Consider the following 72,089-nt stretch of genomic DNA (forward strand, 5'->3'; position numbering starts at 1 on the left):
AGATATGATTAACAGAGTGACTGGAGGTATTAGTTGTAAATTACATTTTGTAAAAATAAATCCAAAAAGTAACCTAAAAAGTCCTATATAAACCCAAGTTACCATTTTGGAATTCATTTGTGACATTTCAATTGAAGGTGAACAAGGAGGAGAAATATTCATAAGATGGAGGTGCTTTGAAAAGTCATAGCAGATGGTACTAAGCTTGAGGAGGTAGGTCTTGACTCTTGTGTCTTTGATTCATTTCCTTTTCACATTTTTTTCTTCTTGTAGTTATAGGATATGATTTTGGATTTCATAGACCTAGAATTTAAAGATGTCTAGGTAGGAGGTCAAACTAATCCTAGGGTAGTTTGACCTATTTCTACATTTGTTAGTGATGATCTAGGAGCATTTCAACTCAATCTTAGTATAATTTGACCTTTTCCTTGGAAGTCAACATGTTCCTAGAGATTTTGACCTACTCCTAAGGTAGAACAAAGTGTCAAAAAGATGTTTCAAATTGATCTTTTAATTTTATATACTGATGAGATCCCATTTGATTCTATTATTGGAGCTTCCAGTAATGTGAGAGCACTACATGTTAAATGTCATGTTGTAGATTTGGGAGCATATAGGGGAGCTAGGATCCATAGTGACACATGCACTGAGAGATACAAGTCTTTATTGGATATCCCACCTTCCGCATGTGAAATTTCACTAGCGTATGATGTTAGCATTGATGGAGAGATGGCTTGAGGATAGATGCACATTCCATCTATCAATTGGAGAGATAACAATCACATTAGAGGATGTTTACAAGATTTTACACTTGTAGTTCAAAGACCGATGGTTAGACCATGGTTCTACCTTTCTCTAGAGGAACCCAGGAGAGATTTTGACCATTGCATGGGGATGTCATATGCTAAGTGAGAGAGGCTTGGTCAAGTTAGCCTAAAGGGTATTATACTAGGAAAAAATTAATTTCTCAAGAGGCTCATTATTTGTGTTATAGCCACATAAGTGGTGCTTGATTCAAAGGGTATTGTGTTCCCTACCCTACTAGCACATATTGTCTAACATGTAGAGAGAAATTCAGGCGTCTACATGTGGGGACATAGCCTACTTGCACACATGTACTATGAGCTTGGGAATTTCATGAGATATCAAAGATAGAGTCTAACCATGTGCATACTCTTGTAGGTGTGGGCCTTCAAGTAATGCATGTGTACAAGATCTATGGGACGCCCTATAGATATACTAGTTGAGTCACCTAGAGTATTTGCATACACACTAGGTTGCATATGGTAGTTTAGAGATATATTATACTGGAGAGTCATATTCAACTAACTACTAGTTATAGATGTGGTAATGAGATCTTATTATCTTATGATATGACTCAACAATACAACTAAGATGAATGCAAAGATGGAGGTTTCTAGAGGGAAGACATGACTATATAGTAGTGTCCTACTATTATGATAGGGTGATGTAACAATTTGGTATTCAATAGTCTCCCATCACATGTAACCTGATATGTACATGAGAGGAGGTATAAAGAGAGCCCTAATACCATACCATGGCTTACTGGTTGATGATATCAAGTTGACACATATAGAGAGTCTAGATAACATAGAGGTGCCCCATATAGTGGAAGATGCAGGATTATCGAGGGACTATCTATGTTATATTAGTGTATAGGGTGTGAGACCAATATTTTTGGATGACTATCCTAATGGAAATTTAGGTCCATGCTTTAGAGAACATTAGGTAGATAAGGAGATAGATGAGGAGGATGCATCAATAGTGGGTGGGGTAGAAGATGAAGCACCACCATCCCCCATAGAAGCTAGGCCACTATACTGATATTAAACATGAGCTTAGACTGAGATGCCCTCACCTTGGACTAGACATGCAAAGCATCGAGAGTCTAGTCATCCACTACCCAAAACTCATCTCTCAGATATCGATCTTGGGTTTTGATTTGGAGATCTAGGTATGAAGATGATTTGATATATAAATTAATTAATGCATAATTAATGTATGATATATACTTATAATAATGTTACATGTGTAACTAGTACAAAGGAGTGGAGATCCTTTGTGAGAGATGTCTTGACATACATGGCCATAAAGGTGAGGATTCCTTCCACTTCCTAGGTCTTTTATGTGAGGAGGTGAGATCCTAGAAGATACTTAGAAATCTCCATGCCTATTGCAATGGATCTATAGTTGACATAAGAGATGTTAGAGAAGAAGGATCACGAGCTACAAAAGTATCGACATAGATCTCATAGCCGATCAAAGAGGAGTACTTCTGGGAGTTATACATATACATTGACCACCTAGAGAGAAGCTACATCATCTCACCCTATATTAGACAAATTCAAATCCTATTGTCCTATGGGAAATGCTTGATGTGCTTATTTTTCTATATGGCACATTTTGTACCTGGTGCCTACTTTGTATACCAAAATAGTTTTATTATATATATATATATATAGATAGATAGATAGCTAGATAGATAGATAGATAGATAGATAGATAGATAGATAAATATGATGGACAGTACATATTTTACTCTTTTTTTATAATTAATTTATTTTTGTGATTAATTATATAAAAAGGAAGAAACTGATTGCAATATGGCTAGGTAGATATATGAGTGTTGTCATTTATGACAACATATACTTTTGATATTTCATGATGTTATTAGAGTTAGAAAATTGTCTAAGTGTTAGATAATTTACAATAGTACAGAGATAGAAACAGATGATAAACTTTGAGTTAGTTCATGTACAATTGAGGATTGATAGTTGACAGGGTCACAATGATGTATGGTAGTGTGCAAACCTGTATAGACAGTACAATGCAAGATATAGTTAAATTACTAGTTCAGGTAACCAATAGAGCATAACAAAGCACAACAATTAATTGAAGTGTATGCCTTAAGGAATTATTTTGGAAACAAAATAATTACTTGATTGTGTTGGGATGACATCTTAGATGTTTATCCAAAGTTTTTAAATATTTGTCAAGCATGTGAAAGCATCAAAGATGACTAAGAAGAGTTTCGTTAATTTGTGAGATATAAGTAAAGATCATATCTTGCATAGATAATGGGAAGTACAAATGTGATGCAAACTATATGTGAAGAAAGCTTAAATGATATGCGAGCCTTATGTGATACAAAATCTGATGTATGATTAGAGAAAGTATGAGATACAATAGTAAGACAATATTATATGTATATCTACTCTCGTGAAGAAACTTAATTGTATATTGCATGTTAGGGAAGTGGGCTCTTCTTGCATACATTGTATTTGATCTATCAACTCCTAATAGAGTTGAAGCACCCCCTAATAGGGTTGAGGCTTTTAATAGTGCTTAGTCTTCTAACAAGGACTCCAAGAAACTATATGTTTTTCTTAGATTCCTAACAGGATCAATATCCTTAACAAGATTTTTTTGTTTAGTGGATCATCTTGTGGGTATCATCCCCACTGGGGTTTTCCCTTGGCCAAGTTTTCTCTAGTTAAAAAATAATGGTGTTATGAGTTCTCTTTGTGTATGGTAATATTTATTGTTCAACATTATTGGTTTAATTTCATATGCAAGTTATAAAGTAATTAACAATATTCAGTTGTGGGAAAAAGTTTGTAGAATACTAATCCCCCCCCGCCCCCTTCCCCCCCCTCTCAATATTATCTATTTCTAACAATTGGTATCAAAGAAAAATTACTCAAAAGAGGCTTAACAACTTGAGTAAGATCCCTATGGATATGGAATAGTTGAAGAGAAATCTTGAAGAGTCACTTGAGAAAATTGATCTTCTTACTGAAGAAAGAGATAACTTAAAAGATAGTTATGAAGATGTAAATGTTTACATTGGAAAACTAAAAGACAAGATTGATGATTTGAAATAAAAAAGGAATCAAATGAGAAGATTAGTGACAATGATGAAGTAGGAATTCTCAAGAAATAAAATGAGATCTTGAAAGATGAGTTCAAAATTGTTGAACTTAAGTTAAGTCTTAAGAAACATGATAGAAAAACCAAACCCGATCTAAAAGCTAAGAATCCAGACCTTAGATCCCAATTATGTCAAGTAATATCTAAATTAGACTCTATTAAGATAAAACATTCTAAATTTAAAAAGTACAACACTATTGTGAAAGGAGAATTCATACAAGCTAAAAAGTAGCTCGAGAAGCTTTATTCCAATAGTGAGAAAATTGATGAGTACATATTTTACTAGAGACCCTCTTATGATAAGACAAGCCTTGGATATTTTATAAGAGAGAAATCAACCAAGAAAGTTGAAATTAGAAAAGAACCAAATCCAGTTGTTGAGACACCTAAAGAATTTGATCTCAGTAAGTTTGAATCAAATATAAGTGCAAAATTATCTAAATAAATTGAACTAGTTGATTTTTCTATTGAACATGATGAACCAAAGAAAATAGAGCAAGTTGATGAACCTAAGCAAGTTGAATCATATAAGGAAGTTAGACATGAATTTAGAGGTAGATGTTTCATATGCAATGAAGTTGGTCATCTGAAAAGAGATTGCATAGGGAAGTCTTTTAAACATATTACTAATTTCTACTATTCTAGTTATCATGGTTATGGACATAAAGAAGTAGATTATAAGAAACCTAAGTTTGATAGTAATAATGAGAATAGTAGAATGTTTGGGAATACTAACCCTGCAGGTGATGAGAGAGGAAGATCACAAAGTAGATCTAATGATGGAAAGAAATCTAATGGTGAAAGAAAATTGTTTGTATGGTATAAGTGTAACAATCATGGACATTTAGTAAGGAATTACAGAGCCCCTGAAAGTTAGATTGGAACCAATCAAATAAGGAATGCACTTGTATGTTAGTTATGTAATAAATTTGGATACACAACAAGATTTTGTAGAATGGATAGAAGGAACTTCAATAGGAATCCTAATTATAGAAGGAACAATAATAGAAATTGTTGGGTGATGTGACGCACTCCCCTGCCCATAGGTGGTTAATTATGTGGTGTTCCATGTTCACTAACAGTCATGGCTTTTGGTGCAATGACAAATGGGCCCTACAATTGGTATCAGAGCCTAGTTTTGGCCTGGTCATGGGTTCAAATCTCCCTGGTGCCTTCTCGACCCACGTAAGCACCTGGTATGCGTGTCGAGGGGGAGATTGTTGGGTGATGCGACGTGCTCCCCTGCCCATAGGTGGTTAATTATGTGGTGTTCCATGTTCACTAACAGTCATGGCTTTTGGTGCAATGGCAAATGGGCCCTACAGAAATAACATAAGAAATGATAATGACAACAACAATAGTCAGAAGGAAGCAATTAAAGAACATGTTGATAAATTCAAAGAAGCATTTGTTAAAGTTGTTAATCCATAAAGTTCTCATATAGTTTTTGAAGAGTAGTATTTTGATGCACCTAATGGGAAATTGAAGTTAGAAATTGTTTGTGACTCATCCTATTTAAACTAAGAATTTCTAGTAAAGCTAGAGCATCAGTTAATCCAAACTTGTGATAGAAAGTGAATTAGAAGTTGCATAGTCAATAGAAGGTAGATGGCATATAGAGGAAGCTATGGTCGAGTGCACAAGAGTTTTGATCATCATAGTAATTCCTACGTAAGAAAATGAGTTTACTAGTAATTAATGAAAATTTTTGAAGATGAAGTAGATGCACATTTAATGTGGAGTTAAATTTGAAATGATTTAAGGATTATGAGTAAGATGTTCAATACCATTTGGTTGTGTGAAGAGTCTAGAGAAAATAGTAATTGATTTGACATCAAATTCAAGTACAAAGTGAAGCATTCAAGTGTGAAGTTGTAGAAGCCCTAATTCATAATATTAAAGGTCTTTTACAAAGCTTTAAGTTGGAAATTTTTAGTATCAATAGTTAGTAGTATGGAAAGCTAGTTAGTTTGTGATATAAGTGAGAGACCTACATACAAATTCAAGAAGCACCCATTTTTTTCTCTTATTGATGATCCGTTAGGAATATTTTCTTAAATCCCACAAAATGTACTTCATGTAGAAAACATTAGAAGCTACATTCATTGTAATTTTGAGAGTGTTGGAGATGAATATATTCACAAGGATTTAGGAGTTATGTGTAATGGAGACCTAACCCTAAAATCTAAGTATGTATACCTGAATGAACTAAACCTAATTAAGTATATGTTCTTCATGAAATTTTTATAATCATGAGTGGAGCAGGATTATCCTAAGTCAAGTTCATGAAGATATTTTTTGGGTAGGTGATGTGCCTATTGTAATTGACAATGACCTAATCCATAAGGTTACAAGTTTAAGTAATGAAGGGTGTAATCTAGTGAATAACAAGAATGTCAAAAAGATAATTGAAATAAACTTGGAAACTAAGTTTGATGGAAGGAACATGAGAGTTGACTTGATCCAAGAAAAAGGAGTCAAAGTGTTGAGAAAAATTATAGGATATAAAATGAATCACAGTTCTAGAGTGAACTTAATGCCAACAGGATTTTTACATGCAGCCTATGTAATGGGAGTTGAGAAAAAGATAGTAAATATGTGTGAGATTGTTAGAGTTTAGTTGTTGGATAACATTGTGAAGTTGAATAAATCTAAGAATGTAGTCTTTAGATTCAAATATCTACTAAAAAACTTAATTTTCTATGCAACCAAGCAGTTTCCTTTTATGACAAGTTGGGACAGTAATGAGGTTTCAATGAAGATGGTTACATAGTGTTACAAGGCCAGACTAGAGAATGTCAAAGATAAAGACATTGATAGAATGATGAAAGCTTCCAATCTGAGATGAAGCAAAGATATAAAATCCCTACTTCTATGTTGGAGAAGTATAAACATGAAATATGTTTCATGGTAAAGACTAACACTACTTGTATAGAAGCATTTGAACCTAGAATGAAGTTTATTGAACCCATGGGATATGAAATGAGTGAAGAACTCATTGAAGGATATGTGCATATTATTCTATAGTTAGAAAGGGACACTGAATGTACAAGATGAGGTACCTTTGAAGAGAAGATAAGGGAAGTTCATTTTGAACTTCATACTAAAGAGATAAAAAAGAATGTGGAAAATAAGATTGAATCCATTCTTAAGGAGTCAGGCATGACAAGAGAAGAATCCATGGAAATCAAAGGTATAACAATGGAGATGAAAGCCAGTGGGAAATTTGAGATGTTGGCAACCATACCTATTGCCATTGTAGCACCATCTATAGAAGTGATAGTAGCTAGGTTTACTTCAAAAATACATACTGTACCTTATGTAATAGTTGTGTAAGTACAACCAATTTGAGTACAATTTGGTCAGCAAAAGAGGAAATCTGATGATGTTGAGGTGACAACAACATTTGCATAGAGGAAATTTGAGAGATTCATGAAAGTTAAGCAAGAACCAACACCATCTCCCAAGAAAAGGATCAAGCAAACCACTAGTGGTCCTAGAAAGAGGAGAAAGACATTGCAAATCAGTGAGTCTAAGGAGTCTAAGGAAGAGACTGAAGAGAAGCCAGTTGAACAGGTAGTTGGAGAAGGAAGAACACTAATTGGTAAGAAAGACTAGAACAATTTGAATATACAAATTATAAATAATGACAATTTTGTTTAGTTGAATAAGTATTATAGTTTGTATAGTAACATGGATAGGAGACAACTAGAAAATGCTATAGTGAGAAATAAGATAATTGATAGAATCCAAAATAAGATTCCAGAAGATTTGTACAATAGAATGTTAAACAAGAAGAGAAGAGTAGTAGAAGAAGAAACTAAATTGAGAGAGAATATGATTAATAAATTATGTGAAGTAAGCACAAAGGAAGACATAGAAAATATTATAAAAGGTGTTGAGCCTTTGCTAAGGAATAAAAGAAGAGAAATTATTCTAATGGGAGGTAACTATGAAGAGGTTATCAAGGAAACTAAAGAATCCATAGTAAAATATATGAATTCCATGCCTAAGGTCACCAAGGAGAGTGCACAACTAGAAACAACAAGTCCAAATTATGTGAAGGCCATTACTCCTACTGACAATGAAGAAGAAGTTGAAGAGACACAACAAAATTATTCACCTCCTCATATATTTACTTGTATTGAATCCATGCAAGTGGATAGTCCACATAACTATAGAAAAGGAGAATCCTTTTGTAGGACATGGATCCAACATTGTTGGCAATATTACTGCCTATTCTAGCTCGAATGAAGAGGATGATGAAGAAGCAAAGAAAAGTGCATAGAAGAAGAAGATAGAGGAAGAGGAAAAAAATAGAGAAGCAGAGAGAAAAGAAGAAGAAACAAAGAGCAAGAAACAAAAATAATAGAAAAGGAGAAAACTAGATTAGAAGAAGAATGAAATCACAACCATGTTTGAATTGCTTTAGTTCAAGCACAAACAAAGCATGATGCATTACTATTTGACACAATATGCAACAATGTCAAGAATGATTTGTAGGCATTGAATGTGTGCATTAAAGTGCTAAGGAAAAGTATAGATAAAGGAAAGAAATTGTATGGACAATCTGCAATGTTATACAATTATCTATCAAATCTTGATAATCTAATTAGAGGCCAAATGAGTGAGCTTCAAACACTCAATATCAGATTGCATCAACCAAAGGCAAACATTGAAGACTTTGGAACAGAATTGAAGAAAATTCACAATGCTATCAGAGGCATTGAATCCAATAAGGAGAAGGTAATAAAGAGATTCTTTGTCCTTAGAGAATAATTATCTCCTAAAGTTATCATTTTGTAGAGGCAATTGGAGGAGTTTCTTGCAACGAAGGCATCCTATGATAAATTTTCCTATACTGACTTAAGCACAATAGAAGTGGCATCTTATGCACTTTTCACACTCATCAATATATCTAATACAGTCAAGGAAAACTAGAAGAAGGGCTTTGACAAGCTGAAACATGAATTTACAAATTGCATATCTAGAATGTCTAGCTGATCCATAGAAGGCAACACGATTTCATGGGCAGAGATTTTGACACCTTTGCCATTGATGTCAAAGGGGGAGAAGTATATAAGGAAAATTGTATATGTACATGATTGTATATGTAAAGGGAGAAGTATGTGAAATTATATATGCATATGTAAGGGGGAGCTTAGCTATGACATTTCTTTTTGTATCTATTTTGTTTTTTATGACATCATTTTGGGACTTAGCCAATTTTCCCAAATGTTGCTATCAATGCCAAAGGGGTAGATTGTTGGAAGTATGGCTAGGTAGATAAATGAGTGTTATCATTTATGAAAACATATGCTTTTGATATTTCATGATGTTATCAAAGTTAGAAAATTGTCTAAGTTTTAGATAGGTTGCAATAGTAGAAAGATAGATATGGTATGTATAGATGACATACTTTGAGTTAGTTCATGCACAATTGAGGATCAATAGTTGACAAGGTCATTATGATGTATGGAAGTGCCTAGACCTTTATAGATAATACAACACAAGTTACAGTTAAATTACTAGTTCAGGTAATCAATAGAGCATAATAAAGCATGAAAACTAATTGAAGTGTACGACTTAGGGAATTATTTTGGAAACAAAATAATTATTTGATCATGTTAGGTCAACATCCTAGATGTTTACCCAAAGTTATTTTTATATTTGGTCAAGCATGTGAAAGCATCAAAGCTGACTAAGAAGAGTTTTGTTAATTTGCAAGATATAAGTAAAGATCATATCTTGCACAGATAATGGGAAGTATGAATGTGATGCAAACTATATGTGAAGAAAGCTTAAATCATATGTGATGCGAAATATGATGTATGATCAAATCAAGTGTGAGATACAACAGTAAGACAATATTGTATGTATATCTACTCTTGTGAAAAGACTTAATTATATATTGCATGTTAGGCCAGTGGGCTCTTCTTGCAAACATTGTATTTGATCTACCAAATCCTAATAGAGTTGAAGCAACTCCTATAAGGGTTGAGGCTTTTAATATGGCCTAGTCCTCTAACAAGGACTCAAGACACTATATATATTTCATAGAATCCTAATAGGGTCAATATCCTTAACAAGATTCTTTTGTTTAGTGGATCATCTTGTGGGTATCATCCTGTTGGATATAATTTTTCAAATTGTGTGTTGTCTTTGATGTCACACAAATGTCATATCAGTCATTAGACAGTGTTTACCAAGCTCAAAAGGTCAGCTAGACAAAGGACAATGTCTACCAAACTAGACAAAGGATAGTGTCTACCAAGCTCAGAAGGTCAACAAAGAAAAGAAGCAGTTCTCACCGAGCTCACTTAGTCATCAAAGGAAATGTGGAAAAAGCAGTTCTTATCGAGTTCACTCAATCATCAAAGGTAATGTGGAAGAAGTAGTTCTTACCGAGCTAACTTGTTCATCAAAGGTAATTTGGAAGAAGCAATTCTTACTGAGCTCTCATGAAGGGATTCAGTTCTTACCGAGTAAACTTGGTAGCCAAAGGATTTTAAGGATATTGCAATGTTAACCGAGTCAAGAAGGTTAACTCAGGAAATTTTTGGAAGCAGTATATACCGAGCAGGGTTGGCTAGTAAAGGATTTCATTGCTTTATGAAATAAAATTTATTTCTTTAGAGTAATATCTTGTTCAAGTCAATTCATTGTTGCTTTCTAACCATTGTAGTAGTGATTTAAAATCTCTTAACAGAGTTGGTTTAACAACCATTTTGTAAATCCTCTAAAAAGGTGATAGTTTAGTTGAATTGTTCTAAAGACCTCTAGCAAGGCCACTTCTAACAGGGTGATTAAATCCTCTAATAGAGTCACACATAACAGTGTGTATTGTAACCTTTAATAGGGTTGGCTCCTAGCACAACTCACTTCAGAAGAGTGAAAAATTGGTGACTAGTTACTTGGTGGTTCTTCCCATATTGGGTTTCCACATTAAATCTAGTGTCTCTTGTGTTCACTTTATTTTTAGTTACATGCATGAATGCTTGAAGATAAGTAATAATTTAATTTACCAGTTACATCATTTATTTACCGAGTATCAACAGTAACTAGATCTTTAAGACATCTAATGGATCTATGGATTAATTTTTGTTAGTAACTGATTCACCCCCCTCTCAATTACTCTATCTTTAATTCCAACAATTGGTATCAGAGCTATTGGTGCTTATAGGAAAAGATTTCAAGGATCTAAGCTAAAGATTAGGATTTTCTACAAAAGTGAAATTTCAAGACTTAACAAGGACAATTTCTCAGCATGGCAAGGATTAATGAGGCTTCATCTGGCTTCTATTGGTGATACAGGGCTAAAGTACCTTGATGAAAAATATGAACCTTTTGGTACATTATCTATCAATGATATTGTTGAAAAGAAGACTCACAATAACATGATGATAGATATAGCATCTTCTCTAAGTTATGAATAATTTGATGACATCAAGGATCACAAAACTGCCTTTGAAATGTGGAACAAGCTGAAAGAGATCTATGGAGGAGATGATAATGCGAGAAGAGCCAAAGCAAAAAGTTTGAGAGGGCAATTTGATCAAATGAGGATGAGAGAGGATGAAAACATTCCAAAGTATGTTGAAAGAGTTAAAGCATGTGTTAGTGCAATCAAAGCATCTAGAGGAGATATCAATGAGGAGATAGTTATAAGTAAAGTTCTTAGAACTCTAGTTCCCATTTATGCAATAGGAGTCTCTGCAATTCAAGAAAGGAGATGTGAGGCAAATCATAAAATAAATTTAGAGGTCATAGTTGGAAGATTGATCACATTTGAGCTAGACAACTATGACAATTATGTTCCAGTTGCCAAGAACGTTGAATCAGCATTTGAAGCTAAGCTTTCACTCAAAGAAAAAGGAAAAAAGATGAAGGAACCACAATCAGAGAGTGCTGAAGAATCATAACAAAGTTCATACAATGATCTTGAAGTGATTGAAGCTCTACTAGCAAGAAAATATTCAAGAGGCAAAGGGAAATACAAAGGTAAGGTTCCTCTAATCTATTTCTCTTGTGAAGAAATTGGACACATTGCTTCTAGGTGCCCAAATAAGCATAACAAAGATGAGAAGAAAGGTCACAAGTACAATGGAAAGAAAGAATTCAAATCATTCAAGGATAAAGGTAAGAAAACATGTTTTATGGCTAAAGATTCTAATGATTCTGATAATGAAGAAGAAGAAGAAATTGTCTACATTGCTATGAAAGATGAGTCTGATAATGATGAGGAAATGGCACTCATTTCACATATGAGCAGAAATGATACATGGATCATAGATAGTGGTTGTTCTCATCACATGACTGGTGATAAAACTAAGTTTGAATAATTTGAAGACTATGATGGTGGCAGTGTAAGATTTGGTAACAATGAACCTTGTTGTATAAGAGGAAAAGGAAGAATCTCACTAACCAAGGAACTTGTATGCATGGAAAAGAAAGATTGCTGGATGGCAAAGGAGAGCTGATTGGATCAGGCACTCAAACAAAAGGTAACTTATTTTATCTTGAGCTTGGTGAATGTTCATGTGTCATTGCTCAAATTGAAGAAAGTTGGCTATGGCATAGGAGGTTGTGTCATGTAAACTTTGACAACTTAATTAAAATTAGTAAATTTGGGAAAGTAAGAGGTATTCCTTACATAAAGAAACCTGAGGTTAGTATATGCAAGAATTGTCAAATTGGTAAAATGGGAGAGACTAGTTTTAAGAGAGAGAACTATTAGACTGAAGAAGTTCTAGAAATTGTGCATACTGATTTGTGTGGACCTATTGGCATTGAAAGTTATACGGGGGGAAAAAATTTCATTCTATTTTTTGATGATTATTCAAGAATGATGACTGTCATGTACCTAAGAGAGAAATCAGAAGCATTTGAAAAGTTCAAATGGTATTTGGCCAGAGTAGAAAAGGAAACAGGAAAAAGATTGAAATGCTTAAGCTCTGACAGAGGTGGCGAATTCATTTCACATGAGTTCAATAACTTTTTCATTGAAAGGGGAATCAAAAGATAGGTTTCAGCACCTGGAACTCCTAAACAAAATGGAATAGTAGAAAGAAGGAATAGATCTATAATGGATTGTGCAAGAACCTTAATGATTGAGAAAGACATTGCTATCAGATGCTGGAAGGAAGCTATCAACATTGTAGTTCATACCTTGAATCGAGTACAACTAAAAAATGACTCATTCAAAACACCCTATGAGTTGTGGTATGGCTACAAACCTAATGTAAGTTATCTAAAAGTATTTGGAAGAAAATGTTACATTTTGAAAGAATCTAGATAAGGTAAATTTGATGTAAAAAGTGATGAAGGAATATTTTTGGGATATTCTTGCAAAAAAAAAGCATATAGATGTTTGAACTTATCTACTCACAAAGTCATAGAAAGTGCACATGTGAAAGTTGATGAGTTTGCAAAAAGAATAGAAGAAGAAAGCAAAAAGGAACCTGAAGACTATAGAAAATTTGTTTACATTGAACATGATACAATGCCAAGTATACTTATTAATCAGGAATCCTCAACTCCAAAGTCTTCATTAACTGAGTCACAAGAAGTTCAAACTGAGTCAGCATCTACTGAGTTGCAAACATAAGCTACCAAGTTAGCATCTATCGAGCCTGAGCAACCAGAATTAGAACCAGAAGTCAAGACACAGAAGGATAACAATGCAAGTCATTCAAAAGGCAAGGAGCCCGTGTTAACCAAGTATGTTAGAAGGCATCATGCATTAGATTAGATCATTGGTGATAAATTAGAAGGAATAATGACAAGAAGTAAGTTCAAAGGCACTTGTTTACTTGTTGATTTTGAACTTAGAAATGTCAAAGATGCACTAGAAAATGAATGTTGGATTGAAGCTGTGAATGAAGAGATAGAATAGATAGAGAAAAACAAAACATGGAATCTTGTACCTAGACCCAAAGACAAGAATGTGATTGGAACAAAGTGGGTATTTAGAAACAAACTAAATGAAGATGGTAAGGTATCAAGGAACAAAGCTAGACTAGTATGCAAAGGATATTTACAAGAAGAAGATGTAAACTATGGAGAAAATTTTTCTCCTATTGCAAGATTGGAAGGTGTCAGAACCTTACTTGCATATGTTGCATTCAAAGGATACAAAGCTTATCAGATGGATGTCAAGTCAACATTTCTCAATGGCATATTGGAGGAAGAGGTTTACATTGAGTAGCCTGAAGGTTTTGTTGATCCAGACAAGAAGGACATGGTTTGCAAATTGCATAAAGCATTATATGGTCTGAAACAAGCCCCTAGAGCATGGTATGAAAGATTGCATAACTATCTTATTCTAATTGGTTTTCAAAGAACTAATGACAAAAACAGTTTGTACATAAAGGAAGGACCAGATAATAAGATTGTTTTGGTAGAAATATTTGTAGATGATACTTTGTTCACAGGAAATGATGATCTTTGCAAAGAATTTTTAGAACAAATGAACAAGAAATTTGAAATGTCAATATTTGGTGAAATAAAATTCTTTGTTGGTCTTCAAATTCAACAGAATAAGAATGACATCTACATCACTCAATCTAAATACATCAAGGAGATACTGAAAAAGTTTGGTATGGAAGATTGCAAACCAGTTGGGACTCCTATGTGTACTGGATTAAAACTTATCAAGGATGATGAATCAAAGGGAGTGGTCAGACATTGTATAGATCTATGATTGGAAAGTTGCAATATGTAGTGCACACAAAACCAGACATTTCCCTTTCAATAGGGATTTTAGCAAGATTCTCAGAAAAACCAAAATAAAATCACATGATCTTAATCAAAAGGATCATGAGATACTTAAAAAGAACTAAAAATTATGGATTATAGTATAAACTTGGAGGAAAATTAGATTTAAAGGTGTTAACTGATATAGATTGGGTAGGAAATATTGATGACAGAAAGAGCACAAGTGGAGGAGCTTTTTTTCTTGGAAAAAGGTTGGTTTCTTGGACAAGCAAAAAGCAGAATTGTGCATCTCAATCCATAGCAGAGGCTGAATATGTTGCAGCGGCAGTAAATTGCTCAAACATTGTGTGGTTTAAACAATTATTGGAAAGTATGAAGTAAGAAATCAAAGAACCAGTTGTTATGTTTTGTGATAACACAAGTGCAATTAACATCTCCAAGAATCTAGTGATGCATTCAAAAACCATGCATATTGCCATAAAATATCACTTTGTTAGAGAATTGGTGCAAGAAAAGGAAATAAGATTGGAATATGTGCATACAAAGGAATAAATTGCTGACATATTCACAAAGTCTTTACCTAAGGATGCATTCTTGTATCTAAGAGGTAAGTTAGGGGTCATTCCCCTATCTGAAGCTCACTAAAATACAATTTTAGTGATGCATCAATAGGAACAGAATTGGAAATCTATCAGTTGATGCAACAAACTAATGAAGATATTGCATATGAATCAGTACATCAAGTACAATTTCATTCAATTGTTTTGAGTTGTCTTTGGCATGTGTTATCAAAGAGGGAGAATATACTATCATATCTTTTTGAAATTTGGAAAATAATAAGAATTTTTGTAAAAGGGAGAGATTATTATGAAACAGGGAGTTTTGTATTCTGTCATTAAAAGACTTGTTTTCAAATTTCATCTTGCTATGACATGTTGTGTTTCCATCAATGCCAAAGAGGGATATTTTTGGATACAATTGTTCAAATTGTGTGTTGTCTTTGATGTCACACAAATGTCATAATAGTCATCAAACAGTGTCTACCGAGCTTAGAAGGTCAGCTAGACAAAGGACAGTGTCTACCGAACTCAGAAGGTCAGCTAGACAAAGGATAGTGTCTACCGAGCTCAGAAGGTCAACAACGCAAAGAAGCAGTTCTTACCATGATCACTCGGAGGAAATGTGAAAAAAATAGTTCTTATTGAGTTCACTCGGTCATCAAAGGTAATGTGGAAGAAGCAGTTCTTACCGAGCTAACTCGGTCATCAAAGGTAATTTGGAAGAAGCAGTTCTTATCGAGCTCTCATGAAGGGATTCAATTCTTACCAAGTAAACTCGACAACCAAAGGATTTTAAGGATATTGCAATGTTAATCGAGTCAAGAAGGTTAACTCAAAAAAAATTTGGAAGCAGTATTTACCGAGCAGGGTTGGCCAGTAAAGGATTTCATTGTCTTATGAAATAACATTTATTTGTTTACAGTAATATCTGTAGCCAACTGATGTATGGTTTATTGGTAAATGTAACATGTAAATGGGCCAACTTGACAATCTGAATGGTATAAGTAAGAGGTCAAGTTGCGAATTCTAAGAAGTATGGTGATGCTGACCAGAGACCTGTAACCAGAAAATTCAGTTGTATCTTGTTCAGGTCAATTCATTGTTTCTTTCTAACAATTGTAGTAGTGATTTCAAATCTCTTAATAGAGTTGGTTTTATAGCCATTTTAAAAATCCTCTAACAAGGTGACAGTTCAATTGAATTGTTCTAAAGACCTCTAGGAAGGCCACTCCTAACAGGGTAATTAAATCCTCTAACAGGGTCACACCTAAAAATGTGTATTGTAACCTTTAACAGGGTTGGCTCCTAATAGGGCTCATTTCAGAAGAGTGAAAAATTGGTGACTAGTTACTTGGTGGTTTTTCCCATATTGGATTTCCATGTTAAATCTAGTGTCTCTTGTGTTCACTTTATTTTTAGTTACATGCATGAATGCTTGAAGATAAGTAATAATTTAATTTACCAAGTTACAACATTTTTTACAGAGTATCAATAGTAACTAGATCTTTAAGACATCTAAGGGATCTGTGGATTAATTTTTTTTAGTAACTGATTCACCCCCCTCTCAGTCATTCTATCTTTAATCCCAACACATCCCTACTAGGGTTTTTTCTTGGCTATGGTTTCCCTAGTTAACAAATAATGGTGTTTTGAGTTCTCTTTGTGTATGGTTATGTTTACTATTCAGCATTGTCATTTTACTTTCATATGCAAGATATAAAGTAATTAACAATATTTAGTTGTGGGAGAAAGTTTGTAGAATACTAATTCCTCCTCTCTCAATATTATCTATTTCTAACAAAAACATGAAAATGATATGATATGGAAAGGAAATGTAATTATCATTTTTCATATCACATTTGGGACAATATATAGATAATATTCAAAAGGAACTACACAAGCACATATGATGAAATAAATTATCAAACATAGTAATGACATAATGGTATAATATTAATAGGTTCCTTGAAAGGTACAACTTTCATATCAAAAATCTTATATGCACCAAATCTATATACTTCTATAACAATATAAGGAGCTAACTAGTTAGGATTAAACTTCCCTTTTTCATTAGATAAGACATTTGCATTCCTCTGGTTTTCATAAAAGAATAAATCCCCTACCAAAAAAGAGTGTTCAATCACTTTAACACTATACCTTTTATTGACATTTTTTTGATAAGCCATGATATGTTCCAAAGTATTGATTGGTTGTTCATCCAACATTTCAAGCTTTTGAAAATGTTTCTCTCAAAAATTATCTTTGTCAATTGTACTCTTGAAAGAAGATCTTAAAGAAGTAATCTCTAATTCTAAAGGAATAATTGTATAAACTAAATTATAGGGGGATGCTCAAGTTGCATTTCAAGCATAAGTTTTATAAATCCATAAATTGTAGACTAATTGAGTGTGTTAATCCTTAGCATGTTTATCAACTATCTTTCAAAGGATCTATTTGATAAAATTATTAGAATCCTCAACTTGACCATTATATTGAGGAAAGTTAGGGGTAGAGAAACAATGATGAATATGGTATTTTTCCAAAAAATAGATTACTTCTTTTTTTTAAACTAAATTTTGTTATCAAAAATAATTGTCATGGGATACCAAATTGAGCAATGATATTTTGAAGAATGAAATCACAAATAACTTCAATCAACTTAGTAAAGTAATAAATAGTAGTAAGGATGTATGTGTGTCCTTGAGAAGAGTGAGGAGAATATTACCAACAAGATAAAAAACCCACATGCTAAAAGTCCATGATGGAACTTGAGAATGCAAGGCATACACAGTAGCATGAATGAGATGATTGTGATTTTCACACTACAAGCACTTCTTCACAAAAGAGAATGAGTCTTGTTCCATCATTTTTCAATAGTATCACATGCAAAAAATCTTGTTAACTAATGAATTCCCACCAAAATGTCCCTTGCACGATACATCATGAGCTTCTTGCAAAGCCATAAGGATTTCATTTTTTGTTAAGGCATGTAAGTAAAAGGCCAACATAAGGATGCTTGTAAAGAATATTCAAAAGGAAATGAGTTGCAAGCTTTTGGATTATAATTTTATAATTTCTAGTCCCTAACCCATGAAGAACCATCCTTTAGATAGTGATATATATTTGAATAACAATCATCAAGATGCATGTTAAATCAATCTACTTCTAATGAAGTAACTTGCAAGATTACAGGATTTGACAAAGTATGAATCAACATGATTATTATCTTTTTTAGATAAGGTTTGAATGGATAAAAAAGAAAATTTTCCAAGTAGGCCTATAGCAAGATCTTGATACTTGGTCAATTTATCATTGTTGGTATACATGTCATTAATTTATTGTAAAATGAGTTATGAATCACTAAAGATTATAATGTGTTTGATTTGTAGAGATAAAAGCACCTTCAATTATATGATGAGAGCTTAATATTAAGCTATGTTATTAGTAAAAGAAAAATTAAGCTTATAGGATAGAGAGATAGGCTTCTTAGATGGAGGTATCAATATGACACCAACACCAGATCTAGTTTGACATCTAGATCCATTGAAGTATAATTCTCACATATCATATTTCTCAATAGGAAAAACAAACTCATCAAGGAATTCAATTTTTCCTAATGTAGAGAGAGAGGAAGGTGCCCCATCCAATTGGTTGATCAAGGCTTCTCCTTTCAAATATTTGAGGACTAAACTTTAACTCAAACTTTATCAGGAGCAAGACTCATGTAGTAAGATGTCTTGATAAGTCCTTTTTTAGAAGAGATGTTTCAAAGGGTCAAAATTCACATAAACATTAACTTTTTCATTGAGGAGAAAATGTACATGAGTTTCTAACAAGAAAAAACTAAAGAAAGACATTTTTTTTCAATCATGGTGTAACATGTCTCATAATCAATCAATGTGCGACTTTTATTATAAACAAACCTCTCTTTACCATCTTGATAATGTTGATCCAAAACAATGCTTAACACCTTAGAAGAAGAAGAGGTATAAAGGAAGAATAACATATTTGGTTGAGTTAGTTTCCAAATAGTAGGATTAGTGAGATATGCCTTGAATTCTTCAAATGAGAGCTTATAATTTGTTGATCCCTATAGTATTTTATCTATAAGTGTCAAAAACTTAGTCATTTCTATAACAGAGTTTGTTGGTCATCACTATGACCAAGTCATCCTACTAAGGCCAAGAAATGTATTTAGACTTACTCATATCTTAGTTAAGGCTAAGTAATTGTTAATTGTTGAGCAAGTATATGGTTGCAAAGTACTCCTATAAATGCTGAGTGAAATAGAATCCTATACATACTAGAAAGAAGTTTGCACTTAGCTATATAGAGTTAGTTCGTGTTGAGTTATATAGTGAATGTCAAGAATTCAAAAGCAAAGGGAAAGCATAAAGATTAGTCATGACCAAGCATCAGAGTGGTCATTTACCAAGAAAACCAAGATTGGCATATTTTTTTGGAATTGCACAAATATTTAGGTAAACCATTTTTGGTCAACTTCATGCATGTTTTAATGACCAAGGATTAATTTAAGGATTTGATTATGCATTTTTTGGGGATCATTAATCCTTATGCAAGGTGTTTAACTAATCATAAAAATGGAAGTTTTAAGTGGTAATAGGGAGAAATATGGATCATTTATCTTGATCTAGAACCTTCTCCAGTTGGTTATAAAAGGAAGACCTAAAGCCTATTTTTAGTATGGTGACTGTGTGCATGAGAAGTGAAGTTTGGATTTAAGGTGAAGTTCTAAAATAGAATTAGATAGAGATACCAAGTAGAGAAGTGAAGTGCATAACACATTTTTATCAAATTAGAGAAATGATCAGAGTTTGAAAAGAGGAGATCCATAATCAAGCATTAGAGTACTAACCAAAGGATTAGGAACTAATACATTCTAGCAAAGTAAATCAAATTAAATCTCTTAATAGCGTGTTCTTAATAGGCCTATGTAAATATCCTAATAGAGTGCTTAGTTTTTTGTAATTTTTAAGCCTTTAATCAAGGTAGACTGAATAATTATGTAAGCTCTTAATAGGATAGACCCCTCACAAGGTAGATCATCATAAGTGATCAATATTGTATCCCTAAGAGGAAAACTTTATTGCTACAGTAGTAAAGATTTGTGAGTGTCATCCCCACTCTAGTTTTACCTTCATCTTGGAGGGTTTTTTGGGTTACCAAATATTTATGTTATATGTTGATCATTTACGTTCATGTTTATGGTTGTGATTAGTAGATTAGATATGATAGATCATTGTAGAATATGTTTATACAATTTATGATATTGTTGAGATAAGGGTTAGTAATGATAGATATAATTTTAATAATTGTTTCAAGGAAAAAAGTTTTATAGATCCTAATTCACCCCCCCTCCCCTCTCAGCATCATGTTTTCCCAATATTCTTCCAACATAATATTTATTCCAAGAGAAAGTGGAATCTTTCTTAATAAAGAATATGAAAGGAATAGTATGATCCACTAGATGATAAATAAATATACAAATAGCTTTTATCTTGCCCTGTAAGATATGAAGTTGCAAGATATTCTAAGGAGGAGGCATGTTGACAATAACATCAATATTCTATGTATCTACCTTGATACTTTTATTAGATATGAGAAACCCTAAGAGATTTCCACTATCCTTGTCTTATTCTCTCCCTTAGAGATAATGACAATATTAGAGATCAAAGGGGAATAATTTGTACGACATAAAAATTGGCATCCAAGAGTTTCTCTATTTCTTCCTTCACAAGAAGAGAAATGCTAGGATTCATTTTACGAATCTTTTTCTCAAATAGTTTAACATTAGGTGTGAGAACTATATTGTGAGTAACAATCTTGGGACTAATTTTAGGCATGTCTAAACATATCCAAGAAAAGATATAAGAGAATTTAAGAAGAAGTATGGAAAATTTCTTCCTCTCATCCTCATCCAAAGATTCTCTAATGTTCATAACCCTTTTAGGATTGTTACCTAATCAACTTGCACATCCACTATATCAATGATGAAGAGATTACATTTATGTGCCTTCTCTATAGGGGGGAGAGGATCAAGGTAAGGTTAAAATTTAGTTTGCTCTCTATAATATCCATCAGTATCCAAACAATAAGGTTTTCTTTTATTATGAAGAAAAGAAGAAAAATCCTCATACACCCCCAAGAAACTGGCTAAAGCATCATTAGAGGAGAATATATCAAAAGCTAGTTTTTGATCAAATGTAATAAGATGCATGTTATATAACTCAAAAAATCACTGCAAATATGATTCACATGTGGAAAGAAGGAAGGTTATTTATCAAGCTTAAATCCCAAGCTATAAGTATATTCATCATTCATTATGGGAACTTGCATTCCTTGTTCAAATTTTCCACATCTATGTCCATTGAATCAATGTTTTAATGATATCTAGGACCATAATGATCAGCCAAATCAGAGAAAGTTCAAGGAGCTTTGTAGCTCACTATGTCATAGCAACCAAGCTTGATAGTTTCAATGGTCTCATTAGATGAAGTGGCAACAAAGTTATTATTCAACTCTCCTAAAAGAGGGGTTTAAGTAAATTTTTCAATTTTAGTTTATTCATGTGCTTCCATAAAAGAAAGGTCAAAAATCCCATATTCACCAATAAATGTAGGATTAAGGTCCAAGGTACCCCAATCATCCTTGAATAAAATAGAAGAATATGATTTCCATTCACTTGGTTGATTTTCAATTTCAATTTCTTTTTTTTCCTTCTTAGGTTTTGATGCCCTAGAGGATTCAACATTTAAGAAATTGTTAGGCTTATAATCCACATGAAGAGTATACATCACATTGTTAAAAATGAATCTAACTTTGTGAATAAGAGTAGAGGGAATAATATGTATGTTATGTATCCATGGTCTTCCCAAAAAAAAGATTTTAATTGAGAGGTCTAGGCATCACATGAATATGTGTATCTAATATGACCAGACCAAAATTTATAGGTAAAATTAGGATTCCGATAGTCTTCTTAGCAATATTATTGAAGCGATAAATAGGAATTTGATCAAGATTAATAGTGGATATATTAGCTTTGATAGCTTTTCAATATATCTAGGCTACATACAATCAATCCAAATCCATTTTCAATCAAAGTTCTATAAATGAGGTTTGAATTTATGAGAACCGCAACCATAAGAGCATCATATTGGTTTTTAATCTCCTTAGGAGGTAGATCATGTTCAATGAAAACAATTTGAAGAGTAGATATAAAATGCATATACTCCAAGAAATAATTTTTTTTTCTTGATTAGGTGGTGGCACACAAACAGTAGAAAAAGCCTTTTTTAAAGCTTTCTGATAAGTAGGAGATGTTTCAAGAAGTTCCCACGAGGAGATCTTAGCAAGAGTAGCATGAAACTACTCAACTAGATCGTACTCCTTTCCTAAGTAACTAGGTAAATGAGGTTCTTTTGGAAGCACAAGTTGAGAAGGGGCTAGAGGTATAGGAACAATAAAGATAGTAGGTTGAGTGTTATTTTGTGTTTGATAAGTATGAAAAAGAAAAGTGTAATTAGGTTTTCCTTTGAGAACTATAAGAGGCTTATCATCTTGAGGAGAACCCTTAAAAGTAATAATATGTTGTTGAGGAGGATATCCTTTGAGAGTGATAAGAGGTTTAGAATATTGCATAGGCTCAATATTGCAAATAGTACCACAGAAAGAAAGGTATGAAAAAACCTATCATAAATATTTATTTTGAAATATGTAGATGAAGACATTGGAGGAATGGATTCAATTAAGATATCATTATTTTCATCCAGCCCTTCACTACTAAAAACCTTTAGGGGTTTACAAAAATCATTAAAATACTCATGAAAGAAATCATACATCTTGGAAGTAAAAAAAATTACTCAAAATGAAATGAAATGCAAATATTTTTGTGTTTTCCTTTAAGAATAAATGAAATGCAATCCTAAAAATGCAAGGCATTTTTTGTATTTTTATGTTTATAAATGCAATGGATGTAAGAGAAATAGCGAAGTACAAATATCAAACAAGGAGGGTTCACATTGAGTTAACCAAAATAGTTCAGGGGGAAAATTGTTGGAATTCTTTTCGAATAACTGAGGGCGAAGAGGGGGGATGAATCAGTTATTCAAGGTCTAGATGTATAAATAATTTTCAGAATTTAGTGAACCCATAAAACATTCTTATCCATGCATTAATTCATTGTGTATCAACTAAAACTTATATGTTACTGTCAAATCAACTTGTAGAAATTTAAAGTATGAAACGCAACATATTCATCAAAAAATTTGACACAATGATTTAACATGGAAACCTAATTTGGGAAAAACCACTAGTAACATGCTACTTTTTTTTCACTCTTCTAAAGAGATGCCTTGTTAAAGGCCAACCCTATTAAAGGTTACAATACACATTGTTAAATGTGACCCAATTAAGGAATTTCAGTGACCTTGCTAAAAGTGAGCCTTGTTAGAGGACTTTAGACCATTCACTTAGAATGAAACCATGTTAACGGATTTTCCAATGAATTTTAAGTCAAAATTTCTCCAAAGGATTTACCCTAGGCTGATACAATTGTTAGAAAGTAACAGTAGAGCTTTGATCTAATACAACTTACAACCTTACTTATAGATTATAGATCTCTGTTCAGTCCTCAACTCTACTTAGCTTCCAATCTTTTCAGCTTTGATAGCTTGTTCACCCTTCAAGAATTCATCATCTTAAGCCTTCTTGCTCAGTACGCCATTAAAAACTTCTTCTTGATGAAGCAAAATCTCTTTCCTTTTCCTTATCAAATTTTTGCATCAAACTCTCTAACTCCTCTTTGCTTCATAATTAGACATTCTTATATACAGGAAATTAGAACATTTTCCCACTCATTATCCATCATCATAATTAGGGCTTTCAATGGATTAGGTAGGATACAATGTATCTACCCCATATCTTGTCTTCTCTAGAAAATTCTCTTAGAATTTGTTTGAATTTGCCTCCAAAATAGTTTACATAAGATTCTGTGCCACCAACTCATCAATCTTATCTTCCTCCTGATTCACAAGTTCCAAGAAAATAAACTTGTTGGCTTTTATTTGGAAAATCTTTGATCTTTGTCAAAATGCAATAGCTCAACATTATGAATCTTCTAATGTTCAACACATACTGCATTACATGGCATCAATAGTAAAATCACTTGGCATCAATCAAATTTTACTGGAGCTTGACATCAACTAAAAATTACTCGGTATCTACTAACTTGCTTGACATCCACTAAATTTTTTTTTCACTTGGCTCCAACTGACTTTTTTCTTGGCCTAAACAAACTTTTCTCGGCACCTACTATCCACTTGGTCAAGCTTGGAAAATGAACTTTGTTTAACTTTATCCTTTTGAACTTTCTAAGTGTAGCTAGCCATTTTGTAACCTGAAGTAGATCATCAATATATTATGCTATCACTGTCTTAACTGATTCTTGTACTTCATTACATAATCATAACTCAACCTTTCCTCTAAGTACTTTTGTTACATCTTGTTGATCAAATCTTCCTCGTCAATCAACTAAGTGATAGTCTTAGTAATTAAACACTTGTAAGCTTTATTTCTTGTGGAGTAACCAAGGAATATACCTTCTTCACTTTTTGCATCAAACTTTCCTCTCCTAACATCTTTAAGAATATAGCATTTTCTTCCAAATATCATAAAGTATTTCACATTAGGTGGATATCCATACCATAGTTCAAAGGGTGTTGAATGAGTACCTTTCTCTACTTGCACATGGTTAAAGGTATATATAACAGTACTTACAACTTCTCTCCAATATTTCAGAGAAACATTCTTCTCCATTATGAGTGTTTTGGCATAGTCCACTATAGACCTATTTCTTCTTTCAACAATTCCATTTTGTGGAGGGGTCCTAGGTGCAGATGTCTGTCTTTTGATTCCTCTATCATTACAAAACATTTCAAACACATTTGAAGTGAATTCTCCTCCTCTATCTAATCTCAAGCATTTTAGACTTTTACTTGTTTCTTTTTCAACTATTTTCGAGTACCACTTAAACATTTGAAAAGCATCAAATTTTTGTTTTAGAAACATGACTGTCATCATCCTAGAGTAATCATCAACAAATACCATTATGTACTTATCTCCTTTGTAGTTTTGCACTTCAATAGGTCCACACAAGTCATTATGAACAACTTCAAGTATTTCCTTAGAGGTATAAGCTTTACTTTTAAATCTTGACTTTGTCATCTTGCCTAGTTAACATTGTTTGCATATTATATTATCCAATTTCTTCAACTTAGGCAAACCTCTAACTCTTTTCATGTGACTGATGCTAATCGGTTTATCAAAATTAAAATGACATAATCTCTTGTGCTGAAGCCATAAATCATCACATTTCGCAATAAGACAATTAGCATCTTCTATATCCGGATAGAACAAATTACTTCTAGTTTGATCACCTTTCCTAATCAAGTTTCCATTTGTGTCATATATCTTGGTAGATTTATTTTCAAACTCAACTTTGCATCCCAAATTGTTCAATTGTGACACACTTAACAAGTTATAATTGAATCCTTCAACATAATAAGCATTGTCACATGAAATCTTGTCTATAATTTTGATAGACCCTTTTCCTTTTATCAAATATGGTGCATTATTACCAAACCTTACACTATTTCCATCATAACAAGTTAAGGTAATGAACTTACTTTTGTCTCTAGTCATGTGATGTGAGCATCCACTATCAATGATCATTTTTCATTCTTATTCACACAAGTCATAAGTGTTGTGCATCATTACCAAACCTTACACTATTTCCATCATAACAAGTTAAGGTAATGAACTTACTTTTATCTCTAGTCATGTGATGTGAGCATCCACTATCAATGATCCATTTTTCATTCTTATTCACACAAGTCATATGTGTAGTTGCCTCATCCTCATCTGATTCATCCTTCATTGTAACATATACCACTTCATCATCTTTTTTATTAGAGTCATGTTCATCAGCAATGTAGCATGACTTCTTGCCTTTGTCTCTGTAGTCTCTTCTATCATCTTCTCTTCTATTTTTGTGATTGTTTCCTTCTTTGTAGTTCTTCTTCTATGTACATCTTGTAGCAATATGACCAACTTCATTGCAATTGAAACAAATGATGGGTAACTTACCTTTGAACTTTCATTTTCCTTTGTGAAATCTTTTAGCTAGCAATGCTTCCAATTTTTCAATGTCTTCCTCATATGTGTTACTATCATCGGATGCATACTTTATCTTTCTTTTCTTTTTCTTCTTCTACTTTACCTCCTCAAAATCCTTGAATAACAATTTTTCTTTGAAAGCTGATTCAATATTGTCTTGTTTATAGTTGTCAAAATTAGATACCTCAAAAGCAGTGAGTCTACCTACTAGACCTTCAAGCATTAGATCATTTCCCAGTATACATATAAACTCTTGGATTGTAGAAAATCTAATGGCATAAATAGGCAATAATGTCCTCAAGACTTTACTTAGCATAGTATCATCATCTATTTTATTAATAGCACCTTTTATTGCACTAACAACTTCTTTTATTCTAACAACATATTCAACAATATTCTCACCTTCTTCTATTCTCATGTCATCAAACTTACCTCTGAGACTCTCTAACTTGGCTCTTTGAAAATTTTTGTTTCCTCCATAGATGGTGTCTAGGGCATCCCACATCTTCTTTACACTTTCAAAGCATTTGATATAATCAAATTTTGTATAGCCTAAGGTAGAGGCAATCTCCAACATTGCCTGATTGTGTTCTTTCTTTTTCTTCATATCTTCAGCAATTAGGGCTCCTACTGGAACACCATGCTCTACTGAAATGCAAGATTGTGCATAATCTCCAAGTCCTCCAAGGTGCAACTTCATTAAACTTTTCCATGCATGAAACTTATCTCTATTGAGTTTGGGTACCTCTCTTTTTAACATCTTTATCTTTGTGCTTCTAGTACCTTAAAACTAATCCTCTTAAGCAGATGGCTATGATACTAATTATTGGAATTCTTTTAGAATAATTGAGGGGGGGCGGGGGGGGGGGGGGGGGGGGGGGGGGGGTGAATTAGTTATTCAAGGTCCAGATGTACAAATAAAACTTTTCACAATTTAGTGAACCCATAAAATATTCTTATGCATAGATGCATTCATTGTGTATCAACTAAAACTTATATGTTACTATCAAATCAACTTGGAGAAATGTAAAGCATGAAACACAACACATTCATTAGCACATTTGACACGATGATTTAACGTGAAAACCCAGTTTGGGAAAACCACCAATAACATGCTACTCCTTTTCACTCTTTCGAAGTGATGCCCTGTTAAAGGTTACAATACACACTATTAAATGTGACCCAATTAAGGGATTTCAATCACTTTGCTAAAAGTGAGCCTTGTTAGAGGACTTTAGGCCATTCACTTAGAATGCCACCCTATTAAAGGATTTTCCAATGACTGTTAAGTCAACCTTTCTCCAAAGGATTTATCGTAGGATGATACAATTGTTAGAAAGTAATAGTAGAGCTTTGATCTAATACAACTTATAACCTTACTTGTAGATTATAGATCTCTATTCAGTCCTCAACTCTGCTTAGCTTCCAATCTTTGTAGCTCTGATAGCTTGTTCACCCTTCAAGCATTCATCCTCTTAAGCCTTCTTGCTCAATATGCCATTGCAAACTTCTTCGTTTGGGTCACTTGATGAAGCAAAACCCCTTTCCTTCTCCTTATCAGATTTTTGCATCAAACTTTCCAATTCCTCTTTGCTTCATGACTAGACATTCCTATATATAGGAAATTATAACATTTTTCTAGTCATTATCCATCATCAAAATTAGGGTTTTCAATGGATTAGGTAGGATACAATGTATCTACCCCATATCTTGTCTTCTCTAGAAACTTCTCTTAGAATTCATTTGAATTTGCCCCCAAAATGGTTTACATAAAATTTTGTGCCACTAGCTCATCAATCTTATCTTCCTTCTCATTCACAAGTTTCAAGAAAACAAACTTGTCAACTTTTATTTGGCAAATCTTCGATCTTTGTCATAATGTAGCAACTTGGCATTATCAACCTTCTGATGCTTGGCATCAACTGAAAATTACTCAACAATCCACTAGAATTTTCTTTCACTTAGCTCCAACTAACTTTTTACTTGGCTTGAACTAACTTTTCTTAGCACCTACTATCCACTTGGTCAAGCTTAGCAAAGGAACTTTGTTTAACTTTATTCTTTTGAACTTTCTAAGTGTAGCTAGCCATTTTGTAACCTCAAGTAGATCACCAATACATTATGTTATCACTGTCTTAACTAATTCTTGTACTTTATTGCACAATCATAACTTAACCTTTCCTTTAGGTACCTTTGTTACATCTTGTTGATCAAATCCTCCATTTCAATCAACTAAGTGATAGTACTTGAAACATATAAGCAATTGTATTACTAGCAAATAGCAGGTTTGACATCAATGAAAAAACAATGATTGAAACACATAGTCTTCTTCAATAATATTTCTAATCAAATGATCTTTTCAATTAGATATCAATAATAAATGACACCAATAATGTAAACTAGATGTAACAAGTTCAACACTTTCTCCCTAAGCCATTCAATACAAGAGAAAGAGGGGCTTCCACAAGTAACTCTCAATAAGACATAGGTTTGATTAGAAAAACCCAAGTGTGATAAAAATATGTCAATAAAAAATCAAAGACTTATCAAGGAAGTACATTAGCAAGGCCTCTTTCATGAAATGTATAAATTAATAACAAATGCAATACAATTTTTAGATGCTAAGTATATGAAAATAGTCCAAACAAGATATGGAAATAAATGGGCACTGAGAAGTAAAGGGGAGGATAAAGGAATCACCTTGAAATGTGTTTGGAAAAAAGTGATTTTTTTTCTTAGAAAATAAAATATCTAGATCTATTTCTAAAAATATGACTATGGATCCTTGAATGAAATGAAAAACCCAGTAAAACCCATAAACTAATTTTTTGGCCAAGGCTCAAAGAATAGGTAAACTTGGTGGAAATCCATCTAGAAAATTTTCCATGACATCACCATCTTCCTAGGACACTTTAGGTAGGTTGATCAAAATTTTTCAAAAAGGTCCTAAGGATTATTTTTTAGATCCAAAGTCATGAATTCGATATCCTACAATCATGTTACAAATTTGGTGTGGGTGGCTAGTTATAAAGGGGTTTGCCTTAATCTAACCCTCACTTTGGTGATTTCTACCTCCATAAATAGTCATTAAGAAATATATTGTCTATGTATGTAGTATTTGTGTATCCTAGATTGTAGATCTAGAATGTAAAAGAAGCAAGAATGCTAAGAATCTACTCTGAGTGAAACCCTAGCATGCAAGTGTGTATGTCTATAAGTGTATGTAAAAATTATCAAGGTTTAAAGAATCAAATCTAACATAATATTGAAATCATACCAAGCCCCCAAAGCTAAATTAATTTAACCATCTTCATAACCCCTTTGCATATCCATGATGATATATCGTGCTTGAATGCCTGATAAAGAATGAAAACCTTGCTTTGCAAAGAAGAATAAGAAGCCATACCCTTTTCTTCCACCTTTTAATTTCCATATGTTAGATTGATGTTTCCACATGTATTTTTCCTCTTCTTTTATTTACTTACAAATGAGGGGTTTGATGTCCTTTTATAATTAATTTCTAGGATATTTTTCAATTACCTAATAGGAGATGATTGCAATGAGCAGGAATTAACCAAAAGAGTAAACTAGGTTTGGGTCCAAAATCACAACACCCTCTAGGAATAGGTCAACCTTAATTGGAATAAGTTGACCTGAGGTTGACCTTAACTAGAATAGGTTGAGGTCTACCTATTCCTTAGGAGGCATTATGCTTGGGCTTGTGTATTCTAACATCATAGACTATAGAGGTTCTAGGTGTAATGTGCATCATAATTTGATAATTCAATACTAGATCTGAGATATGAGGCCTAGAAGGAGGATTATAAATTAGGTCATACCTCAGCCAATGTTTGAGAAAAAAGGGGAATCAAGGAGGCCTTATTTGCATTGGAAATGTAATGCAAGATAGGTGACTAAGAGGGGGGCGGGGTTGTGTGTGAATTAGGAACTACTTCAAACTTATCTTCTTTAATCCACTTTATTCTGTTGTCTAATCTACTTGCATGCATGAAACATAAATCAATAAAGTAACATCACTATAACACTTTCACACAAGATTAGTAACCCATAAACCCTCCAAGTAGCAGGTAAAACTAGGGTGGGGATGACACAACACCCACAATGCTTCACTATTATGGTAATAAAGGTTGCCTATTAAGGCTTACAATTGATCAGTTATGGTGATCTACTTAGTTAAGAGTAAGAAGGATTGTTAGGTCTACCTTGTGAAAGGATTTATACAATACAATTAAGTATGTACTCTATTAGGATTTTTTGCAAAGCACTATTAGAACCACCTTTTTAAAGGACTTGGGAACTGATGCACCTATTATGATGAATTAGTGGATTGATCTTTGCTATGCATCTTTGCTTGTTGATGAAGATCCTTTGAAGTAAATAATCACCTAAATATGATAGATGAGTCCCTGCCTTTCCTTTATGCTTCTTGCAGCCTTCTAAATTCTCTTCTTTTTCATATTAACCTATATGCAATATTCTTTAACTCACATTAATCATTTGGATATTTAGAGTAACTTATATTTATATCTATCCAATTAATTATATTAATAGGTTAGCTACAACTTTAATAGTTTAAAAAATAATCACCAAGTTGGCTCGATGTTGATACTCAGGTCCAACAGCTTACACGGGTGATACTACAGACACTTGAGCAACACTGTCAACTCAGAAAACTCTAGAACTTGGTTGATACTAGATGCTTGGTCCATACTGATCACTCTGTAAACATGGCTGGCTCAGTTCACAATTTTCTGCCTTCTCAATTCTCATTCTGAAACAAGAATGTTTTTTGACTTAGTTTACACTAGAGCTCTGTAGATAGTGTCAACTTAGTTAACATTAAAATTTATTGGATACTATCAATTTGATTGATACTACTCTCTTCTTGCTTGGTTAATCCTATTAACTTGGTTCATTTAATATCTCAATTAACACTACTGTCTAGTAGCCTGGTCACTTCTAAATTCTCATAATGAGTGTTTTGGCAGTAATTGACAGTATGTCTTGTTGTAACCTTGGTCTACAATTAGGTCATACCTCAATTTCACCTAGGAGAAAAAGTAGACAGGAAGGAAAGTGTGTGGTCTAAGTGCAATCATGAAATGTAAACACACTAAAGAGGAGCTAAAAGTTCATAAATTGAACTGCTTCATATTTAAGATAGTACAAGATTCAACATCATTAATACCTAATGCCTCTTATAAGTATGTAGGCTCATCTAAAATAATCTTGAAAGAAAGAAAATGCATCTCCAACCATTAGCTGAATACCTTTTAGGTTCTTGTGTGTGCCTTATAGACCTTCAAGTAAACTAACTTAAATGTTCTTCCTCCTCTTATGAATATTTTCAACTAAATTAACTCTCCTCAAAACTTCTTGCCTATCTATGGGACTCGATTTAAATTTCTCTAGCATGGAAGGAAATTAAATTATATCCTCTCTTTTTTAAAATAGTTTTACTATGTATAGTCTTTTGTGCAACAAGATTTCAAATCTTATATTCTTTCACACCATAAATATATCTGACAAGGATGTATTGTTCTTCAATTTTGTTCACTTCTCTTTTGACATATTTCCACATGCCTTTGAATCAAAAACTTCAAGATGTCTCAATGAAGGTTTATAACATGACCATTCCTCCATTTTTTTTTTCTAAACAAGAGCTAATGTAGGAGACTTTTTAGTCAGGTTGCAACTAGTGACATTAAGCCAAGAACATTTGTTTTAGGATAGAACCACTCAACCTACTCCTAGCCTTCTCCATCAATGGTATATCCATCATTTTTTTAAACTTCATTTTTCTATGGAGAATATTAAATTTTATTATATCTATGAGTGAAAAAATATTTGTAGAATGTACAAAATCATGAATAAAAATTCATTAGTATTTTCATTCCTTAAGAATTTAGTTTTATTTCTAGTCCAATTAAATCACTAGTTTGTATTTTTTAAGTATGGTAAAACTAAACCCTTACTTTTTAGAAATTTTGCATGTAGACATCCTAACATTTCCCACAAAAAAATATTACTTTGTGTAAATTAATTATTCTTCCAAATCATATAATTAATTTAGTCTAACTTAAGGCAAGATCCTATAACACAATGGTAAATTTTAAGCCTCTTATTTGGGATGTCTTGGGTTTGAGTCTAGTTGAGCATAACAAATAATAATAATAATTAATCAAAACACATAATAATAATAAATCTTGGCTTCCACCTCTTATTAATAAAAAAAATTCTAACTTGATTAATTATTACCCATTAATTAATCAATTTAAATAGTTAATTATATTATCCTTTTTTTCTAATTCTAGTTAATTTAAAGAGTGTATGTATAGTCGAGTTGGTGTGAAGGTGAGTCATGAAGCATAGTGTTAGGCTAATGATCCTAGTGCTACACATAAAATTTAGTTTGAATCTCACCTGGTCACTAGAAATCCTTTTAAGGGTGTGTATATCGTCAAGTTAGTGTGAAGGTAAGTTGTAAGGCATAGTATTAGGCTAATGATCTCAATGTTACGCATCAACTCCACTTTGAATCTCACCTAGTCAACATAAACCCTTTTACCTATGAATGGCTATTTTGGGGTTAATGTTGACTATCTGATAGTATTCCCCTTTTGGATCCTTGGCATGGCTTAACCACAATCTATTTTTTATAAGTCTAGTGGTTGTATTGGGCATGAAAAGGTCAATCTTTTGGTGCAGTGACAACCCTAGCTTGTAACAAGTGGTATCAGAGCTTGGTTACATGTTTGAATTTCCTTAGTTTTTGTTGGGGGATGGTTGGAATAACCTATTAGCTTATAGTGACTACTCAAGTAAGTACTATGCACTTGATATGAATTCTCATTAGGGTTCAAGGTTAATCTAAGTCCCAAGTGGAGGTTTGAGGGTGGCATGGTGTAATCAATAAAAACTTGTATAAAATGTCTTAGGGCTAGAGATTTTATGAGATGATGATTTAGTATCTTCTTGTGATATTATTGAGTTGCAAGTTATTTTAGATTATAATCAGTTTGAACTTAGTGAATAATAAGAATATTGGACTCACTATCTAGCAGACATAGCCCAAGGGTTGGGTGTGTATATGCTATATTAGTATGTTAGAAACATTAAATTAAGAAATCAAAAGAATTTACAAACTAAAATACCATAACATAAATGAGAGACTAAAGAGGAAACCCCAATTGGAAATGTGAGCCAAATGAATGGACTCTCCCAATAGGATTTAGCTCTTTGCTTGGTAGATGAGTCTAAGTATTGGGATGTATGCTCAAGTGCTCAAAAGTTGCTTCAATGGATGTTGGATGGCTAATGGAAAATTGGTAGCTTTGTGAGCTCTCAATTTGGCATTATAAGGGTATGGTTGATGGCTTTTGGTTCTCAAACTAGCATTATAACTTTGGCTTAAAGGTTGTGATAAAATGGCTTGGGAGGGGATTCAATTTATAGGCTAAGGGCTTGAGGGATGGAGGTCTAAGATGCAAGGAGAGAAAAAAGCTTATGGAGGGCTAGGATGCACTCAAAGGAGAACACATGGATTGTGCTTGTTTAGCACCAACCGGAGAGTGACACATGTCATAGGGTGAGTGGATGGAGGAAAGGGGATGGATGAGTCAACAAAGAAGGCTCAAGGGATAATATCTTCATAAAGACCCTTCATTATGGCTTGTAAGAGCTTGTAAGAGTCTTTATTGCCTTTGTAAGAGCATTCATTGTTGGGTGGTTGGGATATTTTGGAGGGAGTTGAGATTGTTGACTTTGCTCGGCTTAGGAAAGTCTTAAACTTGCTTAGGGAATGTGAAAAGTTTAGGGGGTGGATTAGGCTTGGGTTTAGGATTAGATTAGGGATGTTAGAGATTTGAAAGTGGATGGCATTCATGAGGGTGGGTGAGTTAGTGGCTAAGCTTGGTTAGTATGGGTGGATGGGGTGGATTAGGCTAAAAAGGGGGTTTAGGATAGTTTAGGGGTTATTAGATTTGAGGGTTTTATTTATCAAATAGATTTATTTAATAAATGGGGATTTTGGAATTACATAGCAGAATATGATTTAATTGATAAATGATAGGTTATTTGATTTATCAATTAGGACTATAGATGACTAATTAAATTAATCAGCTAGGGGATGGCAAAGGATTAATTAAATAGGAATTTAATTAATGATTCCTTTAGAGATAACTAAATAGGATTACCAAAGCAGTGTAATCAAATTTAGGTGTCTACAGGGTGAACCGTGTCAAATACTTGTGTCTTATGTTATCTTTTGTGCACTTTATTCATTTGTGATATTGGTTATATTTGCCTCTAATTATCATTTGCATCACTCTAATCCTAACAAGTGGTATTAGAGTGAGCTTGTTTCAGCTATCCTATGTAGGAGAGTCTTGTAGTTGACTAAGAGCAATGGAAGACAAGTGTAAGTTAAAGGTTGAGAATTTTAATGGGTAGAACTTTTAGTTATGGAAAATGAAAATGGAGGATTGTCTTTGTTAGAAATATTTATGGTGGCCATTGGAAAGAAAATCCAATAAAGAGACAAATATGATAGATGAGAGTTGGCATATTTGGATAGAAAGGCACTTGGAAGTATTCATTTATGCCTAGTATAATCAATGGCATTTAACATTACAAAAGCAAAGACCACTAAGGAGTTGATGGAAATCCTAGCAAAGCTATGAAAATCCCTCTACTTCAAACAACGTATTTCTCATGAATCTTTTATTTAATATAAAAATGGTAGAAGGTGGGTTAGTTGCTAATCATTTGAATGAGTTAATATGGCTACCAGTTAGTTATCTTCCAAAAATGTCAATTTTGATAAAGAAATTAGGGCTCTCTTGATTCTGTGTTCTCTTGAAAGTTGGAATGGCTTGGTAATCATTGTAAATAACTCTATATATGGTTCTAATACCCTAAAATTTAATGATGTTATTCGCATTACTCTTAATGAGGAAACTTCAACACAAAGCACACGTGGATCTACATCAAGAAGTTGCTTGAATGCACAAAAAAGAGGTAACATAATTAAGAGAGGAAATAATTTTGGAAATCATGGAAAATCAAGACGAAAATCAAAGGGTAAGAGGTCTTAGTTGAGAGGACTAAGAGATTGTCAGTACTGTGAGAAAATGGGTCGTAAGAAGAAAGATCATTGATCTCAAAAGAATAATCAAGACAAACAAGAAGGAAATAAGGAGGAAAATGTGGTAAGTAATATATCCAAAGAGGATTATTTTCTTTTTTCCTTAGAAAATATTGATGATTCATGGGTCTTAGATGCTAGGGCTTCATTTCATGCTACACCCCATAGAAGTTAATTTTTTAATATGTCCAAGGGGATTTTGGGCTAGTCTTTTTGGGAGAAAATGAACCCTATTAGATTGTTGGAAATGGAAGAATTAAGGTTAAGTTGTAGAATAGGAATCATTGGCTACTACAAGATAATTGTAAAATAGAAAACAAAAAATATATTTTTGGGTGGTGCAAGATTTTCAATAGCTCGAGGATGCTCTTGCATTAGACACCCAAGGTGAAAATGAGATGTTCAATAAGGACTCATGAATATATGAAAGGATTCAAAATATGAATCCCATGCTCATTCTTAATCCACAAATCCTCTTCATCAATCAACATAGAAGTCTATCCAAACTTATTGCTAAATAACTATGTCATCAACAATCTCAAATCTTCTATTGCTACTGCAATTACCAAGATCGAATGAATCATAAATATTGCATGCCTTTAGTTGATTAGTAATTTTCTTCCTTTTACCTCTTCTCTTAATCACAAGATCAAATAACTTTTATAACTTAGGCTATTTCCATCAGCAACAACCTCAATCCTAGGTTTTGCTACTTCCAAACTGAAAGTTTTGAAAAACTCAGGCTCTTTGCTTTGAGAACTTCTTCATTCGTAAAAGGAATCAAAATAAATTTATTACCATCCCTTTCAACTATAAAAATATTGTTTTTGCAATCATGTATATCTCCTCTATCAAACCACTAAAGTCTCCCAAGTAAAATATGACAAGCACTCATTAGGGTTAACTTTAAGAAAACGCCTCCTCAAAAAAAAAAAAAAATTCATGGTGAATCCAATATTACTTTTAGGGGGGAAAATTAATTTCTATTGGTGAATTTTTTTTGATGTCATCGAAAGTTTAATGTCAGATGCAATTTTTCCTTCACCATTACGAAAATTCATAAAAATGAGGTGATTTCATCCCTTTTATACAAAGGGTATATATTGTATATGGAAATTTTTCCCATTTATTAGAAAAACATATATATTGCATCGGGAAATTTTTCCTATTTGTTGAAAATTTTATATATTTGATTAGGCAATTTTTCTTGTTTATTGGAAAAAGTATATATTTGATTAGCCGATTTTTCCTATCTATTAAAAAAACATATATAATTCATTGGTGAATGTGCTAGAAAATGATGTGATTACTCAATGAATCAATGACTAGAAAGTAAGGTTTCTATAGCTTGACACGTATGTGGAATGCCCTATTGTATTTATGGAATAGTGGAATATGGTTGAAAAAACATTCTTTAAATTACAAACATCCTACTCAATGATTGCCATTATCAAAAAAATAGTTGGTTTAGGTTGCCAAAAATGAGACTACCCATGGAAGATGAATCATTGAATGAAAATCCAAGCCCTATTGTCAGCCAAGATTTGACTATGGAGGAGGATGAGGAAAAAAGTGATCTTACTACTAGGCTTATTGTAGCTTTGTAGGTTCCCTTTACTAATCCCCGGGATGATGCCATCAAAGAGGTCAAAAAGGAGCAAGAAAAGGAAGACCTCTGAGAAATGTTTGTTTAAATGGGTCTCGAGCTTGCTAATTTTGAAGAAAAAATTGCAAATGTGGTTGAACAAAAAAATTGGAACTTCAATGCTTTTGGGATGTTTTGAAAGATAAACGAAGTGTTACATGAAGAATCATCAGTTTAGTTAGGGTATATTATCGAAAGTGTATGAATTTGAAATGTAATGGTTCAAAACTTTGTCACTTCCCTTTTTGAGGGAAACTGCAACTGTTACTGGTATACTATATATTTATGAAGATGAAATATAAAATAGCTATAAAGAATATAATGCAAAATAAAACCCTTTTTATTTCCATTTGATATTTCAGCGGGCATGGTATTTTCTTTTGGGCTCTAGTTATTTTACAATAATTGGATGATGTATTCAATTTTTACTTTCTAAATTAGTGTAAATCATATTTTAATTTTCTAGTAAGTACTTACTGGTTAGTAGTAGTACTTAGTAAATACTAAACATGTCGCATGTGACTAGGAATTGATGTTTGAAGTAATGGCTTTTTGGGAAATGTTCCTAATAACATTTCATATCTCCAACATATGTGTGCAATAAGTAACATCCATTTATAGACTATCATCCAATGATAATATATCAACAGTTGAAGTTTATTTCAGTACAAATTTCGTGAATGAAGCCTTAACCTTGTTCAAGTCTTTGGAATGGTGACACATTTCCTTCCAACCTATACCACTTGCAATGGATAGTAAATACATGTATTGTCTTTGTTAGTGGCATTCCCTCTTCCATCAACTTCACACACATTACAACCTTTTTGGCACAAACTTGCATTTATGTTGAAGATTTGTGAAGATTTAATAATTTAAAACAAATATACTAGAAGCCGGATAGACAAGTATGTAGGGGCCATTTCTCAGTCACTCATCTTATTTATAGGAAATTGAGCTACTTCCTTCATCATTTATCATCTCATGTTTGGTAGTTTATAGTCTGATAATAGGTATGCTTATAGTGCTTGTTCAATTATGGTCTAGTTTACTTGGTGTGCTAGAGTGGTAGTCATTGCTCTGTAATCAAGATGGACACTCTAATTTGCCTAACATGCAAATTAGAAGAGGAACAAAAGGCCATTTTAGGTGACGTCCCTGATGAAAACCTCTTCTTAATTTGCAATGAGGTTGTTCCTACTCTAAAATTCATTGTTCATGCTATGAAAATGGTTATGGGGCATGAGTTTTTGGAGAATGAGAATAGGTACAGTGTCAACACTAACATTACGTCTTATTTTCTAGCATCTCTGCTTGACCTAAGAGAAGCAAGGGTTGACATTTTTCTACTCCCGAGGAAGACTTTTGAATCAAAATACTTGGGCAATGACATTGATATTGTTTCTCATACAAAATTAGGGTTGGGGATCCCTTGGGTGGGTGAAATGAACAAGCTTTTGGAACCTGGCCAGAATGTGGCCCTACAACCATTTATGTTGGACCTGATTGTTGGACAGTTGAAGCACCATAAGAAGTGGGCACAAATTGGTTTGCATTCTCTCTAAAAATGGTATAGCTTGGATAATTCACAACCTTAGTCTAGTCTTTTGCTTCCTACAATGACTAGTATAGCAATACTAGGGTTTTCTCCTGAAGTCTAGTTTCACTTTCTATTTTGTTTAATAAAATTACAATCATTGTACATGCATCTACTTCAGATTGTAATTTTTAAGGAATGTCAATGAAGTTTCTAGAGTTCCATATAAAATTATATTTCATTGTTTTAGATTAAGGTAAAAACAAGTTTTGAAGGGACCCGAAACCCTTTACAAAAAAACTATAGTTAAACATTAAGCATCACTAGGTTTTACAAGGACCTGAAACCTGAAGAGAAAAAAAAACCAACACAAAGAAACTAGGTTTTATAGGGACTTGAAACCACAAGTTTAAACCAAATAAAAGTGACAAGGTTTTACAAGGACCTGGAACCTGGAGTTTTAAACAAGCTAGAAAATAAAAAAATAAAACTAGTGAAACCACATGGACCAACAACTAGAACACCAACACCCATGAAAATTACCTATAGAAAATTTTTGATGATATTTTCCACCTCTTTACCTACTTCTACAATACTCTAGATAATTTCAACCAAAGCTAAAGTAGGTGCCTCAAGAGCCTTAGTGGCCTTTTTCCTCATGCTCTACCTAGTTCTCTTACTGGCCTTTTTCCTCATGCTCTACCTAGTTCTCTTAATAAGTCCTTCTAGACTCCCCATCCCAACATTACCTAGAGACAAATTTATCTCCTCATTGCCCTTCTTTCCTAGACTAGTCACCACTGCACACAAACTGGAAGTAACTTGTTCCATTCTTTGCCCACTTTCCTTTATTAAGTAACAGAGCTCCTACTCATATTCCTTGACCTTTACAGGGATGTTTCCAATTTGTATTTCCATTTGAGCTCTCATGGTACATTCATAGTCTACCTCTTTTTATATTACCCCTATTTTTTCCTCGAGTACCATGATCTCATTGTAAAGCCAAGAATTGCCTTGAAGGGGAGCCTCCACTTTAAGCTTAACAGTATGAAGAAAGGATAATTTTACTTAATGAGACTCTTCCCTATCAGCTACAATAACCCTAATCTAAGAATTAATAGTAGTAGTAACTATATTGATCTAGATATCAGTATTGATATCTTGCTTCTCCTTCGTCTCCTCTTTTTCCTCTTTACTCAGGCTGTTGTCCTTAACAACAAGGTCTTTACCCTCATTTTCTTCACCAATATCCTCCTCCATTTTCTCGTCACTGTCATTCCTCTTTGGATGGGAAGGGTGAAAACTTTGTTTCTCTTCATCCTCCCCCAAGGCTCCTAACCCAACATTAGAGTCAGAAATTATATCCTTGCTACCCTCCACATTATCTTTACTAGTCAACATCCCTTTGCTCCTAGAATATCCATCCAAGTTGGAACTAAGGTCCCCCATTTATGTTTTGTCATCATTGTCAGAATTCTTAGATTCTATGATTTCCTCCACATTTTTCTTATTCCTCTCCCATTTGAAAACTTTTTTTATACTCTTGCTATCACTAGTGCCCTCCTTGATTTTAACCTTAATTCTCTTAGAATGAGGATCATTTCCATACACTTTCCTCTTCTTCTCCAAAACTAGAGAAATCTTAATGGCTTTGATTTTATAGAAATTTTCTATAAGTAATATTAAACCTTCATGAAGCATAGGACAAGAATCTTTCTTCCTATGAGCATAGAGGCTTTGAAGCAAAGAATACTTCAAATAAAATGGAAAGGAAATCCTATCTTTATGCCTAAAATGATTTAGGAAAATAAGGAAAAAATTATGGACTCTCCTTGCCCTATCATCAAGAATAAAATACTCATGGATACATGACACCATGTCCCTCTAGCTGACTTTAATTTGTTTCAGGTCATAGAAGTCACCATTTTCTCCAAGTTTTTCTCTTTAGCTTCTATCTTTAGGAATTTCTTAAAATCCACGCTCAAGATACTAGTCTCCTTACTTAATTTTATCCCTTCCATAAGACACCCCGTAACCTCAAAAATAAACTCTTCAGTCAAGTTCACCATGACCCCATGCAAAGTGACCGTTTCTTCAAACCAAAATTTGAAGAAGATCTTAGTTAAGTGTGGTTTATACCCATGGAGTCTCTCAATGTAAGTCATAACTTTCCCCTTCTGTAGAATCTCCCACATAGAAACATTTTCCTTCCACTCCCTACAGTTGCTCGATTGAGCCTTTCTTCAAAATAATTTTTGAAGAAAATTTCAATAATGTGTGGTTTATACCCATGGATTCTCTCAACGTAAGTTGTAACTTTCACCTTCTATAGACTCTTCCAAATAGAAGCATTTTCCTTCCACTCCCTACAATTATATTTCATTGTTATGCTTACTTATGCAATATTTTAGCATCATAATTTGCAAATTTGTAGTGATCTAATCTTACATTATTAAGAAACAAAATATACCATTTAACATTGAATTAAAATTAACATATTGAGGTTTCACATTTAACAATCAATATAATTAATAAATCACTTGACACTAACTTTAGTATTTGGTTTCAGCACTAGCAATATAGAATAATAGAATATGTTGAACATAATCAATAGATACTTTTAAAATCAAATTTAACTCTCCATTGGATGGGCTTATTTTACAATCAAATTTAAAGTATCATTGAAAAACTATTTCATTTTTAAAATTAGAAATATTTTAATATATTTAAGAACTATGTTAGTAATATTATAAAGATGATGTTGTGATGACTATTGAATGAATAAAGATCAATGACTTCAAATGTTTTTCAAACCAAATTCGACAACAATTGACTAGATTTTTCAAATGCCCTAGAAACAAGACACATGGAAAACATGATCAAGTGTGAAATCACTATGCTTATACTAACATTGTTTGATCAAGTTAGATCAATGACCAAAGATGATTTTTAGGTAAATGTAGGGAATGCTCAACCATTTTATAAATCAAACTAGAAAAAAGCCATAGGTCATCTCTAGTTTCTAATAACTAATAAATATGCTATATAACTAGAATGCTCAATTATTCATATTGTAATGACTTTTAAATTTTAATTAAATCCTTGATCATGCTATATAAATTGGAACAATTTAAGTATATTGTATTAGGTCCTTACTTATTTTTTAATCATCATCAAAACCATAAAATAAGATAATTATTTTGTTAATGTAAATGGTTTAGTTTGAAATTCAATGCATAAATACATAACTTCTAATTTCCTATTTCTATTTAATCTGTTATGAATATCTTCCTGTTATTCAATCACAAATTAATTTTAAAAAAGATAACACAAATAAGTTAAATTGTTTCTTAGAATAAAACATAAACATATTTATCGAGTTTATTTTTAATTAGCAATTTGTATCTTTAACAAGTGTTAATATAATTTTGTTAATATTATAATAATTATAATAATATTATAATTATAATTTAATATGATGATGCAAGTGTTAATATAATAAAGGGGATCCCACCACTACCATTGAATGAGCAAGGACCAACAACTCAAGATGTATTTCAGGCCGAATGGATAGCACTGAACTCATTTTCCCAAATCACTCTGAAGAGAAGACACGTAGCATACATGTAATACCAGTGACTATTCACTAATAATTTTGACATGGACAATGGATATCATAGTGACAGGCAAGACATGGCATCAAGCTAAGCACCATTCGATCAAGTTAGATCAACAACTCCAAATGAATTTCGGGCCAATTTTGGCAACAATCAACTTGTATTCACATATTCCCTAGAAAGAGGATATGTGGAATACTTGACCTAACATCTATTTTGGCATTGACATCCTTTACAATATTACACATCATTCGATCAACAAAGATCAAATGACCCTAGTCGTATTTCGAGTTGTTTTTGGCTAGAGTAGTCTTGCTTTCTCAAATGTCATGGAAGGAAGACACATGCCATACACAAATTGAGTGAGAAAGAAGATGAGTGGCATTAATGTAGACTATGGTGTCATAATGAGACATGTAAAGATTGACCACTAACACCATTGGAGCACCAAAGATTGATGGTTTGAGATTTATTGGGCTGATTTTGCCTACCTTCATTTATTTTTTCAAAATTTCCCTAGAAAAGAAGTCTTTAGAAAGAAGTGGAGTCATCGACTCTTCATAAATTAGCAATAATCATTAGAATTAATCCTAAATTATAATTTAATGTCGTACATTTATGTTTTCATGAATAATAATACAAGTTGTCCACTATACAATATATGTTAGAATTAATATCAAACACATGCTCAAGTCCATCAATTTTGCAACTTGTAAAATTTTCCTTTGTGCAAACCGTAAGGTTTAGTTTTTGTTATTCAATCTTGGATCTTTGTAGTGTACAAAAATTACCAATCCAAGATTTAGTAAAAGCATTGGAGCATCAGAAAGAGGTTATGGATCACAAACTGCAAGTTGCAACACAAACCTAGTCTTCCTAGACAGCTCACAACGTGACAAAATATAGTTATCAATTAGAGATTCAACTTTTTAGGTAAGATCCTGAACACATTTTTTACTAATAGTTTAGTGACTAGTAGAATTCAGGGTTTAATTTCCAATTTATCGTGCATTGTAAGTCTAAATTGTTTAGTTCTAGTGGCTAGGTAATTTGAAAAGTTAAAAGTTAGAAATACAATTTAGGGTTTAAATATTATTAGTGTCTATAAATTGTAATTTATATTTGTGTGTAGTTCTATAAATTTTTCAACGATGATGAAAACATACAAAATGAGTGGCATGGGTAGTGGAATTGTAACCCAAAAGAAAATACAAGGAACCAAGAAACTATATTTTGACATGTACAAAGTTGTTAAAATGCCAAGTTTTACTGATGACTTCCATGATATTTTGGATCTTGTTAGCTATGGAAGGAGTATTAAGTAAATCAGATATGCAATTGGATAAGTGGAATGATGCACAAAAGGAGTCAAAATATATTAAATTGAACAACATGATAGGGTGCATTGTAAACAAATTTTCAACATTGACATGTGGAATTGTCCACTTGGGGTTCCCTCAAGTATTCCCTTGTCTTGGGGTGGGGGCCCTATCTCGGTTGGCTAAATCTTCCCTGTTGCAGGGGGTTGGTCACGGGTTCTAGTCTCCCCTATCCTCGTGGTACCGGTGGACATGTCGCGCTAGCGCTACCGGTCACGTTAAAAAGTTTACCAAGCGCACTGCAGTTTATAGGGGGGCCGTGTTGCACCGATTCCTGCAGTCTAAAAAAAAGAAAAAAAGTATTCCCTTGTCTAGAATTTGTAATAGTTTGTGCTAAAAACTATGATGAAAACATAAAGGCAATTGTGAATCAAAATACATAGGAGGTAATTTTTTTTATCATGTAGAGTGAATTTGGTAGACTATTGGACCTAGGGTTTGAAGAACAAAACCCAACCCACATTGACCTAGAAAAATTGGCTGAAACATCTGACAAGGTAGGTTTAGATAATAAAGAATTGTTATATCAAATGGTAAGAAGATGCATTAAATTTTCCTTGTGATCATAAACCTCCTTATGAATTGGATATTTTTCACAATGGGCTCAAGATATTGTATCTCAACTATCAACATGTTTAGGTTTGGAAATTAACAAGAAAGTGGGTGATAGCATTTTGGAAATGATTTTGAATATTCATTATCTAAAATAGCCCATATGATATAATTATATTGGGCACATTTTACATCACATGAATGAATAATTATTAATGATTAAAAGAGGGTCAGACCCACTATCACATAAGACATTTAGATACATGACCTACTTGTGCTATCTTCTATTATCAAAGCATCATCAAATTTTTGAAACAAACAAGCTTGAATTAAGTTTGATAAACCAATATTTGAATGGACATATGTGATTTGGATGGGTGATCCCCATGGAAACTAAAACCACTTTGTAGACTTCTTTTTGTAAGAATTTGTCTAAGGCAATAATTCAATGCCAAGATCAAGAAGCTCAAGAGCTAGCATAAGAGAGAAAAGCTATCATCAAATGAGAATGGATATCAGATAATTGGATGAATACATTATAGAAGTGCCTTGTATATAAAGGCAACTGATATGACTAGGAGTTAGCAAAGAGATAAAATAACAACTAAGTGCATGTCCACCATGAGTGGATTATCCTCCATTGTGCATGAATGTATGTGCAACAATGAGAGGATAAGAATGTAATGGTGAATCTCATATAGAGATGTAGTAGACAACATGTGCTCAATTGGAGTGCAAAATATTGTGTTGTCTACATGAAAATGAATATGAACATGCATTATCCTAATTAAACTTAAGTAAAGTGTAAATAGTAAATACCTATGCAATGAAACTCCTATAGCTCTGATACCATGTAAGAATTTGTCTAAGGCAATAATTCAATGCCAAGATCAAGAAGATCAAGAGATAATACAAGAGAGATAAATTATGATCAAATGAGAATGGATATTAGATGATTGGATATCAGATGATTGGATATTAGATAATTGGATATCAGATATTTGGATATTAGATAATTGGATGAATACATTATAGAAGTGCCTTGTATATAAAGGCAATTGATATGACTAGGAGTCAGCAAAGAGATAAGCATAACAACTAAGCACATGTCTACCAAGAGTAGATTATCCTCCATTGTGCATGAATGTATGTACAACAATGAGAGGATAAGAATACAAAGGTGTATGTCATAAAGAGATGTAGTAGCCAACATATGCTCAATTGGAGTGCAAACTGTCTACATGACAACTCACATGAATATGCAAACTCCTAGGTGTCTACATGACAACGAATATGAATATGTATTATCTTAAGTAAACTTAAGTAAAGTGTAAATAGTAAATACTTATTTACACCAACACTTTTTGGCACCACTTTATCATTAAATTATAGGCACTTCAATGTCTATATTGTCTATGTCTTGTAAATGATTAATTCAACTGGGAAGTCAAATTCAATTGGTTGACTTGTACTTTATGGAAGAGTACACTATATTAAGATTTTATGATTCAATTGCAGAACCCTACAATATTCCAATACATGTGACAAAGAGGGTATTTACATTGGAATATGCATGATAGATGGAAAGCACAAACGTATTGTTTTATGGTCAGCAAAATAAAACCATTTATCCTTCCTTACCTATCGGATGCAGAGGGTTCACATTTGAGAGAGGAGCATTCAATGTGGTACAGGAATTTCTTGCAATTTTTAAATTTGATGTTGTTAGGCAATGGCAGTGTGATACACTAAACATAAATGGTACAAAGCTTGTATAGAATGGAAAATCCCCAAGAAAATGTAAACATGAGAGTGTGCCATTGATTTAAATATTTAAAAATATGGACTCATGGGAAGAGGTAAAAATGGAGATGGAGAAATGCTCTAGTGAAAAAAATTCAATACAAGAATTGCTAGCACAAATTAAACAATTGCATAGACATAAAAAAAAAGTGCAGCATATGACATCCTACAATTTCTACCAAAAATTGGATTATCTAAGTAAAAAAAATCTTCCAAATGCCATAAATAAAGATTGTGTAGTTGCACAGTCGTGTCGATCAAAAATTAATGCATTTTGGGAGATGAGGAAGAATCTCAACAAACCTAAGACCTCTGTAGATTTTGAAGACTTGCCTGAGGATGAAATATTTAGTAGCATCCAGATGTAGTAGCATAGCAACATGATGTAGATGATGAAGGCAATGAGTATGAGGTTTGTAAGGATACTTCATCCATAGCCATGAGCATTACTACTATTTCTATTGAATCCATTGCCCCAACTAGTACTAGTAGTAGTACATTTGAAAATATGATAGAAAAAATGGGTTATCCAGGTGATGGTCGATTGGGCATAAAAGGTAAAGGAAATTGTTATCCATTTCCAAGACCAAAGATACTGAAACTTGGTCATAAACCAATCATAGGAGATGAGTTAGATGACCCATCGGGTTCTTCAAAAAAAAGTGAACCCAAGCCATTATTCATCCAAGGTGGATTTATATCCTCCCAAGTTGTTTTTTCTTCAAAAGGTATGATGTGACTGAAACTTGACTAGATCCCTATAGTTGAAATTCATTGTGCAAAGAAGCAAAAGGTTTTAGATACTCATAATGATACAATTCCAATCACAACTCCCTGAGCACAAAAGCTTCAGAATAGTCCAAAAAATCCATTTGTTAGTGGCAATGGGGTAGGATTAAGAAGGGGTGATGTTATTGGTAATCCTCAAAATGCAATTATTACAACCTCGGGCATTGGTGGAGACAAGTACAATGTTGCAAGTGTTCTTTCTCCTTTTAAGCATCATATTGTATCAACAAACCCAAATTTTGAATTCAATACTTTTGTATCAATTTTTCAAGAAACCACAAAGATGAATAGAAAAAATAATAAGACATTCAAGAAGGATGTACTTGAGGTGGCTTGTTCTTAAGAACCTACATTAAGTAGGATATTTACAAGAAATAACACCAATAAAAAAATGATGGAGTTTATGATTGTTTCTCCCCCACAAGTAGATAATAATCCACTAGAGAGTGAGATAAATCCATCATATTTTCATGTTAGAAAACTATCTATGGATTTCTCCAAAGTACAAAATGTGGACAAAGTCAGTGTGGCAAAAAAGACCAACTTTGTGGTATACAGTTCACTGTTCAAGGTGGAGAGAGAGAGAGAGAGAGAGAGAGAGAGAGAGAGAGAGAGAGAGAGAGAGAGAGAGAGAAGGAAATTGAAAAGTTAAAAGTAGACTTGAAAAATGCAAAGGGAAAGGAGAAAGCAATAGATAGAAAGTGCAAAGAAACAGAGAAAATGATTACAAGTGCTTCCTCTGAAGGACCAAGTGCACAACCTTAGTGAGAAAATATGGAGGGAAAAATGAAAATTATGAAGGAACAATTGGAAGAAAGAAATTAAAAGCTATTTGATGTAAATGTAGAGAGAGAAGTAGAGCTCAAGATGTTGAAGGAACAATTGGAATAGAGCAATAAGAAACTCAGTGATACTTTGAACCATGTTAATATGGAAGCCAATGTAAAATTCAAAGAACTTAGGGACAAATTGAAAGAATCAAATAAAAAACTTGAGGGTGAAAGAGCATCTATAGTAGATATTTTCAAAAAGTTGGAGTCTAGTGGATATACAATCAGTAACATAAATAAGGAATTGGACAATGAGAGGGAAAAAGAAAAATAGTGGGAAGAGAAAGTAGAGGAAATAAAGAAACAGAGTGAAAATCAGTTGTCACAAATGGTGCAAGAGGTATAGAAGGCTAATAAAAAAATCAAAACCTTTGAGAACAACTTGTTTGACTCAAATGAAAAAATAAAAAATTTAGTCAAGCTAATTAAAGAAAAACTATGGGAGGAATTATGGAAAATACCAATAGGTTGTGTGATTGGTTTGAATTGCATCAAAGTTTTCAAGTTGTTTGTGGGAGTATCAAAGAGAAGATTGAGAAGAAGAATGACCTTTTTAAGCTTGAGAAGACTACAAGATAGATTATACACATAATCAACACACATAGTGACAAGTATTTCATCAGCCAAGGAGTTCATGACAGCATTAGTGCATTAGTAAAGTCATCAACTATCATTCAAGAATGCTAGAGTATAAGGGAATGAGAGGAGTATTTGAACTCAATTGAGATAAAAATCACCAGGATGGATGACAAAGGAAAATTAATGATAAGTCTTGGTTTTCCTACTCCTTGCTCTGGTAATTCATCAATGACATTCATTGGAAGGGAACCTTACCAAAAAGAGTTGGAGGCCAAAATGATGTCTAAAGTAGTCAAGTTTCCTCAAGATTCAACTCCTGAAGGCATTTTGAATTGCATCAAACCAATGGAAAATCTGAATGCACTATTGGATGTAGCATTGCTTTCAATGAAATCTTACAAATATGGAAGTCTAACAAAGTTAAAGGTCATCTACTATAACATAAAAAAAATTTAAAACACCAAATGAATCAGACGTCAAAATCCTGAAAAAAACTAACCAAATCTTCAATAATAGTATAAGACATCCATCAGGCATTAGAGTATGTGACACTTGGCACTACTATATTTGGGCCTGAATTGCGATGGTGGCCATCACAATTATGACACTAACCCATTGCCAAACTGAAATCAAGAGGAATTGGCTCCCATTAGATAAGCATCAGACTTTTGTAGTCACAAGTTGTGATGGCAAGGCTGACCATTGCATTTGTGATAACCACAGGTGTCATGAATTGAGCTAACATACTACCAAATCATTCATTTTCACCATCACAATTGTGATATAAATCTATCAAAGATAGTGTCACAATTCTAATGTCTATGTGACATAAATTCTATGGGCCCCATGGCAAGCCATCAGAAACATACATCAAAATTGAGATGGGCACATGGTAGGAATGTTGTGAGATCGATGAATAACCGTCACAATTGTGACAATGCATGTTATTAATAAATAAAAAATTGGCAACAAACATTGAATATATATGATGAAATCATAGGTTAATATTGTCATGCAATCATAGGTTAATAGATATAGAGAGATCTTTTTTAAGTTGCTAAGTGACTTACCTCAAGATCCTCCACAAAAATAATGCAGACCAGGAAAAATGAGAAGAGTTTGCAAGAAATTTTACAAAAACATATCATAGTAAATATTTTTAGAAAGAAACAAGCCATAACCTAGTTAAATGGGTCTAGTTTCTTAATATCTAGGTTGATATATATGTATATTTAACTAGATTATGGCTTTTGCAAGGGAATGAGCCTCATGATTCTGACAATTACACAGAAGAAAAACTTTCTTTTCCAACTCCTTACACTCAACTCTTCATTGAAGTTATTGTTCCAACAATGAGAATAGCTGCTACAATTTCTTGGGAGCCAAGGGCACTTAAACCTATGCTACATTTTCTAGACACATGGGAGAAGTTACTACCAACTTTAGTACTTCATAACATTCTAGATCATATAGTGATGCCCAAATTAACAACAAGAGTAGATACTTGAGATGCAGAGATCACAAGGGCACAACAATAATTTCCTATAGAACTATCATCAAATGAGGTGCAATAAAAAAAATGAGATGCAAAGGTCACAAGGGTATGAAAATGAAATCCTAGATCTCCACATGATATATACATACATACATGCATACATACATATAAATACATACATACATACATACATATACATATATACATATATATACATACATATACATGTATGTATGTATGTATACAAAGAGATCTTTCTTAAGGTTCTTATTACATCTTAGCACAATAGAAAACTTGATCCAATTGCATACATATTCTAGAATCCAAATTATTAAACAATAAAACTCACTCAACCCATGCTAAGTGGCTTAGCTCAAGATCCTGCACAAAAATAATATAGAGTTGATGGGAAATGTGTGTGTGTGTGTGTGTGTGTGTGTGTGTGTGTGTGTGTGTGTGTGTGTGTAATGTGTGTAGGGGAAATATAATGCCCATTAACAATGACATTAACTCTGCCCATTTTTTTGGGGCTGCATATGTGTGTGTGTTTGTATGTACATACTTACATACATATACATATATATATACATACATAAATACATACATATACATATACATAAATACATACATACATACATTTGCATCATTTGCATGGTTTAGAGCTATGTCATTGTTGTAGAGGCTTCTGCAAGAGAATGAGCCTCGTAATTATGACATTTACACAAAACAAATGGGAAATGATTAATTTCATGTTTTCTTTTCTTTTTTTGTGGCCTATAGTAAAATATGTATTGCATTTGCATTGGCTTTTTCATTGTAGTAGCAATAGTAGATACTTGGGATCCTCATAGAGAGAGTGTGCCAATACATGCATGGTTACATCCTTGTCTTCAATTGTTGGGCCAGCTTATGGAGCCTTTATATCAAACCATTTGTTATAAATTGGGGAATGTGCTTCATGCTTGGCATTCGAGTGATGCATCTACATATGTAATTTTATCACGTTGGAAAACTGTATTTGATCCTACTAGCTAGGAACAACTGATTGTTCCTTTTATTGTACCTAATCTAATGACAATTCTATAGGAATTTGTAATCAACCTAACTAATCAACAACTAGACCCATTTAACTAGGTTATGTCTTGTATATATATATGTATATTTAACTAGGTTATGACTTCTGGAAGGGAATGAGCCTTGTGATTATGGCATTTGCACAGAAGTATAACTTGCTTCTTCAACTCCTTACACTCAACTCTTAACTAAAGTTATTCTTCTAGTAGTGAGAATAGCTACTAAAAATTCATGGGAGCCAAGGGACCTTGAACCTATGCTACATTTTTTGGAGACATGGGAAATTTACTACCAACTTCAATAATTCATTACATTCTAGATCATATAGTGATGCCCAAATTATCAATGACACTAGGTACTTGAGATCCTCGCAAGGAGAGCATGCCAATACATGCATGGTCACATCCTTGTCTTCCTTTGTTGGGCTAGCATATGGAGCCTTTATATCCAACCATTTGTTATAAATTAAGGAATGTGCTTCATGCCTAGAATTCAAGTGATGCATATGCATATGCGACTTTATCACCTTGGAAATCTATATTTGATCCTGCTAGCTGGGAATAACTAATTGTTCATTTTATTGTACCTAATATAATGATAGTTTCACATGAATTTGTAATCAGCCCAACTAATCAACAACTAGACCAATTTAACTAGGTTATGGCTTGGGCATGTGTTATTCCCATTTATCATATGGTTGCAATGTTGGAGGCAACATTTTTTATTTGTGCAGGATATGGAGAAAGAGCAGTGGTGTTAGAAAACATGAAAATTTAATAATGCAAAGTCATCTTGAGGAACTTGTGTATGCTCTTGGAAAACATGTCATTGAAAATGTTCATTATGACCTTTTTTTCTTTGACATGTTTTTGCATGGATCCTTCATAGACCTATTGCTCATAAATGTTTACTTAAGAATACAAGTGAAACTACAATGTAATACTATGTGGTGAATTATGTAGAAAATCATATAATCCTTCATCACATAAGGTCTTTCACTTGGTGTGCTCATTCATTAAGTTAAGCACCCAAGTTTGCATTTCAAATCATGATTTATCTATTTTGGGCTTAAGAATTGGTACAATAGCCTAGAAAGATTACCTAAGAAGAGATGGATCTCACATTTATTCATTAATAAAATATAGCATTCATTCATTATCACATGAAGTAAAAAACAATTATGAGCATCCATAAAATAATCTCATAATGTCCAAAGCTAACATCTGACATTAATTCATCCTTTAACATTCATTAATAGTAGCACATAAACACATAACATTCAATAACATTTGAAATAAGGTATTTAAATGTGCCTCAACCAATTATGATTTAATTTTGGATCACCTATCTGATTAGTTTGGAATTTTGTTCTCACCAAAAATCATAAAATGTAAGAACAATTGTGCCAAAACGAGTGTAAAAGGATGATTATCGTGCACCAATCACGTTTTTTAAATCTATTTTGGCACAATTGTTCTTACAATTTTTTGGCTCAATCTCCAACTGGTTAGGAAGAAGAGAAATATCAAACTTGAAAAAGATGTACATAAATGCAATTAATTTTTAAACTTTAATTTTATAAACTTACAAAGAGAACCATAGAATTATTATAAGAAACTATTGTGGTTTGTACTATTTGAAAATTATAGTTACAAGTGATAAAGTTATATAACTTTGGTTCAGAGAGTGCAAATAATGGAAATGAAGTATTATAGAAGGTGCAAGCTCAACTGTAGAGATTGTAAGGACACAACAACAAAATGCATCAATCATAAGGGCACGATAACGAAATCCTAGATCTCCACTAATCTTCACAATCCACAATATCTCTCTATACATATACATACATACATATACATACATACATGTATATACACATACGTAGATACATACATACATACATGCATGCATCTGCGCTATGCAATTTTATCACCTTCAAAAATTGTAGTTGATCCTACTAGCTTTGAACAATTGATCGTTCATTTTATTGTACCTAATATGATGATAGTTCTATAAGAATTTGTAACCAACCCAGCTAATAAAAAACTAGACCAATTTAACTAGGTTATGGCTTTTCTCTTTCTAAAAATATCTGTTGTGATATGTTTTTCTAAAATTTCTTCCCTATTTTTCTTGGTCTGCATTATTTTTGTATAGGATCTTGAGTTAAGTCACTTAGCATAGGCTAAGTGAGTTTTATTGTTTTATTATTTGGATTCTGGAATATGGGCTTTGTTCAAGTCATGATTTGAATGAAGTAACAAAGTGGATTTTAGGGTGGAAAGGACTATATAATGAAGAGGAAACTTGAAAACTTGAACATTGAAATGTTGAAATGAAAACTATTAAAGATCAAAGACCTATGGTAGAGTTACAACATAATGTGAAGTTGATTTTAGATATTAAAAAAAACATGACATAAATCATTCCCAATTATTTTGATTGTAGAGAGCTACATACGAAGGAGGGTGGAGAGCTTCGAACAAGGGTAGAGAGCTCTAAACATTGGTGGATATTTTATTGTTGTGTCCTTGTGATCACTACATTTTATTATCATGCCCCTATGATTCTACATTTTTTGTTGTGTCCTTGGTGGAGATCAATGGAGATCTAAGATTTTTTTGTCATGCCATTGTGATCTCTGCATTTCATTTTCATTCCCTTGTGATCTCTATGCCCTTGCTCTATGATTTTATTTCCATGTTATGTTCTTGTGATCTCTATGCCCTTTGTAGTACTACAACAATTTGAGTGAAATTGCAACGACAATTTATGACAACAGTGTAATTTGTGGTGTTGGGACCCAAATGTAGTAGTGTTGCTTTGCGATTTTCTTCAAGAGGAAAGATGTACATATGCAAATGTTCTTTTCTTTTCCTTCTAAACATGTATCTCTTTATATTCCCCCCAAAAAGTGATTAGAGAAGCTTCTCTTTATGTATATGTATGTGTATATATACATAGACACACACATGTATATACATACATACACATGTATATATATGTATATACATACATACAAACATACATATACAACAATCACAAGGGCATAGAAATGAGATGCAGAGATACATATGTATGTGTATATATACATACATAAACACATATATGTGTGTGTTTATGTATATGTATATGTATATAAACATAGATACACACACATGTGTGTCTATGTATGTATGTATTTATAGAGATATCTCTATGTATATACATACATACATACATACATACATATACAGAGATCACAAGGGCATGACAATTAGATATAGAGATACACACACACACACACACACACACACACACACACACACACACACATATATCTACATATATACATACATACGTACATTTGCATATGCAATCTTATCACCTTGAAAAATTGTATGTGATCTTTTCTCAATCACCAAGAGATAATATAATTTGTGAGTACATATTTTTGCATAAATAGTTTGGTATGCATAGTTTTAATTGAATTTTTCTAAGGAGGGTGAGTCTACTCATGATGATAATGGCTCCATACAATGGGTCTTTAGAGGAGAGAGACTTACAAAAGATTAGATGTTGTTTATGGATATGGGATGATTCATTTGTGATGCCAATATATTCTCCTCCATATTGAATTTCTATATAATCAATTTTCTAGATACAAATCACTAGACTTGGTCTTCTGAAATGGTGGGACCAAGATATAAACCTCAAACAAGGGTTGCATTCTATGGTGGGGTAGGATGAAAATAGTTGTGTGAATGGCTGACCGAGCAAGTTGTAGAAAATCAAGGTGTCAGTTGCAAGTAGTTTCATTAATTTGATAAGGGAATTAGTTTTGAAAGTGAGATGATCAAATTTGGCATGTCCATCCTTATGATACATGTCTCTAGCTCATAATAGAAAATTACCTCAAACGAAAAAGAAAAAAATTATTAAATATATGGAAAGTTAAAAGAACATTTACCTATAATATTTTTGAAGGACAAAAATATAATAAAAATTTAATTTGGTGGAAAAATCCATGAGCTATGTGGCTCCACATTGTGGCTATTCGACTATCCACTAGTGGAAATGTTTTATGTTAAATATGAAGATCTTGAAATTAAAAAAGATAACTATCAGAGATCTATATTTGTGTTTTAGTGATAACAAACATATAGTCTAATTTTAAGAAAAATAATAGTCTTAAATGTTATGATCAAATAAAATAAACAAGAGTGCTAGTTGTAGCTATATAATTCTAGTATTACTGATTATGTTAAACAAAATGTTCAATAAAGCAAGTATGAAGTAACATAAATGGATCATCTGCTCAATCCTATTATGACTTAATATGAATGCATCTGATCATTACCTAGATGACACTATGCATGAGATCTTTACTCAATCACCAAGAGATAATATAATTTGCAAGTATAGATATCTACGTACTTAGTTTGAATGAATGAAAGTTACTGAATGCAAGGATAATTTCTTGTGTGAATTCAAGAAATGAATGATTAATTTAATTTAGCACAAGTACTATGCAAGTTTGTATGCATGTATGTAAAGTAGTTCACATAGTGAACTGATTTACATATGTATACAATCATCATAGTTAGTTATCCTTGAATCTAACCAAAGCTATTATATATGAACAAGAGATACATGTTTAGAAGGAAAAGAAAAGAACATTTACATAGGTACCTATTCTCCCCTTGAATAAAATCATAGAGCAAGGGCTCAAAGATCACAAGGGAACAACAAAATAATCCTAGATCTTCACTAATATCCACCAAAATTCAGAGATCTCCACCCTCTTTCGCACACAACTCTCCACAATCAATCAAAAAAAATGGAGAATGATTAATGTCATGTTTTCTTTTCTTTTCTTTTATAATCCATAATCCACAATCCAAAAGATCTCTCTATAGATACATACATACATACATACATGAAATCAACCATGCACTTGCTAAGAGTTTACAACTGTTCAACAAAATTAATGTTTTACAAGAAAATGCATCTGAAGAATTGATAGCTCAAAAGAAAGAACATGGTGTTGAAAAAATACAAAAAGTACTTGACATGAAAGGTCTGCAAGTGAGGGTGTTGACCAATCTTGAAAAATTGAATGCTGAAATGAAATCTATCAATGATCAAACACCTATGCTAGAGATACAATACACTATGAAGTTGATTTTAGATAAGGTAGAGGCATATATTCAAAAGTTTGATAATCAAAATTTTAGGCACAAGAGGGCAGGAGAAGGAGTGACTTTAGAAAGAGACTACACAACAGAAACAATAGCTAGACAACATAAAGGATATTGTGGGAGCCACTGGATAGAATCTAGGAAAATGTTGTCAATAGATACTATGACATTAGAAACAAAAATTAAATTGGTGTAGTTTCTAATTAGCTAGGTTGATTACTTCATTATTATATGATCCAATGGAAATGTTAGTTATTATTTTGACATACATGAAAATAGCTAGACAACATCAAGGATATTATGGGAGCCACTAGATAGGATCTAGGAAAGTGTTGCGGTAGGTACTATGACATTGGAATCACTTGCAAGTATCTTTGAGAATTTACAAACCAAATATCAAATGCTTATAAGAGTGTTTCAAGTATTGGCATAGTCTCCCTATGATGATTCCAAGTATCAAATTATTATAAGAGTGTTTCAAGGTTGAGAACCACTTCAACATCCTTTGCATGGTTTAGAGGTAATGTCATTGTGGCAAAGGCTTCTACAAGGGAATGAGCCTTATGATTATGGTATTTACACAGAAGCGAAACTTACTTCTTCAACTCCTTACACTCAACTCTTCACTGAAGTTGTTCATCTATTCCTGGCATATGCAATTTTATCACCTTGGAAAACTATATTTGATCTTGCTAGCTGGGAATAATCGATTGTTCATTTTATTGTACCTAATCTAATGATAGTTCTACAGGAAATTGTAATCATCCCATCTAATCAAAAACTATATCCATTTAATTAGTTATGGATAGTTTCTTTCTAAAAATATTTTCTATGATATATTTTTGTAAAATTTCTTTTGAACTCTACCCATCTTTCCTAGTCTACATTATTTTTGTGGAGGATCTTGAGGTAAGTCACTTAGAATGATTTGGGTGATTTTTATTTAGATTCTGGAATATGTATGTAGCTGGATCAATTTTCTATTGTGTTAAGCTATAACAAGCACCTTAGAAAAGATCTCTAAATATACATGTTCAAAAGGAGATATATAGAGATACTTTTTTAGAAGGAAAATAAAATGACATTTACATACCCTAGAAGAAAATCATAGAGATAGGGCATGGCAATGAAATCACAAAGCAAGGTTACAACACAAAAACAAAATGCAAAGAAAGGGTACAACATGGTAACAAAATTGCAAAGCAAGGACATGGCATTGAAATTGCAGAGCAAGAGCATGACAACAAAATGAAGAGATGACAAGGGCATGAAAACCTAATCACAAAGCAAGGGCATGGCAACAAAAAAAAAAGATCACAAGGGCATAGCAACCAAATTACAAAGCAAAGGCAAAGAAATGAAATGCAGAAATCATAGCAACGAAATCACAGAGCAAGGGTACAACAATAAAATGCAGAGATATATCACAGGAACAAATTGAACCAAGCCCAAGGGTGCAACAATGTTTAGAGCTCTCCACCCTCATTCAAAGCTCTCCATCTTCTTTCGCATGCAACTCTCCACAATCAATACAAATGGGGAATGATTTATGTCATGTTTTCTTCTTCTTTTTTATACTTATGAAGATGTTGAAATTATAATGATTAGATCGATATTGCAACAACGTTAGGGAAAATTGCAAAAAAAAAATAAAAATCACCACAAATTAGACCACTGTCACAAATTATCGTTGCAATTTGACCCCAAATGTTGCATGTGCAAAATGATTTTAGTCATCTTTGTAGTGTTTACTTTATTTCTATTTGTAATAGTTTGATATGATTTTAAAGTTTGAACTTTATTTCTTGAACAGGATAAACATAGCAGAATCAAAACGTTATTTTGCTTACTAGGCCTATCAAATGCAAAGGAAAAAAATGTTTTTGATACTAAATTTGATGCTAGTCTAAGTCTTAAGACTCTTCCCATGAGGAAAAATGACCCGAAGTTGTTGTTGCTCCTTTGTTTCTATATTTATATAGAAAGGAATTCAGGGTCATTCTCTAAATGTTATAGTTTCTTTTATTAGTACTTTGGACTCATGATTATGAAATTGGACATTGAAATTTAACTTTTGCAAATTGAATTCATTGAATTTTATCATTTGAATTGCTATATTTTCACAAAAAATAATCAAGGATTGTACCATAACAACGTATCATATGAGCATAAAATGTAAATAAAAAATAATAGTAATGGTAAAATTTGAACAAATATTGATTCATGAATCATGGCATCATCTAACATAAAATGTACTTGTTTGTTTGACATTAGACATTTAAGAAATGATATAACTTATTATGCATGATAGACGAATCATGATTAGATTCAGAGAATACTATCCAGAATCTAGATTTTAGACTGTAGTAATTAATAATAAGTAATAAATTCAGAATTGACACATCATATCATAACTATTAAACTTGCCACATCATATCATCATCTAAATCATCAAATTCCTTGCCATCAAGTTCAAACAGTCCATCAAGCTCTATGTTTTCTCCAATAGGCATTCCTTCATCATCTTGATAGTAATTCTCAGCTTCAACATCAATTATACCACTACCTGAGTTATTGATCTCATTGCTTGAAACATTGTCCAAACCTCTTCTTTGTCATTTCTTCGTCCAAAATTTTAGTGCCCTTTCATAAGTAAAAGTATTGATTTCATATCTGGATGTATATAACCTCAGATAGTTTTCCAAAATCTTGTCTAGTTGATTTCTTACCTTTGATTTGAGGAACCCCAAAGCACTAAAATCTCTCTCATCCTCCACCAATATAATAGTCAAACATAATTTAGCAAGCTTGAAAAAATTGAATATTGAATCTCGTAGCACTTTACTCTAAGCTAGATTTGTCCAAAGTTTGGTTACTAATCCTTCTTCTCTAGGGTTCCACATAAGATCATATTGTTCCATCATTATACTAGAAAAATGATGAGACTGCTCTCTCAAACAAGATTTGTCTAAAACTCCATTTATAGTCATGCGATTGATTTCTTTTCTTTTGAAAAATTGATCTATCAAAACCAATAACTTATCTCTAAAATCTTTAGGACTTCTTAAACTCCAACAATGGGGAAATACAATACACATTAATTCAAGCAATTCGTGTTAAGGAAATCTTTCTCTAATTTTTGAGGAAAGATTATATGAAATATTCTTCACAAAATTCCTTATAGACTCAACAATCTATTCAAACACTTCCTTTGTAACAGTTAATTTTGGTTGGGTGGGTTTCTTTCCTTTTCTCGTGGACATGAACTTTCTATAGTAGTGCATTCATATCTCAACACCTCGTATATTGGAGCATAATTCCCCCTTTGCATTAATATTTAAAATTTTATTAGGATTATCTAAATCTATGATTCTCATCCACCCTAAAAAAATTTCATAAACAGAAAATGAATCTAGATTTCTATAGAGATTATTGAGGGCCGCACATGTCATTTTATGCAGCGTATTATATTCTGCAGTATACATAAATCTTTTTTGGATCTTCTTCATTATATTTCTCATTTCCTCTAGCATGGCAAGAATGGCTACTAACATTAAGAGTGTCTCTACATTACTCAACCTTTCAAGTAGATCATCATTTTTTTTTTTGACCACCCAATCATCGTGAGTTGATTCCATTATACCAAGCAATGATGGATATTCAAAAAAAAAAACTCAATGAGTTGGTCCATCCAAAGAGATCCATCTAATATAATTATCCTTAAGTAGCTTTCTCCCATTATTTAAGCCCTTGAGGAACTATTGAAATTCCCTAAATCACTTAGGACTTCAACAAAAGTTCCTATAGATCTCTTTCACTAAAAATTCAACTCTGTATATTTGTGGTTTGAGTTTCTAACAATTCAAAAAGCTAGATTCATTATGTGGGCCATGTAATAAATTCCAACAACATAAGGTGTAAGAAATTATTTTAACTTTATGACAAGACCATTGTTGTGGCCTTGTATTACTAAAGCTCCATCTATGCCAACACACACCAACTTTTGGACAATCGTCATTTCATCTATACCTCCATATTCAATTAGGGAACTCTTTATTAGTTCAAATATGTTTTTCATAATTGAATTATCCTTCATTTTAACAATAGTTAGTGGATTGGGTTGGCAGACAAAATTGTGTACAGTATAGACATGCATGCATAACCAGGAAGTATTGTCTATTGTTGTCACCTCATCTAAAGATAATGCAATGAAATTTGACTCTTTAATTTTTTCTTTGATATTTTCCTTTTCAACCTCAGCAAGAAAACTTACTCATTCCCATCCGATGTTTATTGACCAATGACTCCTTGGATAATAAGAAAATTTTGCAAAGTGTAATAAACTACTCAATGATGGGTAGTCTATCATGGCATACTCTTTGCTGAAAATATAGAAGACAACTCTTAATTGAAGAACTTTATCCATTTCTTGACCTTCCATTTCTTTTCCAAGAAAAGATTCCATGAATCCCTTTACTTTAGTAGGCTTTGTCTATATTTTCTCCTAAAATTCTATGATTTCTACATTCTTAATAAGTTGACATTCCTCCTTGGTTTTCCATCTTTTCGTTGATTTTTTCACTCCATCTATGATTTTCTTCTTATAAAATTTACCCATATGCTTTTCTATGGTGTCAATTTTTAGCTATAACCTCTTTTCCTTTTTATTTATCCTCATGCATATTGTACATCTGCATTCTACTGGAGGCTCACCTTCTTTTGGATTGCATACAAGTTCAATGAATGAATACTTTGAGGCCCATTCTATTTGAAAATTCATAATCTATAGATCCCAATGCCATTTTTTTGGATTTTGCACCAGTTTTTGCATTGCATTTCCTTTTTTCCTTCCCTGGTCATACACCATCACAATCTTTAGAATTATCATCCAAGTCTATTATATTATTTTGGCTACTCTAGGTATTTACTTGAATATCTTCTTCAAGTTCATCATGATAAAATATCTTAGGTTCAATAACTTCTTCAATATGTGCTATTGGAACTAGTATTGGCAATGATTGGGAATCTTGTAAATGCACTTGTGATGATGTAGCTTCTTGATTTTTGCCACCAAAATATGATGCCAAGGTGTGACTGTGCTTGGTTGGCCTTTCTTGACTTCCACCATGTGTAGGAATCTTAACCTTGTTCATGTTTGACATCTTTGAAGAAATATAGGCTACCATAAAATTGAAGTTATTCAAAAAGTTACAGTTGACTATAGTCTATTGCACATATTTATCTAAATAGTATTCATTGGTTGTATGACCTGTATTATAAAATATAGATGTCCTAGGTCTCCCTGGTTACTGCATGACTTAGTAGTACTGGTCATTGGTCCTAGTTGATAAATGACCACTAATAGTCTAACTTGTATCTATGAAATATAAGAATGAACTAAAATTATAGAGAAAAAATAGATAGAGGTTCAAATTACTCACCTTTTGCTAAAATGCAATTGTCACACTCACGACTTGCCCAGTAATGATCTCGACAGTATAAGAAATTGAGACTTTTCTACTAATTGGAATTGAGACAACCTATTGATTTATGAATTTATTTATGCCACTCTTTTTGGTAAAATCCATTGGAATATTATAGCGCATACCGAATATTTGGTGAAGCCCGCATAAGAAAAACTTGTATTCTAGAATTTCCAAGGTGAATATGGTTCATCCATTATACAGTCATGCATAATATAGATGGAGAAATTGAATTTGTGTTGACACATGTCTATATGATTGAGGGGTGAATGTCATCCCTCTTCTAAAGCATTTTTTAAAACCAAGGGCAAATTGAGGCCATCCATAAAAGCAAAGAAAAAATGCTATAGGTACCGAGCACTAGTAAAACAATAGTAGAAGCTGAGTAACACATAAGGTGTCAAGCATCAGTAAACCAATGATGCCAAGTTGTTGCATTATTTGTTAAGTCAAAGATTTTCCTGATCTATAATGATAAGTTTGTTACATTGAATTTTGTGAATTAGTTGGATGATAAGGATGATGAGTAGATGTCACATAATTCTATGTAAACCATGCAAACCAATTCAAGGCAAATGCTGGTGGACTTATCATGAATTTTCTAGAAGAAGCAATTTAGAGGGAGAACAATACCATTTTCTCAATATCAAATCAAGATTTGAGAGAGAAATGAAGAACATAACTTCTTTATAAGGAGCTATAGGTCAGAGATCAAGAGTGTGAGAGGGAGTTGGTCATGAGTGTGATCATGTGAAGAAGCCAAGAGAAGGTTAGTGTGAAGTGTCAAGAAGAGGACACAGTGAGGAGTAAGTATAGAGCATCAAGACTCTGAGTTGATCAAGTGGCCATAATGTGCATTGGCATACTAAGTAGAAGAACTCAAGGAGATAGATCTTGAAGGGTGAACAAGCTGTCAGCACTGCAAGGGAGAAAAGCCAAGCAAAGAAAGGAACTAAAGAGTGATTTGAAATCTGCAAGGTTAGGGTTGCAATCTTTATCAGGTCAAAACCCTTCTAATAATCTCTTACCATTGTATTAGATATTGAAATCCTACATTGCTAGATTATCTTAACAGCTAGGTGAGAAGCCTTAGAAAAAGGATAGAAGATCCCTAGGAGAAGGATAAGATATCCTTAGGAGAAGGATAGGAGATCCTTAGAGAGGGATAAAAGATTCTTTTGAGAAGGTGACTATAAATCCCATGGACTTGGGTGACCCTAACAACTCTATGTAAATCCTTTAACAAGGTGACATTCTAAGTTGAATGCTCTTAAGTCCTTTAACGGGGCACTCTCCTAATAGGGTGTATAAATCCTTTAACAGGGTCAAACTTAACAGTGTGTAAAGCCTTTAATAGGGCAAGCCCTTAACAGGGAAAACCATCAGAAGTGGTTGAAATTAATTGCGTAGTTATTTTGTGGGTGTCATCCCCACTCCAATTTTACCTTCTTATTCCTAGAGGGTTTCTAGGTCATCAAAATCCTTGTCTTATGTGGTGATGCATGATTACTTTTCATGATTGTTTAATGTTTGATTGCATGCAAGATAAGAAAGGAAAAAGGACAATACTTCTGATTCACCTCTATATTGTTAGAAAGTTTTATTGGACATTATTGGATCATTAATAACCTATTCGCCCCCTTCTTATTTGTTCTAAAAAATTCTAACAATTGGTATCAGAGAACACTACTGATTTGTTTCAAGGTACTAGCAGTAGGAAGATCAAGATGTCCAAGAGAGAAGTTCCCAAGCTAAACAAAGACAACTTTGTTGCATGGAAAAGTCTGATGAAGCTATACCTCAGATCAATAGGTGACTATGCACAAATATCAATCACAGTTGATCATGTAGACCCTGTAGGACCCCTCATTGTAGATGACATGAGCAAGAAGAAGGAGCACAATCAAACGATGTTAGATATTGCTTCAACACTAAGCTATGTTGATTATGATGACATCAAAGAATGTGGTACTACACATCAAATGTGGGAAACATTATCAAGAATCTATGGAGGTGACGATAATGTCAAGAGAGCCAAAAGAGAGAGCCTAAGAGAAAATTTTGATGACATAAAAATGGAAGAAGGAGAGAATGTTTCTCAATATGGTGCAAGGATGAAGGAAGTGGTCAGTGCCATAAGAAGCGTAGGAGGATAGTTAGTAGAAGAAATAGTATGTAGCAAATACCTAAGAACTTTGCTTCCTATCTATGCTATAAGAGTATCAGCCATCCAAGAGCTAAGGTGTGTACCAAGCAATGCATTGTCATTTAAAGGAATAATTGGAAGACTCACTACCTTTGAGCTATCCAACTTTGACAACTACAAGCTAGAAAACTTTGAATCTACATTCAAAGCCAAGATGACAATAAAAGACAATGAGAAAATGCAAACAAAGAAAAAGAGTGGAAAATGAAAGTATGTATCTAGTGACAGTAGCACTGATGAAGATGATGTAGATCAATTGGAGGCATTACTAGCAAGAAGATTTCACAGAGGAAGAGGAAAATTCAAAGGTAAGCTACCAATCATTTGTTTCAACTGTAATGAAGTTGGTCACATTGTAGCCAGATGCACACAAAAGAAAAATTACAAGGATGGAGGCAACTTCAAGAACAAAAAGGAGGATAACAAGGACTACAAAGGAAAAGGCAAAATATGCTACATTGTTGAAGAAGACTTTGACGAGAATGATGATGAAGCAGTCTATGTGGCTATAAAAGATGAATCAGATAAAGATGAAGCAACTGCCTTGGTAACCTGCATGAATAAGAATAACAAATGGATCATAGATAGCGGATGCTCTCATCACATGACTGAAGATAAAAGTAAGTTCATTTCCTTTACTCAATATGAAAGAAATAGTGTTAGATTTGGTAACAATGCACCATGTCAGATCAAAGGGAAAGGTAGTATCAAGCTTATTGAAAAGATAACATGTGATAATGCATACTATGTTGAAGGCCTAAATTATAACTTGTTAAGTGTCTCATAGTTAGGCAACATAAGATGCAAGGTTGAATTTGAAAATAGAGTTGCCAAAATCTATGATTCCCAAGGAAGTCTATTAGGAAAAGGTGATTAGACTAGGAGTAATTTGTTCTACCTAGACATGGAAGATGCTTCTTGTCTCATTGTTCAAACTGATGATGTATGGTTATGGCACAAGAGGCTATGTCATGTAAATTTTGACAATCTAATAAGCATCAACAAAATGAAGAAAGTCAGAGGTCTACCAAAGTTGAAAAAGCCAAATAACACCATGTGCAAACAATGCCAACTAGGGAAGATGACCAAGTCAACTTTCAAAAGAAAAACTTATACTTCTAATGAAATATTAGAGCTTTTTCATACTGACTTGTGTGGTCCTATTGAAGTGCAAAGCTACAAAGGTGACAGATACATAATGTTATTTGTAGATGACTATTCAAGGATGATGAAAGTCATGTTCCTGAAACAAAAATTAGATGCATTCCAAATGTTCAAATGGTACTTGGAAAAAGTTGAGAAAGACACTGGGGAGAGCCTAAAATGTCTCAGATCTGATAGAAGACATGAATTCACATCAAGAGAATTTGAAGAATTCTGCAATGATAGAGAAATCAAAAGGCAAACATCAACACCTAGGACTCCACCTCAGAATGGTATAGCAAAAAGAAGGAATAGATCAGTTATTGAATGTGCCAGGACCTTAATGATGGAGAAAAATATTGGACTCAAGTATTGGAGAGAAGCTATAAGTACTATAGTCTACACACTCAACAGATTTCAAGTCAAGAAAGGTACAAATGCAACACCTTTTGAATTATGGTATGGGCATTCTCCTAATGTAAAACATTTCAAAATATTTGGATGCAAATGCTATATATATAAAGAGTCTAGAAATGGAAAGTTTGATCTAGAAGCAAAGCTTATAAGTGCTTGAATATTAATACTAACAAAGTAGTAGAAAGCACAAATGTGAAATTTGATGAGCTTGTAGAAGTTCAAGGTGTTGAGAACACCAAGAAAGAAGAAGAATACAAGACCTTTGTGTACTTTTATGAAGGTATACCTAATAATGGTGAAGTTGCAACTCAGAATGACAATTAGCAACAAAATCCAACATTTGTCGAATCATAGACAGTGAATGGCGAGCAACAGACACATTCAAAAGCCGAGCTGCAAAATACAGAGAATGTTCATTCAAATTCTGAGAATAGCCAACATGAAGGAAATGAACAAATACCTAATGAAAATATGCATGAGGATTCAGATTCTAAAAGAGACAACATGCAAACAAGGAAAGAACTAGTATTGGCAAAGTATGTATGAAGAAATCATCCTGCAGATCAAATTATTGGAAACAAAGAGGCAGGACCAATGACAAGAAATAGACTCAGAAGTGAGACATGTCTACTCAGCAAAATGGAACCAAAAATTGTGAGTGAAGCCATAAAAGATGGTGACTGGTACAATGCTATGAAAGAAGAAATAGAACAAATTGAAAAGAACAAGACATGGACCTTAGTCTCAAGACTAGCTGGCAAGAATGTAATTGGAACGAAGTGGGTGTTTAGAAACAAGTTAGATGAGAATGGTGAAATCACAAGGAACAAGACGAGACTAGTCTATAAGGGGTATGCACAAGAAGAAGGACTAGAATATGGAGAAACTTTGGCTCTAGTTGCCAGAATAGAAGGAGTAAGGACCTTATTGGCATATGCAGCCTTCAAAGGATTTAAAGTCTACCAAATGGATGTAAAGTCCGCATTTCTAAATCATATACTTGAAGAGGAAGTCTACATAGAGCAACCAGAAGGTTTTGTTGATGAAAAGAACAAAAACAAGGTATGCAAATTGCATAAGGCTCCTAAAAACCTTTAGAAAATAAAGTATTTTTATTTTTTGAAAAATTCCTGATGACATCATCATTAATTAATTATTTTATTTATTTATTTATTTTTATGCCATTAAATCCCTTTATCTTAATTAAAAATATTTAATTAAGGAATCCCTCCCAAAATTGTTTAAATCTTATTTAAACATTATTTCCTTATTTATTAATTATTTAATTAATAAATTGACCAAAAAAACAAAAATAAATAAATAATTTATTTTTTGCCCAAAACTTGGCCAATTTCCTTAAGATGACTAACCTCTTCCAAAATCTTCTAATCCTTCTTTAATTTTGATTAAAGGCTAATCCCATCATTTCCTACCCCTAATCCCAACTCAAAATATTTAATTAAGATTAAATATTAATCCTCATGTTTATTTAAAAAGTTTTAATAAATATCTCCTCAACCCAAACCCTTGAAATAAATAAAACTTTATTTATTTCCTAAAAATCTAATTTATCCTCATCCTAAGAAGTACTAGACTCTTCTAGAAAGTCTTCATCCTCATCCTAGGAAATTCTAGACTATTCTAGAAAGTCTTTATCCTCATCCAAAATCTAGACTCTTCTAGAAGATGTCTTTAAACCTAATCCTAATCCCCTCCTAACCTTGTCACATTCCCTAACATGGGTTAAAACTTACTAACCCAAGCCAAAGTTAACAAATATCTCCTCCTTCACCCACCCTCATTAAAAGCCATCCACTTGCCTATCCCTAAGCTAATCCTAAACCATCCTAATCCATCCTCTAATCATTTGCACAAGCCTAGGCAAGCTTAAAACCCTCCTAATCAAGCCCAAGTCGAAATTGCTCTCATCTCCCTCAAAATATCTTAACCATAAAACTTTACGAAGCCCACTAGGCCATAAATGACTCTTCCAAGCCCTTTTATTGCTCTTACAAGCCATTATGAGGGTCTTTATGAAGATTTTATCCCTTGAGACTCCTTTTTTGACTCATCCTTCCCCTTTCCTCCATCCTCTCACCCTGTGACATATGTCACTCCCTGATTGGCTGTAAGAAAGCACAATCCATGTGCTCTCCTCTCATGCAATCTGAGCCCTCCATGAGATTTTTCCCATCCTTGCATCTTAGCCCTCAATCCCTCAAGCCTCTTGCCTATAAATTGGATCCTTCCCCTTTGCAAAATAACACAATCCATGAAGTAAAGTCATAATACCATTTTAAGAAGCCATTTTACATCAAAACCATACACTCACACTCAAATTCCAACTCCATTTGAAGCCCCTTTTGAAGCATAAGCTTGAGCATACATCCTATCTATTTAGACAAAGCTACTCAACAAGAGAGCTTCTCATTGAGAGAGTCCATTAATGGCTCATATTCTCAATTGAGAGTTCATCTTAGTCTATCTTGAAACATATGAATTTTGTTAAGTTTGTAGAAGCTTTATTTAAATTTGGTTTCTATTAGCACTTTGCAAAATTCTTCCTAACAAAATGAAACATGAGTTTGAAATGTCTATGTTTGGAGAAATCAAGTTCTTTGTTGGATTGCAAGTACATCAACTAAAACATGGTATATTTGTGACACAATCAAAGTACATCAAAGAGATACTCAAGATGTTTGGATTGGAAGATTCCAAACTAGTCAGCACACCAATGGCAATAGGACATAAGCTATCCAAAAATTATGAATCAATTGAAGTCAATCAAACAATGTACAAATCCATGATTGGAAAACTACAATATGTTGTATATAGCAAACCAGACATAGCACTAACAGTTGGAATAATGGCTAGATTTTTTGGTAATCCTAGAGAAGATCATCTCATGGCAGTAAAAAGGATAATGAGGTATCTCGAAGGAACTAATGATTTTGGCCTATATTACAAAAAGAATGAGAAGTTTGAGCTCAATGCATACACAGATGCAGATTGGGGAGGCAACATTGATGACAGGAAAAGCACAAGTGGAGGAGCACTATTCTTAGGAAGAAGGCTAGTTACTTGGACTAGCAAGAAACAAACATGCACATCTCAATCCACTACAGAAGAAAAATATGTGGCAGCAGTAGTCACTTGCACAAACATTGTATGGCTTAAACATCTATTGAAAGGAATGAAATAAGAGGTAATAAAAATTGTGATACTGTATTGTGATAATACAAGTGCTATAAACATATCTAAGAATCTAGTAATGCATGCAAAAACCAAGCATATTGCAATCAAGTATCACTATGTAAGAGAATTGGTGGAAGAAAAACAAGTGAAGATGGAGTACATTCACACAAAGGAACAAATAGCAGATATCTTCACCAAACCATTGCCCAAGGATACTTACGAATATATTAGAGGAAAGTTGGGGGTAATGCCCCTAACTCAAGCAATCTAAAGGAACAAAGAAGCTGCTCTACCTCAATAGGAGTAGATCATTGAAATAGCAGTAGAATGATGCAGAGGATGACAATAGGAATAGAAATTCTAGATCAGTCACAAGCATGGTGAAAAGGGAGAAAACATGAAGATGCTATATCTTTGGAATTTATGTCAAAGAGGGAGATTTATGAGAAATTGATCAATGAAAGGTAAAGATATGGAGATGTATGAGATTAGCAGTAAGGATCAATCAATTGATCAGTTTGGTTTGCCATCAATGCTAAAGAGGGAGATTGTTGGAAATGATTGAAAGGATCATGAATGAAGAATAATGGAACTAGTAAAGAATGTTTTCAATCACTTTTTTGTCATTGATATCAAACTTGCTACTTGCAAGAATGAAAATTTCTTAAGTGATCCAAGTACTATCAATTGGTTGATTGACAAGGAGGAGACAATCAATAAGATGTAACTAGAGCACTTAGAGAAAGGTTGAAGTTATGATATTCAAAATAAGTATAAGGATCAGCTAAGCCATTGATAAAATAGTGTATTGATGACATACTCTAAGGCACAGAGAATGAACACACTTAGACACATCAAAGATGTAAGGTTTAACTAAGTCATTTGTAAAGCCTAACTAAGTTTATTAGAGAGAGCCGAGCAAGCTAGTTAGAGCCGAGTAGATTCTTAGTTGAAGCTGAGCAAGTTCAACTTTAGTGTATGCCGAGCAATCCTTTAGGTGTCGAGTAACACAGAATTTTTTAGGTGCCGAGCATCAACAAAAAAAAAAGGTAATGGATGCCGATTAATTCTTCAAGTGCTGAGCAAAGTAGAAATGCTATAGGTACCAAGCACCAGTAAAACAACAGTAGGAGCCAAGTAACACAGAAGGTGTTGAGCATCAGTAAACCAATGATTTCGAGTTGCTGCATTATTTGTTAAGTCAAAGATTTGCCAAATCTGTAATGATAAGTTTGTTATAATAATTTTTTTGAATTAGTTGGATGATAAGGATGATGAGTAGATGTCATAGAATTCTATGTAAACCATGCAAACCAATTCAAGGTGAATGCTGGTGGACTTATCATGAAGTTTCTAGAAGAAGCACTTTGGAGGGAAAATAATACCATTTCCTCAAGATCAAATCAAGATTTGAGTGGGAAATGAAGAAAAAAACTTCTTTATAAGGAGGTACAAGTCAAAGATCAAGAGTGTGAGAGGGAGTTGGTCATGAGTGTGATCATGCAAAGAAGCCAAGAGAAGGCTAGTGTGAAGTGTCAAGAAGAGGACATAGTGAGGAGTAAGTACAGAGCATCAAGACTCTGAGTTGATCAAGTGGCCATAACATGGATTGGCATAATGAGTAGAAGAACTCAAGGAGACAGATCTTGAAGAGTGAACAAGCTATCATCACTACAAGGGAGAAAAGCCAAGCAAAGAAAGGAACTGAAGAGTGATCTAAAATCTGCAAGGTTAAGGTTACAATCTTTATCAGGTCAAAACCCTTCTAATAATCTCTTACCATTGTATTAGATATTGAAATCCTACATTGCTAGGTTAGCTTAACAACTAGGTGGATAAGCCTCAGGAAAAGGATAGAAGATCCCAAGGAGAAGGATAAGAGATCCTTAGGGTCACACCTGACAGTGTGTAAAGCCTTTAACAGGGTAGGCCCTTAACAGGGAAAACCATCAGAAGTGGTTGAAATCAATTGTGTAGTTATTTTGTGGGCGACATCCCCACTCCAATTTTACCTTCTTATTCCTGGAGGTTTTCTAGGTCATCAAAACCCTTTGTGTTATGTGGTGATGCATGATTTATTTTTATGATTGTTTAATGTTTAATTGCATGCATGATAAGAAAGGAAAAAGGATAATACTTCTGATTCACCTCTATATTATTAGAAAGTTTTATTGGACATTATTGGACCATGAATAACTGATTCACCCCCCTCTTAGTTATTCTAACACTTAGAACCTTCAATTGTGAAGAATTTTCACATATATATTCTTAAAAATAGGACCAAGTTAGAAGCTAAATCTAAGAAATGTATATTTGTTGGATATGGCACTGATGAATTTGGTTATAGACTTTAGGATTTTGAAAATAATAAGGTTATAAGAAGAATGGATGTCATAATTAGTGAGAAAGTATTGTACAAAGATCTATTGTAGTAGCATGAGAAGAAATAAATTGATTATGTAGTGCTCAATGATACTCAAAAGGATGATGTTTAGTAGTTTTTGATGCTTTGCAACAACAACAACAAAACCAACAAAAAATATCACAAACCTGGAAGAATGTTAGAAGGTCAACAAGGCTAAGAAGACCTCCAAAAACATTTTCTCCCTCTTTGAACTCTATATTATTAACAAATGTTGGTGAACCCAAAGGATATGATGAAGCTATATAGGTGGATAAAAAGGTTCAGTAGGAGTCTACAATGATAGACAAAATGAACTCCTTATTGAAAATCAAACTTTGGATTTATGTAAGTTACCTATAGGTAAAAGAGATTTACAAAATAAATGGTTTTATAGGTTGAAGGAAGAGGATGGAGGTAAGAAAATATTTAAAGCCAAGTTAGTTGTAAAAGGATTTGCATAGAAAAAGGGCATTGATTTTGATGATATATTTTCTCTAGTTATTCAAATGACTTCTATTATATTGTTTTAAGTGTTGTGGTTGTTGACTTTTTCACTTGGAGTAGCTTGATGTTGAAATAAATTTTCTTTATGGTGATTTGCATGAATAAATGTATATAGAACAACTATAGAGGTTTGAGGTCAAAGTTAAGGAGAATTTAGTGTACAGATCAAAGAAAAGTTTGTTGGAAGACTTAATTGGGAAACAATATACTAAGAGAGGTGGACTGGGGGAGGGGGGGTGAATTAGGATCTATAAATATTTTATCCCTTAAAATAACTTGCATGAAATAAAAACACATAACACAAAGATTTGGTTACCCAAAAACCCTCCAAGGTGAAGGTAAAATCGGGGTAGGGATGACACCCAAGAATCTTCACTACTACAATAATAAAGTTAACCTATTAGGGTTACAATCTTGATCACTTCAGATGATCTACCCTATGAGGGGTCTACCCTACTAAAGCTTGTTAAGACTATTAGGTCTTACCTTGTGAGATGATTTTACACTTACAATAAAGTAAGGACTTGGTTAAGAGATTTCTAAAAGATCTATTAAACCACTTTGTTAAGAGATTATCCCTAACTCAGTTATGATTCAATACCTAATCCTTTGGTCTACATTTTACCACTAATTATGGATCTGCTCTCTTCAATTTTGATCTAATATTCAATTTG

The sequence above is a fragment of the Cupressus sempervirens genome, chromosome 7 (assembly GCF_028749045.1).
Source record: "Cupressus sempervirens isolate cs-2001-9-10 chromosome 7, ASM2874904v1, whole genome shotgun sequence".
Classification (NCBI taxonomy): domain Eukaryota; kingdom Viridiplantae; phylum Streptophyta; class Pinopsida; order Cupressales; family Cupressaceae; genus Cupressus; species Cupressus sempervirens.